The sequence below is a fragment of the Conger conger genome, chromosome 1, assembly GCF_963514075.1.
Source record: "Conger conger chromosome 1, fConCon1.1, whole genome shotgun sequence".
Lineage (NCBI taxonomy): Eukaryota > Metazoa > Chordata > Actinopteri > Anguilliformes > Congridae > Conger > Conger conger.
In genome coordinates this window covers 26,986,582-27,047,529 of record NC_083760.1, presented here as the reverse complement: position 1 = coordinate 27,047,529, position 60,948 = coordinate 26,986,582, and the positions used below count along the sequence as shown (strand labels likewise).

The 60,948-nt window shown below is 41.6% G+C and overlaps 2 protein-coding genes across 7 annotated transcripts; both read left to right on the top strand.

Moving 5' to 3' along the window:
- Positions 1-3,964: 3,964 nt before the first annotated feature.
- LOC133140995 (2-Hydroxyacid oxidase 1-like) lies at positions 3,965-20,451 on the top strand. The gene is made up of 8 exons (XM_061261338.1): positions 3,965-4,125; positions 5,965-6,116; positions 8,342-8,597; positions 9,408-9,583; positions 15,555-15,646; positions 16,070-16,228; positions 17,748-17,817; positions 20,259-20,451. The coding sequence occupies exons 1-8, from the start codon at positions 3,989-3,991 to the stop codon at positions 20,324-20,326; spliced, it is 1,110 nt and encodes a 369-aa protein (XP_061117322.1). The 5' UTR covers positions 3,965-3,988; the 3' UTR covers positions 20,327-20,451.
- A 4,811-nt stretch (positions 20,452-25,262) lies between these two features.
- Positions 25,263-37,792, top strand: hao1 (hydroxyacid oxidase (glycolate oxidase) 1). 6 transcript variants are annotated; one of them, XM_061257421.1, is made up of 9 exons: positions 25,263-25,393; positions 26,511-26,651; positions 28,420-28,571; positions 30,998-31,253; positions 31,773-31,948; positions 33,518-33,609; positions 33,954-34,112; positions 36,213-36,282; positions 37,379-37,792. In XM_061257421.1, exons 2-9 carry the CDS (start codon positions 26,515-26,517, stop codon positions 37,444-37,446), a joined length of 1,110 nt encoding a protein of 369 aa, XP_061113405.1. In that variant the 5' UTR covers positions 25,263-25,393; positions 26,511-26,514; the 3' UTR covers positions 37,447-37,792. The 6 variants fall into 6 exon arrangements, with proteins under 6 accessions (XP_061113405.1, XP_061113417.1, XP_061113386.1 ...); XM_061257402.1 differs by having other exon boundaries at positions 25,376-25,393; positions 26,492-26,651; XM_061257425.1 differs by lacking the exon at positions 25,263-25,393 and adding an exon at positions 25,729-25,890.
- The last annotated feature ends 23,156 nt before the right edge of the window (positions 37,793-60,948 follow it).

The window sequence follows — 60,948 nt, the reverse complement described above, 5'->3', positions numbered from 1 at the left end:
TAGGTCTATCACCCCTGAGGTCCCAAAGTCCTCCACTGTGGGAATTCCTGAGCAATGTAGCAAAAGGAAACACTCTGGTGTGATCCTCTACTAGATGATATCTTTGCATGCATATTTAGAATTAAGCTTGCAGGACCACCATGGGCTGGTGAGGACAGAGAGCACAGTGGCTGCTACATATATCAACAAGCTCTGGCACATCAGTTGCCTCCAGGCCTGCTATATGTCTTCCCTCCATTCAACCTTCTCCTATCCTTTTATATAGGCTGCATGTAGAGGATGGTGGCACAGATGGTGCAGTGGGTAGTACTGCTGCCTCACAGCAAGGAGGTCCTGGGTTCGAATCCCCGTTGGCTGGGGCCTCTCTGTGTGGAGTTTGCATGTTCTCCCCGTGTCTGTGTGGGTTTCCTCCGGGTACTCCGGTTTCTTCCCACAGTCCAAAGACATGCAGGTTAGGCTGATTGGAGAGTCTAATTTGCCTGTAGGTATGAGTGAATGGTGTGTGTGCCCTGCGATGGACTGGCAACCTGTCCAGGGTGTATTCCTGCCTTTCACCCAATATATGCTGGGATAGGCTCCAGCCCCCCTGCGACCCGGGTTCAGATAATGGATGGATGAATGGATGGATGGATGTAGAGGATATGAGAGTGATCCTGGGAGTGGCCTCAAATGGTATGGTTTTCTCCCCTCCTAGACAGGATCATGTGTAGAATTCCAGTCTGGAGAGACCTGGGGGGCATTTTACAAAAGCTCCCTGAGAAAATACACTGCTGTGCAGTCTACAGCAGCCGTAACGTTTGGGAACCCTGATATAAAAAACATATTGCTTCACGTTATATGAAAAACAGCCAATATAAATTTTTGCTATAAAACAAAAAAATCCGCAGCAGTTAGAGATGATCGTCTGGAAAACTCCACTCACTCTGGATACCCTCAATTAAACACAAAACCACTGTACCAGTAGCAGACAAGACAAGGGAGTTGTGAGCATATTTGGTGACAGTCAGATATTTGCTCCATGATGTGGGATAGGTAGAGGTCAGGCAGCTTGGTTTGGTCTCCAAGTCCTGATTGAGGTGCTCCACATGGATGAAACCTTGACCAGGGACCTGACAGATGTACCAATGAGTGAGTAGAATTCCTTTCAGAACCAGGAAGTAAACTGTGCACCCTGGTTTGACACAATATCAACAGGTAGGCCATGAATATGAAAGACATGATTCATAATTATCTTTTCCATCTCAGGAGCTTGATGACTTGATGTTTTGGATGCAGTCAGGACAAGCAGACACGGAAGACATTACATATTTTTCCAGGGTGTCCCACCAGAATCAGCGTTAAATAAATTCCACTGTTTGGCTGATTCTTGTGTGTTGAATTACCTGAATCCAGTCTGAGGCGTTGTGCCTTCTTGACTTTTGTCTCAATCTCCCATTGAATAGGGGCTAGGATCATGATCTCTGGGAGGATGGGCTCAGGCATCACATCCATGGCTGAGCAGAGTACTGCACCTACACCGGTGTCTGACCAGCGTCAACCTCTGCAATGAAGAGCTGTTTGGGATTAGGATGAGTGAGGTTCGGCAACAAAGTAAATCTCTCCTTCAATGAATGCGGTCTTGATCTCAGGGGTCAAAGTAAACTTGTGAACATTGGCCTTGGTCAGGTTCGTCACCGGGGCAACAATGGCGCTAAAGTTGTGGATAAATCACAGATAAAAATTTCGCGAAACCCAGAAAGCGCTTTTTGTGTATCCATCAATAGATTGCCCTTGTCTATGATGAACCCTAAGAAGGAGGTTCAGGACATGACACATGGAACATTTCTTGGCTTTAATAAATAGTCCATGGTCCATTCACACATGCCTAACATGCTTGGGGAGGTTCTGGGAGAATATTAGAATGTTGTACATGTAAATGAGGAACAAATGGTTGAGCCAGTCTCTCAATATGTCAGTGATAAATTCCTGGAAGTACAGAGGGAAAATTAGTCAAACCAAAAGGTAATTACCAGATACTCATAGTATCCTGTGGGCATGTTGAACGCTGGCATCTTACACTCATCTCCCTCCCTGATTCAGACCAAGTGATAGGTATTATGAAGATACAGCTTAGTGAAAATGGCTCCCTGCAATAACTTGAAAGCAGAGTTCATGAGCGGTAGATGATAAGTGGTGAGGCGGGACCTGCCGAGTTGCATGGGTTCGGGGAATGCTAGTCGCTCGGACGGCATGGTCAAAGGTGTAGACGAAGAGACAGAGGGCTTCAGGCTTAATGAGGGAGGTGAGACTTAATGTCTTCTCTCACAATGCCTCTCCCATATATGACTATTAACGTAAATCTCCAACTCGATCAGAGCATCCAGAGAATTGGGAACATTGCGAGTAGCCAGTCCTTATGGGAAGCCTTGCCTGAAGACAACCCCCAAGGTGTTGTAATCCCACATATATTTGGATATCAGAGTTCGGAACACGTTGGTGTAATTCTCCACAGATCGGAGTTTGGAAATCAGTCTCTGTCCAGCATCCCTGCTCCCACTGGGGTGATGAAAAATGTGACTCATCTCAGTAACAAAGAGATGATGATTGGAGCACTCTAGCGAGTCACTCTCTCATAGAGCGGTGGCCCAGCAAGGAGGTGATGTAGGCTATCCGGGATCTCTCCCAGGGGGGTGCAGATCAGAGGATGGCTACAGCTCGAAAACCAGGGAGCACTGGGTTAGAAATCCACAACATTTATCTGGATGTCCGTCATCATGCTCGGGGGCAGCCAGGTGAGGTTCACGAATCTGGGATCCCTCGGCTCCCGAAGGAGGACTGGGCGCAGGTCCAGGATGTGTGACATTCGCTTACTTCGGGGTTGTAAGTGCAAATTTACAGAGCATACATCCTCCGCGATGGCAGACAGCAGCTGTTTGTGTAATTGAAGCGTAGCACCCTGACATGCTATAGCATTGCAGAGTGCATCCTCCTCTGCTGGATCCATGGTTTGACTCAGTCCAACTGACACGAGGCCAGAGGTGGAGCAGACCCAAGTGGAGAGTATCACACGAAGCAGGAATTAATTGAGAGAAGTGGAGATTTATTACAAATTTAATATAGACAATAAATAAAGCAATAAATCAGGTTTGGGGAAGGAAGCACACAATCGGCAGGGTTAACCCTGAGAAATAATTGCAGGGATTAAACACATGGCTATAATAAGCAATGCTTTTGTGTGATCCAATGCAATCACACAAACAAACAAAGGTAGAAGACAGAGAAGGGAAACAGAGGCTGAAACACAGGGGTGAACTCAACAACAAAACTACTGAAGGGTGTAGAGAGACAGTGTAATGTGGAACATGTAATCACAGAGGAACACAACATAGACTCACCATTCCCTAATGAAATAAAAAACACTCAAGCAGATCCAAGCATACAAACAAATCAGAGACCTGAGCCAAGAGACAAAGAGACTGAGAATAGTAAAATAACACAGAAAAATCACCAGGAAGTTGTTAACACCACAAGGGAGCATGAGGACTGAGCACAGAACACACAAGACAATGAGACAGGGAAACACTTTTGGGAGAATCACAGGGATGAGCGCCATCTAGAGGCACAAACTGAGAAAACGCTACACACACATTGCAGGAAAAGACTCCATGCTGTTACCCTTGACAGAGGTGGAAGTAATAAACCAGGACCACCAATAATTACAGAACCTTTTCATTATTTTTCCATTGAAAAAGTAATTAAGTATAGTTCATTTTACATGTTCAGCATTTTGAGTTTTTTTTCAGTAATCATATAGTTTATTTGTTATTTTTGGAACATTGCCAGTAAGGTGTGCCAATTGTGGAGCTCACTGTAGATCATTATCCATGTTGTGTCACATACTCACCATGTCACAAGTGACTGAGTTGTCTAGACCTGTCAGCAATAGGTTCCGTGTCATCTCAGTGCAAAGTTGTTTACGGCTATAGTTCACCTGTTACTGCACAGAAACATGTCAGAAAAGCCTGTGTGTGTCAGCGACTATGAGCAAGAGGCAAAAAAAATACTCCCCAAAGCAGTGCTTGACTTTTACTTTTCTGGAGCCGATGAACAAGAGACATTAGCAGACAATGTAGCTGCGTTTTCCAGGTAAGAACTTTTGAGTGTGTTAGCCTACAGCCTTTTTTTAAATGTTCAGGACTAAATGAAACCAAAATAATTTCATAGTATACTTTTGTGAATGCATCCTCAATGGAATTTAAAAGAGATCCTCTCCACTAAAAACAAATATGTAGATTAAATAGATTGTTGTTCCACATAGTACTGTATGTGCTTATGTATTAAACACAATTGAACAACTGAGAAATTGGCACTGTGATGGAATTTGTCCCCCTTTGCATTCATTTCTCAGGAAAGCACATCATGTTGTAAATGTGCATTCTGAATAACATATTTTGTTTTTACATGAATATATTTGTCACCAATGATGTATCTGAAATGCTGTAATATACCCTGCATTTGTGGTATAATAAACAGGCAGAGTTTATTTAAGTCTACTAGGGGCCACCTATACAGTACCCTGAGTTAAAATACTCTATCAGAGTGTATTGTACAGTCAGTGAGCACTTTATTAGGTATTTATTAGACTTTTTTTTGGATGTATTAAGTCTTCTGCTGCTGTAGCCTATCCACTTAAAGGTTTGACACGTTGTGTGTTCAGAGATACTCTTCTGCATACCACTGTTGCAATGTTTGGTTATTTACATTACTGTCACCCACTTGTCAGCTTTGACCATTTCCTTCTGCTCCATTTTTTTTGTACAGGTATACCTAATAAAGTGATCACTGAGTCTATATTGAACATTTGATGTGTAAATAATATACATCACAATTTAATAATACAAATTCTACAAATAAAAATCAAGGTAGTCATATGGGTTTAATTCGATTGCCTTTGCTATTAAACATTTTTCAAAAATTGTTGGCCTGTGCCTTTTGGCATGCATCATATTTTATGTTAGGGACCCACATGTTCTAAGAAGAGAATATTCTAATATTTATAACCTGACCTAAATACCAATGTTGACTGAGGCTGGCAAAGCACAAATGGCTATAGTACCACCCAGGAATGGAAAGGTTTCAGTTAGCCGCAATTAATGCATCATATCGCTCACTAATAACCAGTTCTGGCCAAATTGTGCACTCAAGAAGTATCTTCTTCTGACTCATTTCTGTGTGAGCCTGACTTGCAATTTTAGTGTGCTAAGAAGCAATGGTGATTCACATGTTTCTGAGCAGAACACATGCCTGTCAGCACTCTTGTAATTATATAGCAGAAGTTGCAGCATTGAGCACCGATACTTATAGTGTACACTCACCGAGCACATTATTAGGAACATTTTTACTTTATTACACCTGCTTAGTCATGCGATTATCTAATCAGCCAATTGTGTGGCAGCAGTGCAATGCATACAATCATGTAGATATGGTTCCGGAGCTTCAGTTAATGTTCATCAGAATGGGGAAAACAATGTGATCTAAGTGACTTTGACCGTGGAATGATTGTTGGTTGCAGACAGGGTGGTTTGAGTATCTCCTGGGATTTCCACCCACACTAGTCTCTATAGTTTGCAAAGAATGGTGCAATTTTTTTTAGGTGAGCAGCAGTTCTGCAAACAGAAATGCCTTGTTAATAAGAGACGTCAGAGGAGAATGGCCAGACTGGTCAAAGCTGACAGGAGGGTAACGCAAGTAACCACACATTACAACAGTGGTATGCAGAAGAGCATCTCTGAACACACAGCACATCATAAATCTAAGTCGATAAGCTACAGCAGTAGAAGTCCAATAAATACCTAATAAAGTACTCACTGAGTACATATATATACATATACAGTATATGATTCAGGATGGATAATTCAAAATTGGGGAGAAAATTTAAATAAGCTTTTTTTTAAACACAGCTCTTCTTTGCCCTCCAAACTGAAGGTGGAGGCTGTACCCCCGTGTGTTGCGGGATGTTTCCCAGGTGGACATGTCCATCTCTGTTCTGGGACAGCAGCTCAGCATGCCTGTTTGTGTGGCAGCCACCGGGATGCAGAAGATGGCCCATCCTGATGGAGAGATAGCCACGATGAGAGGTACTGTACTGATTTAAACCCACTTTACCTCGGGGTCAGTGTTACACTACATTACATTATTGGCATTTGGCAGACGCTCTTATCCAGTGCGACGTACAACAAAGTGCATACCCATAACCAGGGCTAAGTGCGCTGAAAGACCCTAGAGGGAAGTACAATTTCAATTGCTACCCATACAACAAAGATAAGGACTTAAAGATTAAATCAACAAATTTACAAACAGAGCAAAAGTGACTAAACTTAACTATCCAAATACTGCTGTTCAGTTAGTAAAAAATTAAAAGGCCACTGTCAATACTGATAACAGGTATAGACTTTTCCCTCAGATATTAGACTTGTGTGAATGTGTACATTATACCAAACACAGGCACACATTGAAAATTATGCAGTATATAAAAATAGAACAATTATTTACTACTGTCCGTACATTTGGGTCTCATGGTTCCTGCACAATTCTATCTCTGTACTAACACATTCCAACAGACATGTAAGCATTATGTACAGCAGAAACTCAGAGATATATGACACCTTTGACCAATATGGGTGGTCAAACTCTTTGAAAGTGAAAATACATCCATTTTAATTTGAAGTAGAAGAATTGTTCATTTAAAAAATTGCCTCTGAAATGATTCAATTGGAATGCCTGTACTCTGGAGTAAATATCACATCAACATCTGCAGTACTTTAATATAGTTGCTATGTGTATTACAGTATGCCATAAATGTCAGCATTTCCCAAAAGGTCAACGGTTATGGTGTGTGGCATTATTCTAGAAACAGTAAACAGTAAATATTATGCAGGGCAAATAAGATTAAAAATAAGATTCAAGTTGCAGTTACAACATATAATGTATTTTTAATGGAAAGTTTTTTGGACTCATATGGAATAATTGAGCATTAATACCTAAATTGTTATTTTGTAACAATAATTAAGTTAATTAATGATATGGTCATTGCTATACGAATCGAGCAGCTTCTTATTATCATTTGCTCATATGCTAAAGGTGAGTTTATAAATTGAGAATATTTAATTGTTTTTTGCATTCATAGACTAGCACTTCGGGTAAAGGCACTATATAAATGCCAACCATTTACCATCACATTCCTGTATAGATCCCCATCTCTCACATACTGTAGATGCAGTCTAGCCTGCTACCACATGGTAGCGCTGTGGGACCAAAGGATAAAGTTTGTGCAGCTTCTCTTTGGCATGTCAGTTTTTTGGAACTGATAGCAATAACTGGGTCCAAGGCTAAATCACACCTCTGACCAGTGAAAGCGGTTAAAATGTGTGATTTAATCCTAAATGAAAATGGGCGATTTATCACCTCAGAACCCTGCCTGTTTTTCCAGGTCTGGCCCTGCTGTCAAAACAATGCAAAACAACAGTCGGTTGCAGCTTTCCTCCGGCGCTCTTTACATCTTTAACACAGCAGGTTTCAGCGACTAACTGGAGCTTCCAGTCCTCTATTATAATTGCTGAATATTCATGAGTAGATCTGAGGGCCGATGCTCCACTGTCTTCATGCCCTTTCTAAATATTGACAAAATTCATGATAACTGATTTCAGCAGGGCAGCACAGATGGTGCAGTGGGTAGCACTGCCGCCTCACAGCAAGGAGGTCCTGGGTTCGAATCCCCGTCGGCCGGGGCCTCTCTGTGCAGAGTTTGCATGTTCTCCCCGTGTCTGCGTGGGTTTCCTCCGGGTACTCCGGTTTCCTCCCACAGTCCAAAGACATGCAGGTTAGGCTGATTGAAGAGTCTAAATTGAGTGTGTGAGTGTGTGAGTGTGTGACTGAGTGTGTGACTGATTGAATGGTGTGTGTGCCCTGCAATGGACTGGCGACCTGTCCAGGGTGTATTCCTGCCTTTCGCCCAATGTATGCTGGGATAGGCACCAGCCCCCCTGCAAACCTGTTCAGGATAAGCGTGTTAGGATAATGAATGAATGATTTCAGCAGGCACAATTAATTTGTTCACCAGAGACTGTTAACTTCCAATATAGACTTGAATATCAGGATCACCAATATTGGTCCTGGAAAAGAATAGATTTTTATATTTTTCTCACCCTAAAATCAGTAGCCAATTAAGACTCATGAAAGTAGGTGAGGCACCTATATTATCAGCTGCCTACAGTGATCGATTAAATGCTGCTGTTCTTCAGTTCCAGGGATTGCCATCCTGGTCTATAATCTGTGGCTTCTCTCACAACCTCCTGTGTCCCAGCTTGCAGTTCTGCAGGGACGGGGATGATGCTGAGTTCCTTCTCCACATCCTCCATAGAGGAAGTGGCAGAGGCAGGCCCGTCCGGAGTGCGCTGGATGCAGCTCTATATTTGCAAGGACCGGAACCTGACCCTATCTCTGGTCCGACGGGCCGAGCGCGCTGGCTACACGGGTATTTTTGTCACTGTGGATACACCCTACCTGGGCCGGCGCCGAAACGATATGCGCAACCAATTCAGGCTCCCCAGCCACGTGAGGTAGGAACCCAGTGGCAAAACAACAATTACTTAACTTAAGTTAACTTAAATCTTAATTTAAGATTGAATGCATTTTGGTCTAATCAGGTCAGTTATTTCTAAATAATCTAAAAAGTACTCATTATATTTGTATTGACATGAGCAAGAAATAATCTTTCTATTAAGTTCTTAAGATTTCTTAAGATTGAGTTATTCCGTCCATGTTTAACATTTTTCAAACTTTATCATAACTTGAAGTGTGAATGGCAACATATTCAAGTGTTCTCACAGAATGAGAAATAGCAGTCATGCTATTTATCATAACTGCAAAGGTGCTGATAGTGAATTTTCTGTTCAGTTGAGTGTATAAACATATTGTATGTGTGCCAATTGTACTGAATTTTGGACCAATGTTGCCCCATGCTTTTTATTTTTGTAAGCAATTTGTTGCTATCATAAGTCAATCACCCATGAGTTTGTTTTGTCATCATATTGGCATCTCCCTGCAGTAAGTACCTTACTTTCTCATATCAACATCTTCATTATAAATAAGAGATTTAACTAGGAGTATGTTGAATATCTGTGCCATCCGTCCCCACCACCACACCCCATTGCAACTGATTCTGTCATGATGGTGTTTGATAGCAGTGTCATTAGAGATAAATTACTTGGACTGAATGGTGTCTCTGTGGTCTTTGTGGAAGATGAGATAGGACACCAAGGTGTTGCCTCAGCAGGGCCAAGTAGGATTTAGTATAATAATCTTTGATAACTAGTCATGTCTGAGGCTTGGGATATTTGGCTAATTTGAGTGTGCTGGTTCTGTTTCAGGCTGCCTAATTTGCATTCCCCAGACCTTGTATTCTCCGGTAAGGAGGGGTTCAGTGAGGACAATAGCCTGGCTGAATACGTGGATCAGACCATAGACCCCTCACTCCAGTCGGAGGATATTGTTTGGCTGAAAAAGATGACATCACTTCCTGTGGTGCTGAAAGGAGTGCTGACAGGTGAATGTCTGTGTATATGAAGATGACCTCACTTCCTGTGGTGCTGTTTTTGTCTAGCACTATTATTTATTGCAGGGATCATCAAATCCGAAAAAAAAAAATTCTTCCATCCAAATCCTGCCCTGGTTTTCTTTCCTCCATGGTAAATAACTGAACAATTAGTCTTGACAACTGACTCCCAGGTAATGATACGGAGGAAAACCAGCAGTTCTTGGCCCTCGAGGACCGTGATTTGATGATCCCTGATTTCTTAAGTATACCCGTCAACATTTTGTGTAATTCAAACCTTTGTTTTATTTTGTCTCAGCCGGAACTAATGTAGTGTGGTTCGTTCAGCTTGTTTGCTAGTAAGCATGGTGCAGTAAAAGCAAAGGCTTGTAGCAGGTTACCGTGACAACATCTCTCTGATGATGTAACCCTGAAATTCAAAAGAACATTGTTGCCCTTGGCTAGGGGCGAGTTTGTCTTTAGCTGACTGGTAATACGTTTGTTCAAAAAAATATTTGGACGAGTGAGAGGCCGGGGTTCAAATCCCACCTCGGACTCAGGCAATTTCTTCAACCGTTACACTAACTGTTGTAAAATATCTAGATTATGTGCCCTGCTCTCTGTAGGGTATTTGTGTTTAAAAACACTACAAACTGATACGGTTGATGTGAAGTGAATTCTAGAAGCCATACATTAACTTAAACACTCATTTTAACATGATAAATATAATAATGACTCCATAAATCACCAACAGACATTCTATTGGAAAGTAGTGTCCTACCAGAGGTTTGGTAGATGTAAATCAGCCGGGCTATCTTTGTGATACATTCTTTAAAAAATCAACCACACCCCCAAAAAAACACGAGGACAGAGGAAGGTTTTTGACTTTTGATTACAGGTGCTGAATACTTGAAAAAAGAAGAAAAAGAAAAAAAGTTCCCTTATGTTAGTGGAAATATTGTAAAGCGCTTTGAGGAAAAAAAGCGCTATTAAAAAGGCAGTCAAATTACCATTTAATAGCAAGACATGTCATGGAAATGGATTCAGCAGACCACTTGACCAGCGTCATGCCACTTTGGCCCACCTGGAGCTGGAGTCAGAAGACACAGTCTGGAATCAACAGACATCCTGATGCTTAGCCAGTTTGCAGAAGCCCTGGTTCAAACCCTTTGGTACCCTTTGGTACAGCGATCATTCACAGATAGCCTAGATCTTTACCCTGTTCACCGGTAAGCCCATCACCATCTCTGCAATGTGTGCTTCAGCTATCAGCTCTTCACTGATGAGATGCATAAGGTCAACCATCCAGTCAGCAGTGAAGCAGCCAACTTCGCCAGGACAGCCTCAGCATCGATAACTACGCCATCACCTTCCGAATCCTCACAGCAGAGAGCCAGTACAACCCATAGCACTTATTGCAGCCTTTCAGCATGGTCTTTCAGATGCTATCAAGGACTAGATAGGATTCAGATATGTGAGCTGTAAGGCAGAAAAGATTAAATCTGGTCACGGCACTGACCTCCTCTGATACAGTGACAATTTGTGGCTGTAAAGTAAATTAACTCTCCCCCAGGAGCATACATTTTTAGCCCCCACTTTCTCAGGAGCCTGTGGGGGAAAAACTCATGGATTGTTCCAAAAAAACAGATATCTTCCTGAACCCCCCCCCCCATGACATTCCTTTCAGGGTTGCAGGGTTATAGCGCTGAAATGGTGTATATGGCATAAAGATGTTTCATGACAATCCCAGATTAGAACATAGTAATGTTTGGTATTAGTCTGATTGTTTCAGTGCGACGGGTACAATGGTGTAATTTCTACAACAGTATACCTAGGACATCATAACCATCCAGGAACCTAGGGAAAACTGTGTGGAAATCTTTCCCTGTGAAAGCCATTCACCTCACCCCCTGACCAAAATCTCACTACCTGGGGAGGCCTGGTTCTAAATTCCAAATGGGCAAGGCCTGATTTTGGATTTAAGGAGACTAAACCAAGCAATCTGGGAAGATCGTAACCGACTTCCCACACTGTGCACATTCTGTGTCTGTGTGTAGCTGAAGCAGGCTGGGTAAGATTTACTCTGTATTTCTTTTCTTAATTTCTTAATTTCTGTATTCTGTATTCTGAATTCTAAGCTAATGACCTACCTGCCTGTTAATAAATTCTTCTTATTTTTTACTTGCGTGATCTTCATGACTGATATCCATATTATACCTTTTTCAGCCTAAATTACGACTGAATAGTCAGGGGGTTCACCAAAAACCAACTGATCAGTGGGTTGGTACTTTAGTGGAGTCCCCAAATTGGGAAAGGCAGCCAAGTTCTGCCAGTAAAATGGGATTGGTGGTGCATGGTTCTGGTGATTTGATGTGAAGAGAACCCATGGACGTTCTACGTCGGTTCTTGTCAAATTAACCTTAAGGAGCCCTCTGAATGCACGCTGACCTGGGTTCACAACTATCTATGTAAAATATAATGCATGTATTGTGTTGGCTAGACCCCCAACCTCTGTGTTCTCCTACGAACTGAGATTCAGCAATAGTGCTAATCCCCGGAGCATATATTGAGTCAGATAATGAGTAAAACAATACTTACAGCTAAGCTTACTTTTTGTGATCATAGATATATTTGATGTGTTGTTCAGCTCCTTCGTGAATGTTCTAATGCTACCATTAGAATATTGACATTTGGACGACAGATCGGATATATCCGTGATGACAACATGGCCCCGTTTGCGAACGGAGAATATTAAGTATCTTACTGATCCGTTTCAGGCCTGTCTTAAGCGGGATATGGAGCAGGGCAATTCATATCTGACTCATGGCGACGGACCCAGAATATTCTTAAATGTAATTGTGCTCTGTTCATGAACGGGGGATAAAATAACTAACATCTCTTGTTTGCATCAGCAACACCAGGAGGAAAAACACATTGCTCCTTCCCCTCCAGCTATTCCCTCATTGGTCTAGCTGTGTGGGTTCTACAGCGTGATCTAGAGACATCATAGACCAGTCCTTTTGGCTCAATAACTGGCTCAGTGAGAGACGAAGAGAGCAACGCTTGATGATCAGCAGTTGCCCTGAGACTAGACCAGCATTAACTCTACCACTATTGTTGGAGACAATACTCGCAAATTCTTCCCTAGCCTCAGATACATCTGGGAGGGCCGTGACATGCAATGCCACTACCAATCATCCTGTCCTGTGCTGTCTGGAAAATGCCCAAGCTTGTCCAGAGAAGGGAGAACTATGACCTTCACTCCCTCAAGTCCCACTCCCTACATACATCACCTGGGGAGAAGAACAAAACACCCTGCAAGTCTTGATGGATTCTGGAGCTATGGGGAACTTCATGAATATCTCTTTGGCCAAGCAACTCCATATCTCTTTCACCAACTGTGAGACCCCTGTCTCTATAACCATCATAGATAGATGATCCCTGGATACTGGCATAATTCTTCACCTCACTAGCCCTCTGCTTCTCTGTCTCTATGACCAACATCAAGAGACCCTACAGTTCCATATGATCCAATCTCTGTATTTCCCAATCGTCCTGGGGTACCCATGGAGGGAGCAGCATAACCCTAACATCTCGATCTATGATTGAGTGGAGACCGATTTGTCATACCAACTACCTTTTCGCTATGCCTTGTCCATCTCTCAAGTCTCCTGTTCCTTCCAAGTTGTCCCAAGTCCCTTCTGTGTACCATAAAGTAAGTATTCAGCAAGTGGAGACCTATGTAAATCAAGGACGCTCTGGTTGCCGGTCACATTTGTCCTTCCAACTCTTCTACTGGTCTTTGCCAGCCCATCACTCCGCTGCTAAAAAAGCCTACCCTGGATCCCTCCATCATCCAGAACTACCGCCCGGTATCTCTTCTTCCTTTCCTTTCTAAAACTATAGAACGAGCCGCTTCTACTCAACTTTCTTCCTTCTTTTCTAACAACAACCTGCTAGACCCCCATCAGTCTGGCTTCAGATCGGGCCACTCGACAGAGACTGCGCTCCTCTCCGTCAGTGAGTCACTCCATGCCGCACGAGCAGCCTCCCTCTCCTCTGTCCTCATTCTTCTAGATCTTTCTGCTGCCTTCGACACTGTGGATCACTCCATCCTCCTGTCTGCCCTGTCAGCAACGGGCATCTGTGGCACAGCCCTGGACTGGATTGAGTCCTACCTCTCTGGTCACTCCTTCCAGGTTGCCTGGGCTGGTTCGGTATCGACACCTCGGCCCCTCGCCACAGGAGTTCCCCAGGGCTCAGTCCTTGGCCCGCTTCTTTTTTCTCTTTACACTCGCTCCCTTGGCCCTGTGATCACTGCACATGGGCTATCCTACCACTGCTACGCGGACGATACCCAACTCTTCGTCTCGTTCCCGCCGTCTGATACGCAGGTTTCAGCCCGTATCTCTGCTTGCCTGAGGGACATCCAGAGCTGGATGGACAACCACCATCTAAAGCTCAACCCAGGTAAAACTGAAATGATATTCATCCCTGCTAATACCTCTCCCCATCTGGATCTCTCCATTTCCCTCGGGGATACCACACTCACGCCGTCACCCAGTGCAAGGAACCTCGGCGTGGTGATGGACAGCAGACTGTCCCTTTCCGAGAACATTGCGGCGGTGACCCGGTCTTGCAGGTTCTTCCTATACAACATACGGAGAATCCGCCCCTTTCTCACCCCCTACTCGACCCAGCTCCTGGTCCAAGCGATGGTTCTGTCCCGCCTGGACTACTGCAATTCCCTCTTGGCTGGCCTCCCAGCGTCCGCCATCAGACCTCTCCAACTCATCCAGAATGCAGCAGCTCGTCTGGTCTTCAACCTTCCCAAATACTCACACGTCACGCTCCTGCTTACTTCCCTCCACTGGCTGCCTGTCATGGCTCGCATCAAATTCAAAACATTAAAGGGTCTTCCCCAGCTGCAAAAAATCATCAGACCCTACACCCCTGCCAGACCGCTTCGTTCAGCCTCCACAGGCTGCTTGGCACCTCCCCCTCTCAGAACCTCCACCTCACGACTACTGTCTGTTCTGGCTCCACGGTGGTGGAACGAACTCCCCGTTGAGGTCAGAACTATAGAATCTCTCCCCACCTTCAAGCGCAAGCTGAAGACACACCTCTTCAAGCAGCACCTCTCCCCATCCCTCCCTACCTCCCTGTGAACCTTAATTGTTGTCTCTGTGACTTGCTTTGTGTATCGGTATTTTTAGTTGGCTAGGTAAGCAGTGTTTGGATAGTTAACTTTGGTCACTTTTGCTCTGTTTGTTTGTTTGTTCAAAAAATTAAAAAAATAAAAATAAAATAAATATGGCCCTTGTCCTTATCTTTGTTGTACAGGTAGCAGTTGAAATTGTACTTCCCTCTAGAGTCTTTCAGCGAACTTATCCCTGGTTATGGGTATGCACTTTGTTGTACGTCGCTCTGGATAAGAGCGTCTGCCAAATGCCAATAATGTAATAGAGAATAACTTGCTATCAAACTGACCTTAGAGGAGAAGAGACACTGGCTGAAGGGGGCTCAACACTCACTCATTGTCTTGACTGATGATAAAAATGTCCAACAGGACAAACTTCTAAACCCCTGTCAAGCCTGATAGGCCGTGATGGACCTTTTTCTCTCTTACCATCCGGGTTACAAAAATCAGAAGTATGATGCTCACAGCCTGTCCTCCGAAGCTCTAGTTGTGTCAGACTATAGGCCCCAGTTCACCTCACTTTTGGTTTTCATCCACAGTCAAATGGCCAGACAGAAATGGTGACTAGTGTCGGACAAACTCATTATGTACCAGTTGTACCAGCTCATTATGTTTCTTACATTCTCTATGTCTCTAGGATTCAGATTTGTTGTGCTTTTTTGGGCTAATCCTCCTGCCTCTGTATTCCTGTACTTGGGTCCACCTTCCTAAGTCTCCCTCATAGTGCACTTGTGCTGAATATTTCTGTTGTTCTGTGAAAAGCTTTCTCACTTTGTTCCGTAGCTGAAGATGCAAAGCTGGCCCTTCAATGTGGTGTCGATGGGATTCTGGTGTCTAATCATGGAGGACGGCAGCTAGACTCTGTCCCAGCTACTGTGAGTGTTCAAAAGCCAAAGTATTCAAATGTATATTGAACCCTGGTCTGTGTTCTAACCTGTTTTGTATTCTGATCCTTGGTTTCTGTTCTTACCCCTGCCTACTAATATATTTGTTTTAATGTCTGCTATCTGGGTTTTGGTCCATTGTGTGTGTGCTGTTGCCGTCTGTTGTCTGCCCTGTTCTCAGTTCTGATCCATCGTCTGTATTAAAATCTGTATTAAATAACATTTTAACAGACACTTTTTATTTACAGTTGATTAGAATAAGCAGGGGCAAATCCCCCCAACAGCTACACAGACCATATTGCGGCTAAACTAGGGCTTAAACCACCAACTTTCCAGGTCCCAGTCAAGCACCTTAGCCACTGGGCTATAGACTAGCCTATTCTCTGTTATAACCACCTGTGTATATGTGTACAGATCGACGCACTGCCAGAGATAGTGGAGGCAGTAGAAGGCAGAGTGGAGGTGTTCCTGGATGGTGGTGTACGCAGGGGAACTGACGTGCTGAAAGCCCTGGCCCTCGGTGCAAGGGCTGTGTTTGTGGGACGACCGATCCTGTGGGGGCTTGCCTGTGGGGTAAGATTGCACCTTGAAGAGTGCAAGGGTACAAGCCACAAGGGTTCAAAATACGAAAATCAAACTTGACAGTGATGTCTAATACTTTCCTGGACTGTAGCAGAAAGACCCAACCATGAGCTTTTGTTACATTTGGGCTTCTGGCAACTAGATTTGGTCTTCTGGAGGTGTTGTGACTTTGTAATGTATCCATAATTATCTCCAGGGTAGGGTTGCACCAGCTTTTTGTTAAGTTCTCCCTTAAGTGGGAATATAAAGCTCACATTACAGGCTTTACAGCTACTAGTTAGTCTATAATTAGGCAGCTACAAAATTCAGTTGCACCATGTCTGACATGACATGAATGGCATTTGGCAGACGTTCTTATCCAGAGCGACGTACAGTTGATTAGACTAAGCAGGAGACAATCCTCTCCTGGAGCAATGCAGGGTTAAGGGCCTTGCTCAAGGGCCCAACGGCTGTGCGGATCTTATTGTGGCTACACCGGGGGTCCCAGTCATTTACCTTAACCACTATGCTACATGTCTCCTTAATACAAAGTTTAGGAGGGCATAGGCTCTTCGTAAAATGATGGCATTGTTGATTGATCCAATCAGTGAACTCCAAGATATGGAACAAACATAACCTGTAACTGCAGCAACCAATATTGTGTCCTGTGCATCACACTTCCCAATTTCCCCATAGGCTATAAATGGAGAAATACGTTAGAAAACTTAGGTTTAGAGTAAAATTTCAAGCCCAGTTATAACATTCAAGAAATTCTACAATATTCAGATCAGTCTGCCGACTTTAGCCATTATTCCTGGGGGGTGTACTACAAAGCGACGTTATTTAAGCTCTAACCCTGGGTTTCCCATACTACAAAGCTGAGCTACTTTCAATTGGGGTATATCTGCAACATATCCTGCACCGCTAACCTTGTCAGGGGCAGATTATGCTTAGGATATCAGTTTGAAACATAAAAACACCGCCCTTTGACCAATCAACTCCTTGGAAATGGACATCTCTCCAGGACACTCCCCATGGGTGTTTTCGCTGGGCACAGACCAAATTAATTGCCTGGCTTTCTCCGTGGTTCCACTATAAAAAAATGTATGTTACATTCTCAATGGAGAGAATACAGTAGCTGACATAACATAAGCTTCTTGAACCCTGTGCCTGAATAGCCTATCTACTTCTCTTAATTATAAGATTCTTCAGCTTAAGAATAAACTTTGGCGTGAGTTTAAGAATAAACCATTTTAGCTTCAGGCATAATAATTTTAAATATCTTGTATTAAGTTATGTTTTAGGAGTTGTAGAATGTGTAGAGAGTGGTACATTAAGAGTGTTATGATAGCCTAAATAAGTTTACACCTACAAATTTACACTATACGCCATGTTTGTTATACATAACAATGCCTCATGATACATGCTCCATTATCACATATGCAATGTGGTTATTAATGAGTAATTAAGCTAAAAACATTTATAGAAATGAATGGTGGTCACATGACGGTTTGTTTTTCTTTGTTGTTAGGGTGACACAGGTGTCAGTAAAATCCTCCAGATGCTGAGAGAGGAGCTTCGCTTGGCACTGGCTCTTGCAGGTAAGACTGAGACTATGGCTTATCACATGAAAGGCTGATGTCTTATTTACTATTTATGTCTGACCACCTGGTGATTTCCAAAAAAGTGTTTTCCAGGTCAAGATTGATTGAAGTTCCTAGAGGGAACCTGATGTAATTTCTTATTATTTGGCACTCATAGAATATTAATTGCAGCTTTGAATTGTAATTCCACAAATCAATTATTTACAGTGCGGCACGGATGGTGCAGTGGGTAGCACTGCCGCCTCACAGCAAGGAGGTCCTGGGTTCGAATCCCCGTCGGCCGGGGCCTCTCTATGCGGAGTTTGCATGTTCTCCCCGTGTCTGCGTGGGTTTCCTCCGGGTACTCCGGTTTCCTCCCACAGTCCAAAGTCATTCAGGTTAGGCTGATTGGAGAGTCTAAATTGCCCATAGGTATGAGTGTGTGAGTGAACGGTGTGTGTGCCCTGTGATGGACTGGCGACCTGTCCAGGGTGTATTCCTGCCTTTCGCCCAATGTATGCTGGGATAGGCTCCAGCCCCCTGCGACCCTGTTCAGGATAAGCGGGTTCAGATAATGGATGGATGGATGGAATTATTTACAGTGCAGCCCATAAGTATTTGAACAGTGGTATAATTTCATAAAGTTTGGATTTGAAATGAAATGATGAATATGAGGTTAAGGTGCAGACTTTAACCTTTAATTTGAGGTAATATTTACATATTGGATCATTTGTGTAGAAATGACATCTCTTTTTATTCCTAGTCCCACCATCTTAAGTGACCAAAAATGGGAAGGGGGGGGGGGGGGGTAATTGTCTCCTACTTAGTCTAATGAACTGTAAGTCGCCTTGGATAAACGCATCAGCCAAATGACAATGTAATATTGTTTTGGTCCCTAATAAAACCTTCTCAACTTTCTCAACCAAAGCCAAACCCCCTTGAAATTTGGATGGAGCCAGTTCATATTGGGCTTGGGACAGAAAAGGTTAGAATAAGCAGAAAACAGTCAGAGACATAGGCCAAAGAAAAGGCTTACCAAAACAAACTGTTTGGAACATCATTGAGAAGAAAGAGAGCACTGATGTTTGATGGGGATCTGTTATAACGGGTCACTGGTGTGGACTCAAAAGCCAGACACAGACCACATTTAGTTTAGGCACTCCTCTCCAGAGGCTTTATTAGGAGAATACACAAAAGGTGGAGCAGATGATCAAAACCCACAGACAGGCAGAGCAGTGCAGGTGCGAAAGTGGAAGGTCCAGCAGCACAGAATCCACAGTGTGAACTGGAAATGGCCAAAAAAGAGGGACCACCAAGTTTTAGAGAACTGGTCGATTATATGACCGTATTACTATGAGATGGTGGGAGACCAGTAACAAAGTCAACCCCGATGTGGCTCCAAGGCCGTCCCGGGACTGGAAGGGGGTGAAGCAGGCCGGAAACAGGCTTGTGTGAAGCTTTGCTCTGAGCACACGTTGTGCAGGCTGACACAAATGCTCGGGCATCCTCAGCCATAGTAGGCCACCAGAAGTGCTGACTCAGGAAGGCCAGGGTGCATTGGACCCCAGGGTGACAGGTCAGGAGAGAGGAATGAGCCCACTGCAACACCTGCTGGACGGACAGAATTGCCAACAAATAGACCGTTTTTAGGGTTAGGTCGAGGGTCAGGCTGAGTCTCTAGCATGGATTAAATCAAACCCTCCAACTCCCAGGTGATGGCGACCACCCGACAGGGAGGAGGGAGAATGGCGTTGGTCACCAGGGAACAAGGCTCAGAGGAGAACTGGCGGCACAGTGCGTCTGGCTTGGTGTTATGGTCGGTAGGCAAGTATGAACCGGAACCAGCCAAGAAAGAGGGACCACCGAGCTTGATGGACATTAAGAAGCTTGGCAGACCAGAGATATACAAGATTGAGTACAAAAGAACAGAAATTGTACCACTGTCCATATACTTGCGGACTGCACTGTATGTACAGTTGACACAGTTTAGGTGGATATGCCAAGACACACCAAGCCTCAAGGGTTTTTCAAGGCCATTCCATCACCCTCACGGGATCAAAACAAAAAACTAAAATAATAAAGGCAGACAAAACCAAACTTTAGCTTTCACTTTGTTGCTTTCGCTCTGTCGCTTGTCAGCTGTCTCTTTCAGTCCTGTCTCTCTCGAACCACAGTCATCTCATACGTGGTTCCCCGGTCTCAGACGCCTACTGTGGGAAAGAGCACACATTTAACATCCTAATTTGTTACATAGTCCAGGTGTGTGCCTGCTTAACCTGTAAGCGTGGTCCTCGGATTGCTCTGGCTCCTTTCAGCAAACTGAGCCCCACCTGCCACATATACTTTTCCTGGATTTACTTTGCAGAGAGCCCTATTGCATCTTCCCAGTATGCCTATGTACAGGAATTTAGATATGTTAGGGCTGCACTAAACACTGTTTTTCTTTCATTCTTTGAAAGGTTGTTGCTCACTAAAGGAAGTGAATAAGTCAATTGTGAGGAAATCTGAGCTTTATTCACGGATCTGAGGTCTGAGGTGAAACAGGCTGAAGAAGGTCACCCTTGGATGAGGAATGGTACCTCTCATTCAAAGAAAGTGTTCTACATTAACCAGAAAACACTGCCTTCATCTATAATGTCCCATTAAGTATTAACATGTGCCCCAACGCCTTATTTGATGCTAATAAATAAATCTCAGCAAATATGAAAATGCTATCTGATTCAATTTGTTGTTGTGTTGTTGGTGACAGCTGAATGCTCTGAAAGTAATAAGGAAAAACTGCACAAGAAGTAAAGCAAAGCTTTCACACATTTTCTGTTAACTGAAATGCATTATTAATATTATTCTGAGCTCATTATATACAATAGCTGCCCTGTCAAGTAATGTGCTGTACCATTTTGAAAATGAGCATGGGCACAATCTGCCAATCTGGTACAGCTATTTGTTCTGGAGCACACTCACATATACGGTGCCTGCCAAAAGCATGAAGCCCATGATAAAATAAACAATGAGCTATATTGTGTTCTCAAAAAAAGGGGGAAATTATATTATTGCAAGCTCATTTCAATCTGCATTGTGCCCTCCATTGGCTTCGTGTTTCATTCGGGTATAGACATGAGAACACACATTATTTCATTTATTACAGGGAAAGGCAAAAAGCAAACAAACAAAAAAGGACTTCCTAATATCTGTACGGAATTTCTCCTTTGCCAATTTCCATTTATGCCCTCTTGTTCTGCTAAATGAACTCAGCCTGAGCTTATAATTCACTTTGTTGCTCCCTTTAATGAATTTAAAAGTCTCAATAAAAAAAACCCCAAGTCTCTTTTTTACTTTAAGTTTAAAGAGATTAAGCATCCTAAGTCTATCCTGGTAACTCTTATCTTTTATGAAATCAATCTGGTTGCCCTTCTCTGAACCTTTTCCAATGCCTCTATATCTGTACTCTTCTTCACAGGATATCTTGCCACTCCTGTGCATCTGGCGACAGATTTTCATCTACACTCAGCACTTTATTAGGTATTCATTAGATTGATTTTCTTAGACTTTTTGGTCTTCTGTTACTGTAGCCTATCCACCTAACAGGTCTGACGCATTGTGTGTTCAGAGATTCTCTTCTGCATACCACTGTTGTAATGCGTGGTTATTTGTGTTACTGTCACCTTCCTGTCAGCTTTGACCAGTCTGGCCCTTCTCCACTGACTTCTCTCATTAACAGCAAGTTTTTCCCGCAGAACAGTTTTTAGTTTTTCACACCATTCTATGCAAACCCTTGAGACTGTTGTGCATGAAAACCCCAGGAGATCAGCAGTTTCTGAGATACTCAAACCACCCTGTCTGGCACCAACAATCATACCATCGTCAAAGTCCCGAAGTCCCCCAGTCATTTATTCACCTTTCTGACATTTGGTTTGAAAAACAGCTGAACATCTTGACCAAGTATGCATGCTTTTATGCATTTAGTTGCTGCCGCATGATTGGGTGATATTTACATTAACGTGGAAAAAAATCTTGCCGTGATGGTTGGATGGACCATGTTTCAGAGTAAGCCTATTTAACTGAAAACAACATAATCTATTCTCATCAGCAAGACTTATGCGACTGATCATTGGGTCAGTTGTAGGTAATTGCACTTAATCATTTGCATTAATGTGCTTCACATTTGTAATTTGTAGAAAGCAGTAAGAAATGGTGTTCTGCTGTGAACAAGTGATGTTATGAATTTTTCACATATTGTTTTGAGAAGGTGAATTGTCATTCGACAATTGGGCCAAAGCAATTGAGAGAAACTGCAATACACATTAGGCTCCAGCAGTAGGCTGCAGATAATAGAAATGTATCTTAATGTAACTATTTCTGTCCTGAATAAAAAGCGCAATGCAATGCCACAACACGGCCACATTAATTTCAATATGCTGCGTAGGCTCAATCTAGTATTGTCAAGGTTTGGGACAGAGGAACCAATCACAGACTCTGGGATAACGTGAATAAGGCAGGCTTTAATGGCAAAGGGAAGATCCAAAACGTACTCCAAAAACAGGCAATGGTCGGAACCCTAACAGACAGGTGCATGCAGGGCAGGCAGAGCATAATCTGGGAAACAGGCAGAGGTCAGAAACCAAGAAGAAAGACAAGCAAAGGTACAAATCCAAAAATCCAAAACAGAGTGCAAAACCAGGCAGAGATCAAAACCAGAAAAATCCTAAACAGAGCAAACCAGGGCACAGGCACGGGGAAGAGGAAGTTAGAACCGGGGAAGGGAACAGAAAGACGAACTAGCAACAAGAAACTGAAAATAACAGGTATAAATACACTACTAACAAGCTCTAAATAGGTGGAATTAATGACAGTAGACAGGAAGGAAGCACATATAAGGAGTGGGGAGTCGGAGACATGAAATTGGACACAACTGAAACAAATGCATGAAGGTGAATGGAGCAGGAAACAGACTACCATGGTCACAGAGGGCAACAAGGAACAAAAATGCTTAGAACTTAGACAAAACAGATACAGAAAAACACAGAACCTGACAAGTATCCTGTAAATGACATCGCCATATTTAGTTAACCTGGCAACAGAAAGAAGCAAAAGCCATACAGTTACTTTAAGTACATCCGTATCGCTACATATAATTTATTTAAATATTACTTCATATTTGCCCACTGCCTGACAGAAATTTTAGCTTAATCCTGAGCATATCAAGGACCATAACATGAAGCCAAGCTTTTTTCTACAGCTACCTGTAAGGGAATAAGACATAATTTGCTACTATACAGGTGCATCTCAAAAAATTTGAATATCATGGAAAAGTTTTCCATTATTTTATTCAAAAACTGAAACTTTCATATATTCTAGATTCATTACACATAAAGTTCAATATTTCAAGCTTTTTTTTGTTTTAATCTTGATGATTACGGCAAAAATCCAGTATCTCAATATTAGAATATTACATAAGACCAATCAAAAAAAGGATTTATAATACAGAAATGTCGACCTTCTGAAAAGTATGTTAATTTATGCACGCAATACTTGGTCGGGCAATCATGGGGAAGACTGCTGACTTGACAGTCAATGACACCCTCCACAAGGAGGTCATTGCTGAAAGAGCTGGCTGTTCGCAGTGTGCTGTATCAAAGCATATTCATGGAAAGTTGACTGGAAGGGAAAAGTGTGGTTGGAAAAGGTGAACAAGCAACAGGGATGACAGCAGCCTTGAGAGGATTGTCAAGCAAAGCCGATTCAAGAACTTGGGGGAGCTTCACAAGGACTGGACTGAGGCTGGAGTCAGTGCATCAAGAGCTACCAAGCACAAACATGTCCAGGAAGTGTTGCATTCCTAGTGTCAAGCCACTCCTGAACCAGAGACAATGTCAGAACCTGGGCTAAGGAGAAAACTGGACCGTTGCTCAGTGGTCCAAAGTCCTCTTTTCAGATGAAAGTAAATATTACATTTCATTTGTAAATCAAGGTTCCAGAGTCTGGAGGAAGAATGGAGAGGCACAGAATCCAGGTTGCTTGAAGTCCAGTGTGAAGTTTCCAGAGTCAGTAATGATTTGGGGTGTCATGTCACCTGCTGGTGTTGGTCCACTGTGTTTTATCAAGTCCAGAGTCAATGCAGCCATCTACCAGGAGATTTTAGCTCACTTCATGCTTCCGTCTGCTGACAAGCTTTATGGAGATGCTGATTTCCTTTTCCAGCAGGACTTGGCACATGCCCACAGTGCCAAAACTACTAGTAACTAGTTGGCTGACCATGGTATTACTGTGCTTGATTGGCCAGCCAACTTGCTTGACCTGAACCCCATAGAAAATCTAAGGGGTATTGTCAAGAGGATGATAAGACACCAGACAACAATACAATACAATACAGCAACCTGGGCTTCCATATCACTGCAGCAGTGCCACAGGCTGGTTGCCTCCATGCCACAACGCATTGATGCAGTAATTTGTGCAAAAGGAGCCCTGCCCAAGAATTGAGTGCATAAATGAACATACTTTTCAGAAGGTTGACATTTATGTATTATAATCCTTTTTTTTTATTGGTCTTATGTAATATTGTAATGTCTTGAGATACCTTTTTTTAAAGGTGCGATATTCAAATTTTTGGAGATGTACCTGAAGACTAAAAATGCACATTGAGTTTGGTTTTCAGTCATTTATCCTATATGCACAGCTGAAGAAGCTTGCAGCCACACAGGATTACCTTACTGCCACCAATAGCAGTGACCTCAATTTTCACTGTCCAACGGTGTGTAGTTTTCTTGACCTTCTTGTGACATTATATGTTCTCTATCTCTTCAAAATAAATAAATTGAGCAAACTACCCAGTTCAATGAATGTTAAATCTAACTTGCTATCTAGTTGGTGAAATCAGTTCTGTCAAACATAGCAAGCTGAATATTATAAGTTCTCAAATTGTCTAACCACGTACAAGCTAGTTTGCTTGTTCCATCCGCTGTCAACACTAGCTAGTCATCAGCAAGTCAGTCTATTTTAAAATTCAAAGCTACAGTGGAATTTTTCAGTGAAACCAACCAAAATCATACATTCATTCAATAAAAACATAAATGTCACCAGGGGACCCCCTGTGTACGCTGGTTTTTTGTTCCAACCTCAATTGTTGCAATCCCAACAAGCTGTTAAAAGGTTCTGTTCATGTTTAGAGGAATTATTAATTATTAACCTCTTAAGCCATTATGTCAGAAATAGCCGACGTAAGACTTGAAGAATACAATCCAATATTCAAATTGTCGTACTTAATGTGCTATATTAATCATAAGAATGGTACAATTTTAAACTGATAAAATGTAAGGATTAATTAATAGGCTAATTAGGTTGTTCAATATGCTTCAGTTTGTTCACAATGCAGGTTTGGCTTGTTATCATTTCCTTTGAATTCTTCATGATCTACCAAATTGTTAGTTTTAGTGGCCGTGTGTCCACACTTTCACCAATTAGGAGGCCATTGATTCACCTCCGTCTTTATTGTGATCTGTTAAATAAGGCAGGGGGTCTCCAGGATGGAGGTGGGAAACCACTGCCCTAAATGACGCATGAAATTATTTGTCTCCTTAAAGCTTTAGCAGCTTCGCAGGTAATGCTGGCATCTATCATAGGACCGAGCATTGTAATTTAATTGTAATTTCTAATCTAGAATCACAACTTAGATTTTTATAATTCTTTATTCTCGAAATGTGACGTAGCTATGACATTTCCACCACTTAAAATATTACATTTTCCTTACCAGAGTAAATCGTTAAGTGAAGCGAGATCTGAAAAAGTTACAGGGCTGCTATTACAATGTGTTTTTGCAATGGGGATACATTGCCATAAAAAAATTCACAACGTAGAGAGTGTTTCTACCGACGTGTATATCCGTGTGAGAAGCTGAACCAGCTCGGCAGCTTCTTTAGAATAAATTCAAATAGTCCCAGTAAGCCCAGTACAATAAAGTATTGTTATTTGTTACCTTCTTCAGCTCTTTTTAGATCGCCAAACTTTCATTCCATTTTTCTGCGTGGTGTAGATTTCGTGAAATTGAACAGTAAAGTGACTTCCAGTGCTGAAATCCACGCCGCTGTCGGACCTGAGGTGGTTAGTTGCAGAGCTTCCTTTACTACAGTTGTGACTGTTGCTCGGCCTGCGTTTGGTCCTCATCAATTTATTAACTGGGATATACAAAATATAGCAGATAGTATCTTTCACATGCGTGTTACATGGTTAAAAACATTTGTGTGTATGTTTCAGGAACAGAAATGAAATTTTATTCATTTTGAACATCAGACGCCCTTTTCAGTTACTAGAAAGAAAATAAAAGTTCGACATTCATATTCACCAAAGGATGTAGTGATAATCATTAAATGTTATTATTTTTTACAGATTAGGCTAGACTATATATTTATGGAATTTTGTATTTTGTGCAGTCACGACGATGTTTTAACGTTGAATAGTATGTTTGATGAATCAACTTCAATGAAGCGGAAATCAGACCATTTAGGCTATTTCGTGCCGTCAGTGGGTAATCCAGCAGGCAACAGGGAAATGTCCTCAGGCTATGTTCACGATTGAGGAATGCTGTTGTTTTTTTTTAGGTAAAAAGAAATAGGCCAAAAGGTTCCCAAAGCCACCTTAAAAAATGTTAATAATTTATAGGTACCTTGTCTTCTCTGTGCAAAGTTGTTTAAGTCTGTAGTTTACCTGTTACCGTGCAGAAACATGTCAGAGAAATTCGTGAGTGTCAGCGACTATGAGCGAGAAGCGAAGCAAATACTCCCAAAAGCAGTGTTTGACTATTATTTCTCTGGAGCCGACGAACAAGAGACACTAGCAGATAACGTAGCCGCGTTTTCCAGGTAAGTTTACATGGAGAATGATCACATAACTTTTCAAAGTTTTAGTCTATAGACATTTTTTTCTAATATTCAGCACTAACTGAAACCAAAATAAGTTAATTGGTTGGCTATTGTTCCGTGATTGAAATGTAATCCTCGACCAAAGGATTTCACTAGAATAAAGCAACAAAATACAAATGAACAAAAAAGCATTATATGTGACATGGAAAGACATGGGAGATTGTCGTTTAAACACACCAATCTGGGACTGTGTTGTGGAATTTGTCCCCCTTTGCACTCATTCCTTCGGTAAACACAGCACGTGGTAAATGTGCGTTATAAATAATATATTCTTATTTTAACACGCAATATCTATTCGTCACCAATGAAATATTAGGAATGCTGCAATATCCGCTGTAATATACAATGGATTCCGCTATATGTACAGAACAATAATGTATAACAGAGTTTATATGAGCCTAGTAGGGGCCACATGTACATAAGTTCTATCACAGTCGATTGTATGTTGAACATTTGATGTGTAAATATGTTGCCCAATCAGAGAAATAGAAGTGTTCTAGTAATGCAAATTCACATTCATAATGCTAGTACAAATGGAAATCAGTTAAGGCACTCATATCATGGGCTTTGCCTGAGAACATTTTTAAAAGCTACTGCTGACCTGTGCATTTTTTAGTAAAAAAAACCAAAACACAAAACCTAGTGCATTATGTTTTACCATTAAGGCTAAAATCATAATTTGTGCTAAAGCTGACATTCTCTATTACAGAAGAAATGCATAGATTTGGATCATGTTCTGAACATCACAGCCTGAACTCCCCTAGTGTAAATTAAAATGGATTCCAAGATTATGATTATCATTACTGAATAATAATTGAAGTATTGATTTATTTATCTTTGTTTTCAAATTTTGTAAAGGAGCCATCACAAAACATGTAAGCGAAAGCCTTTCTCAAGAAAATAACTAAAAGAAAATGATTTTATTAGCTGATGTTGCTGTTGTTGTTTGAATTGCATGCCCTAGTTTTTAAATCCATTGGACATTCACAAGATTTTTTACCCATCGAAACCATAGGTTTTTCGTTTATGAATCCACCATTGGGAGTTTTTGATTATGATTTTATAGATATTATTGAGACACTAGGGTGGCTCATCCTGTTAAGGCAATGTTCTACAGCAGTGGTCCTCACTCCCGGACCTGGAGAGCCACAGGACGTGCTGGTTTTTGTTTTCCCCTTAATATCAGCAACCAATTCAGTCCCAAGAAACCAGGTGAGGTGAGTTAACTGTATAATTTACTGCTTTCATTGATCAATTAAGTGCAGAGTAACAACAAAAGCCAGCACACCCTGCAGCTTTGTAAGATCTGGAGAGAGGACCACTGTGTGTGGGTCTCATGGTCCTTGAATCCAGATTATTTTAGCATTGACTGTGGCTGGCAATGCTCAACCGGCTCTAGCATCACCCAGGAACGGTATAATTTCAGTTGGCTGCATGTACTGTGTGTTATTGTTCACTAATAACCATACATTTGGCAGTTGGAAGTCCTTCTGCTGAGCTCTCTTCTTCGAATTAATTTCTGTGTGAACCCAACCTGAAAATTGTAGTGTGCTGCGAAGTTATGGAGATCTACATGCATCTGAGCTGAAGACATGCCTGCCTGTACTCTCCATAATTCAAAATTTGGGAGAAAAAGGGAAGAAAGCATGAAAAATATATAAAGCTTCAGCTTTGATGGCCACATGCAAATGTTCTCTCTGCCCTAAAGATGGAGGCTTTACCCCCGTGTGTTGCGGGACGTTTCCCAGGTGGACATGTCCGTCTCTGTTCTGGGACGGCGGCTCAGCATGCCTGTGTGTGTGGCAGCCACCGCGATGCAGAAGATGGCCCATCCTGATGGAGAGATAGCCACGATGAGAGGTATTGTTTGCACTGATTTAAACCCACTTCACCTCTTCTAAACGGGGTCGGTGTTCAGCTCGTGATCTCTGCCACTGTAAAGTTGCTTAATGGGGGTTGCATCACCATATGTGGCCAGAGCAGCCTGTATGTGCTTTTGCATAGTCTACTGTCTGCATGTGTTCAATGTAGAAGATAGGATATTGCCAAAAAGATAAACCTGCTGCTTCAAAATTTAGCTTGAAATATATGATGTTACTGGTTCAGCCAGCTTGAACTTTGACCACTGATAACAGGTATAGACTTTGCCCTCCGACACAATACTTGCTCAAGAGGAGGTTATTTCGGGCTAACACTTAGAGAATATACATTCAGTGAGCACTTTATTAGGTATTTATTAGACTTATTTTTTAGACTTCTACTGCTGTAGCTTATCCACTTAGATTTATGATGCGTTCAGAGATGCTCGTCTGCATACCACTGTTGTAATGTGTGGTTATTTGCCTTACTGTCACCTTCCTGTCAGTTTTGACCAGTCTGGCCATTCTCCCCTGATGTCTCTCATTAACAAGGCATGTCTGTCTGTAAAACTGCTGCTCACTGGATTTATTTGTTGGTTTTTTTGCACCATTCTTTGCAAACTCTAGAGACTAGTGTACGTCTCCCACCAACAATCATTCCACGGTCAAAATCACTTAAATCCAAAAATTTCCCCATTCTGATGGTAGATGTGAACATTAACTGAAGCTCCTGACCTGTATCTACATGATTGTATGCATTCCACTGCTGCCACACAATTGGCTGATTAGATAATTGCATGAATAAGTAGATGTAATAATGTTCCTAATAAAGTGCTCGGTGAGTATACAGTACTTTCAGAATATGTATGTTCATCCAAGCATAGGCACATATTGAAAAACATACAATATATAAAAACAGCCATTATTTATTAAATGCATTTGGTTCTCATAGTTTTTTGCACATTTTAGCTTGGTAAAATAAATACATACTGTATATGTATTGAAGCTTTCTGGAATGGGGGTCAGTAAGAACTCTCAAATGTTCATGACTTTGAAAGTGAAGTGAAATGCGGCCATTTTTATTTGAAGCAATGGAGTAATTGGCGAATGTCTTCTAAAACGATTCAATTACAATGGCTTTACTCTGGATTATATTATAAAAATCAGCACATTAGCACTTTAATATAGTTAAACTGCAATCTGTAGGGCTCCTAAATAAGGACATCTCCTAAAATATCTAAGTCACTGGTTATGGTGCAGACTAGCAACAGTATAAACATTAAGCACTATTATGCAGGACAAGGTTCAAATAAGATTAAACACTAGATTTGGAATTATAACATTTAATGTTTGATGCAACATTTTTTTAATTATGTGGCTATAGTAATGAATTAGCTGATTGACATTGGCTCATGAGGAGAAAGTGAGTTTAGAATCTGAGGATAATGAAAGCTTTTGCATTCATAGAGAAGCACATTCCTGTATACCCATTTCTCACATAGCTGCAGTCTAGCCTGCTACCACATGGTAGCGCTGTGGGACTGAAGGATGAAGCTTGTGCATCTTCTCTTTGGCATGTCAGTGTGTTGGAACTGATGGCTATAACTGGGTCCAAGGCTAAATCACACCTCTGACCAGTGACAGCTGTTCAAATATGTGATTTAATCCTAAATAAAAATGGGTGATTTATCACTTCAGAACCATGCCTGTTTTTCCAAGTCTGGCCCTGCAGTCAAAACACAGAAACTGTACAGATAGTCGGTTCCAGTTTTCCTCCTTAACACAGCAGGTTCCAGTGGGTAACAGGAGCCTCCAGTTCTGTATTATAATTTGTGAATATTCATGAGTAGATGTGTCTGAGGACAGATTCTCCTCTGTCTATGGGCCCTTTCTGACTATTTGCAAGATTAATGAAATTTATACATTTCAGTTGGTACATTTCATCATCAGCAGAGTCCAATAGCTTTTAAAAATTTGCTGAATATCTGGTTAGTCTTACTCCTTGGGATGACATTACATTACAGTACATTACATTGCATTTAGCAGATGCTCTTATCCAGAGCGACGTACAACAAAGTGCAAATCAAACACAATGACCAATGTCGGTCCTGGAAAATAATAGGTTTTTGTGATGCAGTGGCAGCTGTTGAGCTGAAATTTGATGAGACAGAAAACATTGCTTAAACTTGCATTGCTTAACCTGTTTTCAATCTTTTCTTGATTGATTCGCCACTGTTTCATTTTTACACTAACTGTATTGTTTTCATGCTAAAATCGGCAACCATTTTAGATCCATGAAAGCAGGTGAGGATGGTATCAGCTGCCATCAGTGATCCATTAAATGCTGCTGCCCACCATTACCAGGGATTGCCATTTTGGTCCGTAATCTGCGGTTTGTCTCGCAACCTGTGACCTCCTGTATCACAGCATGCAGTTCTGCAGGGACGGGGATGATGCTCAGCTCCTGGGCTACATCCACCATAGAGGAGGTGGCAGAGGCAGGCCCGACCGGAGTGCGCTGGATGCAGCTCTATATCTACAAGGACCGGAACCTGACCCTATCTCTGGTCCGACGGGCTGAGCGCGCTGGCTACACGGGTATTTTTGTCACTGTGGATACACCCTACCTGGGCCGGCGCCGAAATGACGTGCGCAACCGATTCATGCTCCCCAGGCACCTCAGGTATGAACCCAAGGACCAACAACACAACAATTACATCTTAAACAGTTAAGAGTAATGCATATTTTCAGTTTTTCAAACTTTATCGCAACTTGGGGTGTAATTGGCAACATATTCAAATGTTTCTAGTAACAAAATATTCAAAGAATGAGAAATCAGTAATGCTCACAGTAACTGCTGATCGTGAATTTTATGTTGAATCGAGTGTACCATCAGTTTTGGACAGATGTTGCTCCATGCTTCTTATTTTTGTGAGCTGTTTGTTACTCTCAGAAGTCTGTCTGTGAGTCTATGAGTGTCATCATATATTCATCTCCCTGTAGTTTATAATCTATTACCATGGATTCTGTCATGTTCTTGATAGCAGTGTCATTACAGAGGAAAGATATGGACTAAACAGTGTCTCTGCTCTTTGGTCAGGGCCAAGTAGGACTTAAGAGGAGTCCTTTGATGAGCTTTGATTACCCAAGCCTCAGACACATACAGCATTTGACTAATTTGAGTGTGCTGGTTCTGTTTCAGGATGGCTAATTTTGATTCCCCAGACCTCGCATTCTCCGTTGAGGAGGGGTACGGTGCGGACAGTGGCCTGGCTGTATACGTGGCTGAGGCCATAGACCCCACACTTCAATGGAAGGACATTGCCTGGCTGAAAAAGATTACTTCACTTCCTGTGGTGCTGAAAGGAATACTGACAGGTGAATTTCTATGTGTATATGAGAATGACCTCACATCCTATGGTGCTCAGAACAGTAAGGCAGGCTATTAGTCTTCACACCCAGGTAAAGGGAGGGTAGAAAACCTGCAGTTCTCGGCCATCGAGGACCATCATTTTTGTGAAATTCAAACCTGTATATTACTTTGCACAACAATATACCATTGTTCCATTCAAGGCTTACAGCCAATCATGTGGCAGCTGCTAAATGCATAAAAGCATGCAGATGTGGTCAAGAGGTTCAGTTGTTTTTCAGACCAAATGTCAGAATGGGGAAGAAATGTGATCTAAGTGACTTTGACTGTGGAATAATTGTTGGTGCCAGACATTGGTGTGTGAGTGTGTGTGAATGGGTGAATGAGAAGCATCAATTGTACAGCACTTTGGATAAAGGCACTATATAAATGCCAACCATTTACCACTTACCATTTACCTAATAAAGTGCTGAGTGAGTGTAAATGTGCAAATTCGGCAAGAAGAATATCCGCTTTGCATTATCTGCACTTTTCTCGATAGGATATTTGGGTTCAGAAACAGTACTAACCGATATGATGGATGTGGAGTGAATTCTAACATTGTTATTTTACTTAAAACACTACATGATTCGTCATATAACTATGATTTTATTAATCAGCACCGATGCTATAGGAGACATCAGCATCAAAATTTGCCTTGCCCTGTTAGCGGTCAGGTGGGTTTAAAATGGCACCCAACCAAACTTCCCCAACTGAAATACAAGGACAGACTAAGGTTCAGAATTTTTATTCGCAAGACAAAAACGCTCCCTGTATAGCTGCTCATTCACTCACAGATACATTGATGGTTTCATTCATAACTTTGTATAATGTCTGCCAGTCATTTTACCAGATATAGCAACATTTGAGACCGGATGTTAGTGTAAATATGGCATGTTTTTGAATAGCCCCAAGGAGCCTGGGGCAACTACTGGTGTTACAAATGAAATTTGTAAATTCACATTCAGCAACAGAGACCCATTTAGCTGCCCAAGGCCTTATTTTATCTCCTGGAGTTAGTTTTATAGCATAAGTTTTAGAGCTGAAAGAGAAACAGAAGGGTGGAGTCATCCACCTAGAGAGAGACTTTTAGAAATAACTTCACTCAGTGTAAATAAACATGTATGTGTGTCCAAAAAACCTTATTACATGTGATTTATTCCACCGGGAAAGTCTGCCAAGAAAGGCGTCTATTCCAACTGTGGAGTTCCTCTCTCTTTCAGTCCCTGACTGAGCTCCTTTGATGACGAATGTGCAGCCGAGTTCAGGCACAGCCAGAGTCCGTCGTAAAAGCGCCATTTCCACGGATCAGTGGAACGAAGAGGAAGCTTCAGCTCGATTTAACACCGATTTCTCTTCTGATCACACTACAGTGGAAAAAGCACAGACTTCTTTTTGGCTTCACAACCACAGTAAAAACTGCTCATAACAGTGTAATGCTTTTTAACTTGCCATACCTGATGAAGTTAGCCACAGTTAGTTATTTTAGTGCTGAATATTGCTGTTATTCTTCAAAAAGCTTGCTCTTTCTTCCTCAGCTGAAGATGCAAGGCTGGCCCTTCAATATGGTGTCGATGGGATTCTGGTGTCTAATCACGGAGCGCGACAGCTGGATTCTGTTCCGGCCACCGTAAGTGTTTGAATCCCAAAGTGTTCAAATGCGTATCGAACCCTGTTCTGTACTCTAATCCCTGGTTTGTCTAATGGCCTTCTCATATCTGTGTGATAAATTCCTGCTTTGAGTTGTGCTCCATAGGCTGTGTTCTAATCCCTGTGATCCATGGTCTGTGTTCTAATCCCTGTGTTTTAACTTCTTCTCTAGCTTCTGATCCATGGTCTGTGTTCTAATCCCTGGGTTCTGATCCATGGTCTGTGTTCTAATCCCTGTGTTCTAATTCCTGCTCTAGGTTCTGATCTTTTGTCCGTGTTCTCATCCCTCTTCTCTGTAATAACGATCTGTGTGCATGTGTACAGATCGACGTGCTCCCACAGATAGTGGAGGCGGTAGAAGGCAAGGTGGAGGTGTTCCTGGATGGAGGTGTGCGCAGAGGGACCGACATCCTGAAAGCCCTGGCCCTGGGAGCGAGGGCTGTGTTTGTTGGACGACCCATCCTGTGGGGCCTCACCTGTGGGGTGAGCTTTGGAGGGTACAAGGGTACAAGCCCCAAGGGTTGAAAATGCAAAAATCTAAGCAGTGATATCTGTTGTGGCCCTATAATGTATCCATAGTTATCACCCAGTTATTATAATTTGGACTTTGGGATATACCAATGGCCCATGGGAAACAAATTCCATTATAAGACACATACACTGCAGTCCTTAAGTATTTGGAAAGTTCCACAACTCATGAGCTGAGAATGATAAGGTTCTAACTGACATTTTTGACCAAAATGAGTTTGCGTCATAAATATGTTGTTTATAGGTATACATGTGTACTTCACAATACATGTGTGATGTTTGATACAATAATACTGTTCAAAAGTGTGAAAAAATACAAAATATCCATTAACTTCTGGGAATCTGTGAAGCTCAATATCTCAAAACGACTCAGAACACAAATATAACCGTCTAATTCTCAGCTCACAAATGTATGTTCTTTCGGCTCTGTACTCCAGCAAATTGAATTTGAAATTGAACCTGGAATATAAGGTTAAAATGCAGACTGTCACCTTTAATTCAAGGGTATTTACATCAATATCAGGCTATCCGTGTTAGAATTGCATCCCTTTTATACATAGTCCCCCCATTTTAAGGGACCAAATGTAATTGGACAGTTTAGTTTAGTCAGTGTGTATTCAGTTGCTTCCTTTGTGAAGGTATAAGAAAGTATCAGTATCTAGTCTTAATTCTATTCTAAGCTTTCTATTGCCTTTGGAGTATGTTATTGGTGTTTGGAGTTGTGCAAATAATAGGCTTACCAAAGTCGACTTTTTGAAGCATCATTAAGAAGAGAGAGCACTGGTGAGCTCAGTAAATGCAAAAGGACTGGTAAGGCAAGGAAAACCTCTTCAGTTGTTGACCAAATAATTCTCACCACCATGAAGAAAAACCCCTAAACACCTGTCTGACAGATTTGCCTCGCAAGGAATTCCTGGTTTTGATTCCCGGCCAGCCAGATCCTCTCTGCGTGGATGCTCTCCCCATGTTTGTGTGGGTTTACTCCAGTCTACCCACACTCAGACATGCATGTCAGGTTAGGTACACTCCTGCCATTGCCCTTGACCAAGGCACAGGACTCTTAACTGTGGCTGCCCACTGCTCCGTCGTAACTAGGATGGTTCAAATACAGAGGACAAATTATCCCATGGGGTTCAATAAAGTACATGTTATCTTTGCTTACTCTTGACAGGGGATTTCACAAACAGATCTACAGAGGCTGCACTGCAAGATGCAAACCACTAGTTGCTTGCAAATCTGGATGATCAGCTTACAGTTTGCTAAGTAGTACCTAAAAGAGCCTGCAGAGTTCTGGTCTTATGGATAGATGAGACCAATATGGTATTAGAGTGATGGCAAGAAAGGAATGTGGAACTGTTTAAGAACCAAACCCCCCCCCCCCCCTATCTATGAAACATGGTGGTTGTGGTGTTATAGTTTGGACATGTATGGCTCAAGTTCAGTCAAATTCCTCCAAACTCATTGGACTGTGCTTCATCCCACTGCAAGTCAGTGATCCCAAACATATATAAGTGCTGTCTTCCTTCTTAATAATATTCCAAACTGTTCCGTTTTTTTCGTTAAGCCTAACGTTTGACCTATATTTCTGACTGTTTTTTTTATTATTATTATTTCTCAGCCTCATAATGTCTTCCTTGACTTTCAATGACACAACACTGTCCTCCTATTGACAAACACCAATAACACTCCAAAGGCAATCAAAAACCTAAAATCTAGACTAGATTCTTATCTGCTCCAAGTGATTGAATACACCTGAGAAATGGCTGTGAAGCCGACTGTCCGATTACATTTGGTCCCCTAAAATGGAGGGACTATGTATAAAAAGGGATGTAATTCCTACATGGATTATATGGATGTTAATACCTTCAAATTAAAGGTGACAGTCTGCCATTTAACCTCTTATTAATTGATTAATCTTAAAAACCAGGGCACAGACCCAAAACAATGTAAATTGTGTCACTGTTCAAATACTTACGGACTGTGCTGTATGTAATGTGGTTATTTTAGAAAATTAAAGCAGAGGTTGCATGACTGTATGATTTCCTTTGTTGCCAGGGTGACAAGGGTGTCACTGACGTCCTCGAGATGCTGAGAGATGAGCTCCATCTGGCACTGGCTCTTGCAGGTAAGACTGAGTCCACCATCACTGCTGTCTCATTTACTACTTATGACGGACCACCTGGTGATTTCAAGGACTGTTTTCACAGGCAAGGATTGAAGGATTGATTGGTTATCCAGCAGTGAACTGGGATATTTCCCTGTGAAACATTATTATTTGTTCCTTGAGGATTTTTTTCAAAATTTTATTTTCCACCCATATATAACATTTTGGTAATTTAGCAGATGCTTTTTATCCAAAGCGATTTATATTAATTAATATTAATCTATTAATAGCAAAACATGCATGGGGGGGGGGGGGGGGGGGGCGGGGTACAGTCCGATAAGGTGTGTTTTCAGTCTGTGTCAAAATATGGGGAGGGATTCTGCTGTCCTGACAAGTCATTCCACCACTGAGGAACCAGAACAGAGAACAGGCGTGAACGTGCAGCTTGTCCACCTGGTGCTCTTAATGAGGGGACCACAAGACGATTAGAGCTGGCAGACCGGAGTGGTCTTGCTGGGGTGTAGGGAGCAATTAAAGTTTGGATGTATAGTGGGACAATTCCCTTAGCAGCCTGGAATGCACACACTAGTGCCTTGAAGCGAATGTGTGCAGCAATAGGCAGCCAGTGGAGGGCAATGAGGAGTGGGGTGACATGAGCCGACCTGGGTTGACTGGTGGTCAGGCGGGCTGCAGCATTCTGGACCAGCTGGAGGGGCTTGATGGCACAAGCTGGGAGACTAGCCAGGAGGGAGTTGCAGTAATCCAGACGGGAGTTGACAAGCGCCTGGACTAGGAGCTGGGTGGCATTCTCTGTCAGGAGATGAGGGATTCGGCGTATGTTATGGACGAAGAACCATAGCTGCTTATTCCACAAATTAATTATTTATGTTCTGATTAAGTTAAAGGAAACACAATGAAATAGTTTAGTTAGATATACACACAAAGCCTCAAGGGTTTCACAAGGCTGATACAATATCCTTTTTTTTTTTTTTGTATACTTTTCCTGAATTTATTTTGCAGATAATCCTATTGTATCTCTTCAATAAATGCCTATGTACAGGGATTTATGTAGGCTAGAGCTGCACTAAACACTGTTTTTTCTTTAATTCTTTAAAAGGGTGTCGCTCACTGAAGGAAGTGGATAAGGCAATTGTGAGGAAATCTGGATTTTATTCACGGATGTGAGGTCTGAGGTGAAACGGGCTGAAGACGGTCATCTTTGGATGAGGACTGGTTACTCATTAGGGTTTTGCATCCAGAACAGTCCGATACACAAAGAATACACAAAACATACAATAAATGATTTAAAGCATATAAATAACGTGATGTTTTTATCATGGCGCTATATAAAACTTCAATTAAATGCAAGCAAGTATGTAATGCATTGACTTTCATTTTATGGAACTACAGTCTGGACTGATTTAGAGCTCGCACAGAAATCCACAGATGATTGATATATTTTGATGCAGAATACAGTGTTTTTGTTACATTAAAAATTCATTATTTTCCTCCATTAAAGAAATACTGACTGTGTGCGTGTCATCTGTATAATGAAAAGGTATAATTGTAAAAGAAGGGCAATATCTCCCTTTTCTTGTGGGAAGACAGCGAGTTGGAGAATAACAAAGTGTGCTTTTCTCAAAGTGAATAATGGTAGGCAGTTCAGGAGTATTACTCACACTGAAGAGCTAAAGAGTTAGTGACTGGGGTGACTAAAAGAGTTTACAATGCTATGTTGGGTTTATCCTGTCACATCTATAAAACTGACAGCGAGGAAAGGATGTTTTGTGGAAAGGGCTCTCTCTCCTTGCCTGACCACTCAAAGAGCAATGATTAAGCACTTTAGGTCTGACGTCATCTTGAATCTGTCGCTCTTCAGATCACTGAAACTGAGCATGTCACTTTGAGGCACTCTACCACACTGTGAAATGGCATTACACTTGCAGGGTCATGAAAGAGCCTCTCAATAAACATATGAAAGGAGACAACGGAAGTGACACACAAATTGCTGTGCAAACGCAAACCTGTTATGTTCTGAATAGTATTTCTCCCACAAATTTCTGAAGGATTCATGTTGGGGGCAGTCACTTTTATTTATTTTGTTAAACAGAAATATGGTTCATTTAGATGGTCAGGAAGGTATTTCAGACCAAAGCACGCCATCTGACATAGATACAACAATTTTTTATATTCCATCCATCCATCCATTATCTGAACCCGCTTATCCTGAAAAGGGTCGCAGGGGGGCTGGAGCCTATCCCAGCATACATTGGGCGAAAGGCAGGAATACACCCTGGACAGGTCGCCAGTCCATCACAGGGCACACACACCATTCACTCACACACACACTCATACCTACGGGCAATTTAGACTCTCCAATCAGCCTAACCTGCATGTCTTTGGACTGTGGGAGGAAACCGGAGTACCCGGAGGAAACCCACGCAGACACGGGGAGAACATGCAAACTCCGCACAGAGAGGCCCCGGCCGATGGGGATTCGAACCCAGGACCTCCTTGCTGTGAGGCAATTTTTTATATTCAAAATTTGGAAAAAAATCATCTCTTTAATTTCATTTTCCAGACCATTTCCAAGGGAGAGTGTTACGCCCGCCTGGATTTTCTGCTACTGCTAGAAGTAGCCGATGAATATTTAAACTGTCCCTGTAGGACCCGAAAAGGCACATGTTTAAAATAAAAAAGCGGGGAAAGTTCAGAAAGGTCAGGCAAACTCCTGGGGATTTCTCTCCCAACACTTTCCATGGCCGAGGCTTGGCGGCTCAATGAACCCATTATATCCCCCGGACTCGGGAAAACAAACTTTGTCAGGTCCCCGTTCATTAGCACCTCGTACTCTGTTTGAACCTGGCCTGGTCTCCGGAGCCTCGAGGGGAAGCCCTTTTTCCGAAATCAGACACACTGTACACACACAGCCCTCTTATGGGGCTTTCCACTAGTAAACACACAGGACCGAAGTCAAACCTCAACGGCACAGTAAAGAAGCGAGAGGAAAGAGCCGGGAGACTCCGCACCGTTTGAAGGTAAAGAAAATAGAGTCAGTGTCTGTTAATCGAGCAGCGCTGGAGTCAAAGGTCGAAGCTTGCACTAGCAACGTCTCGCTTATAGTCCACTCATAACTCAAAATATAGTTTTATATTCCATTACTCAGGTTTGGGTATTTAGCATGGCGTTCAGACTTACTGTTCTTTGTCAAAATCTTTCCTACGGGGTGCCGACTGCGACATAAAAATCTTATTTTAAAATGTTTTTCCTCATGTTTCAGATAAATATTCCTTTCATGCCACATTTAACAAAAAATATGTATGTAGTTCATTTTGCCACATTTATGAAGATTTCAAAGGCTTGCAATATAAAAATACATTAAGTATATAAAATGCATAATTTAGGTCAAATATCAATATTTAAACAATTTTTTTCTCATTCTAGACCTCCAGAAGTGTTGACTGCCTATATTTGGGGCCACCTTTGCAGTGTCTCTTCAGAATAGTTGGGGATGTCTGTTTACAATTGGTTTCATCCTGGTGATCTGCAAAGACATTAGACCTTGATCGTATTCACAATAGTGTTTGTGAAGACTCAATGTCTTATCTGTTGAACATAGCACTGGTTAGTTATTCTTTTCAACATGCACTCCTCAGTGGAATATGTGTGCTCTGAATTGTTATGGATTCAAATACTTTTATACAGTTTACTGCATACTGTGTATTTACTGTGTATTGGAACCTATGAAATGCTCACCAAAAGTTCAAACCCCGCCTTTTGGTCGCACCAGGCAAGATCAATTGCACACAGAAAAGTATTTGAATCATAAACAATGTATTTGACCAAGGTCTCTATATATACTCTGTATATACTTGCCCTCCCCACAATTCATTGTGTCCTTAGTTCCTTGATGTGAGTCTTCCAGGAAGTTGTAGGGACATGGATTGTACATTTTTGTTAATGTATTACCTGACTCCTAACTGGGAGGTTAATTTGAAGTGGACCTCATGGATGTGGAATGAGTTGTCCTCATTCCCTGAACCAAAGATACAACCATTCATTGTTTACTGAATGCTATTTGTCAAGTTTTACATTTCATTTTGAACATTTGTGATTTGTTTTCCTAATTCTTTCCATCCAATGAATAATATCTTGTCATGAACTTTAGGATGAATTTGTTAATGTCACTACAGTATATTGATGTGTGAGGCTCCTTTAAATATATCCAACAGTCTGGTGAGCTGTAAAATGTTTTTAGCAGGACTCTGGCCCAGCTTTGGTGTGGTACGTGGCCAAACGGGGCCTGCCCCGAGGATCGAAATGAAAAGTGGAGCGCCGACACCGGGAGACCGCGGAATTATGGGGAGCTCTGCTGCGTTGCGTTCACCACGTCCAAAAACACACGACCACAACAAATGTCTGAAAAGCGCTTCAGCAGATCCGTGTCCTGGCTACAGGGCTACGTGTTTCCTGGTAAAGCGTCCAAACGCCACTCATTATTTATTTGTTTGGCAGATGCTGGCAGATTATTAAACGTGAAGATGGATTGAAACAATTCGAATGAAGCTCCTGAATTGATTCAGGGTAATCGTCATAATCATCGTAGGTTTGTCCAGCTTTTTGATTATAAGCCCAGATCCTGAGTCACTTCAGTCACTCCCATTATGCAAGAATATTCTACTGAAGAGGGAACCCAGCGGTTTGAAGGTTGTTATTATATGTTTTGGAAAGGCATAGGCCTACTATTAGTACTAGTACTACTACTATTTATTAGTATACAGCTGGATTAAACATGAACAATACACTAGACCTTTTAAAATACAGTTTGTTGAATAATTTATTTTTGCTGAAATAATTGAGCCCTAAATTGATCCTTTTTTGGGTTGGGTAGAACTTTCAGGTATATAAGACCAAAACATAGCCTCTAATGTGCTTTGCCCTTTAATTTCATTGTCAAATACAAGCAAGGGCTAAATATTTAAATATTTTTGTTTAAATAAATATGCGTTCAATAAAACTATGTCGAAATGAAAAATTAGGCTTATTTTTTATTTATGCGCAAAATCTCCAAAGGTGAATCAGCAACGTGATGTATGGGTACGTTTGAACATTGAGGCATTGGTACTCTAAGACCCATAAACGTGCTGTAAACATCAGAAACATACGCTCTAAAGAAACGCATCGCCAGGCCTTCTCCCGGCAGACAGTCACAGCATCGCACAGCTGCTGTTCTAATTTGTATCACCATGTGCAAATAGGGCCGTGACCGCACAAGCCCGGAGACCAAGCCAAGACCGCGCTTAAAAAGGCCCTTCTCCCTGACCAGAGAGGAAGGAACACATTCCAAGAAAGGAAGACATCAGTGGAGGAGCAAAGCCACAGGTCTGGAAACGTATCCTCGCCATTGGGAGACAGAAATAAAGAGCTGCGGTCCTCTCCTGCTGTCAAAAACCTTTCCCAGAGTGCAGTTACGACACAAACAAACGGACATTAATGGCATTAATGGTGAAAATAATTGTACCGTGTACTTTATGTATGCCTGTGCTTTGGCCTTTTTAGTGTGCAGTCTGCTATCCCATAATGAATGACTGAATCACTTTTTCATTATTTTATAGTAATGCTTATAGTTTTGGGACAGAGTGCACAATAGAATATAGGGCTGCATATTGCAAGCTATAAACTGGTCTATGCTGAAATATCTTGGTGTATAATATTCTGTGATGCATAATATAGTGAGGCCTTATGGGATAGAATAGAGCATTATGGGATATAGTGGTGGACAATAGGATACGGCGGTGTGCAATATAATTGATAAAATTGGGCATATTATAGTCGCTCACGTCCAGCTGCAAAATGTCCTCTAGGTGGCGCCACTGTCAATTGAACTATAGCACATATGGAATGCTCTGGGCCACTGTAACTCTCTCAGTCGAAAGTAGGTTTCTTAGACAGCAAATGGACCTAAGGGTGCTTATAAGGAAATATGGTAGTAATGCATGCAGCATTCATGTTTTCACTACAGCAATGTGTATGCATCCATGAAGTACAGTCTCTGATGCACGGAAACATCCATCCATCCATTATCTGAACCCGCTTATCCTGAACAGGGTCGCAGGGGGGCTGGAGCCTATCCCAGCATACATTGGGCGAAAGGCAGGAATACACCCTGGACAGGTCGCCAGTCCATCGCAGGGCACACACACCATTCACTCACACACTCATACCTACGGGCAATTTAGACTCTCCAATCAGCCTAACCTGCATGTCTTTGGACTGTGGGAGGAAACCGGAGTACCCGGAGGAAACCCACGCAGACACGGGGAGAACATGCAAACTCCGCACAGAGAGGCCCCGGCCGACGGGGATTCGAACCCAGGACCTCCTTGCTGTGAGGCGGCAGTGCTACCCACTGCGCCATCCGTGCCGCCTGCACGGAAACAGCCAAAACATATTTAAGAATTTATAAATAATCATATTGCCCAACATTCTGCGTTAGAGCGGTTTGTAAGACTTTGATAGGTTGGAGAGGTCTTAAGCTCATGAAGTCTCCTAACACACTGATTATTTTGGTGAATAGATTCTGGTAGGATTTGGTTTTGCCCGCATGTTTCTTTTGAGGGCTTAATTAAATGTCATTTAAATTCCTCCTTCAAACATACTCTAGAGTCAGTAGAGATTACAAAATGATATTAATTCAATATTGCGCACATAGTATGTAAACAGTACTCTACAGGAGTTCGGAAAGGTGTGGACCAGCTGTATAATTGTACTTCAGTTCACTCGGTCATCCCACGATGATTCTTTGCTTCAATTGATACCAGAGCCGTCATGTGCAACCCATACCTTTGAACTAAAAGCCTGTTATTAGAGGGGTGGGGAAATGGGAAGGGGTTGTAAAAAAAAGAAGAAAAGAAAAACTCCTCTGTGTAAAGAGGATAAAAAAGGCCAAAATCTGAATGTTGGATGAAGCCATTCCTGTGTAATCCATCTTCAGACAACCTTCTTTTCTTGTGTTCACGTAATACAATAACCAATAGGCTTCTTCTTACCCTGTAGTTTGTACTAATGTCATTACTAAAGTAATTACTTCAAATAACTACTGCACTTAACAGTGCTTAGATTTGCTTGGATTGCACAAAACAACACAACACTTTAAAAATTAAAGAGCAGAATGTGCTAGTGGCCTAATGGTAATAGTAAGTGGGGATAGCGCCATGTGTCCAATATGTTCCTTTGATTCTATAAAAACAGTATATTTGTAATATTATTGTTGCTGTCATTCATTTTGGTAAATATTCTGTACAATACCTGGGTGTCATGAAACAGTTTTTCTATGTTGAAAATGTTCTACTTTGGGCACTGGCCCCTCAATATGTCTCCCCCCTGCTTGATTAATTAAATAATTAGATTTCAAATAAAGATCTTGGGTTTTCATATGATGTTTCCTTCTATTCATGTTCACACCACAGAGATATACATTTTATACAGGCAGATATAATTATACTGTTAAATAAAATATTAAATTATGTAACCATTTTCTTTCTTTCTTTTTTACATTATGGTTGCACCAGTAACAATGAACTATTCCTGTAGGCAAACTTTCTGAAAACTGGCATGTGAAATGAGTTCTGAGAACTGTCATGTTTATATTCCTGTAAATGGGATTATTGGCATGATTAATCATATGCAGTCCCAGTAGTAATTAGGCCTTATCATGAGTACAAAACACTGGGAGCATAAAATGGCTGAAGGGCAGTCCCCTGCTGCTGAACTTGAATACTATGTGTTTTTCTTGAAAGTTCCATCATGGGTGTGCACCTGCATTTGAAACATACAGAAATGCATGTACAAGAGCAGTATCCATCTCTAGGCAGATAGCTAAAGAGCAGTGCTTGTTTCCTGAAGGACATGGCTGATCTGAGATCAGTCAGACAACAGAGGCGAGTAGCTACAGTACAAGGGTATTTGTTTGCTGAAGGACATGGCTGATCTCAGGTCAGCCAGATAGCAGAGGTGTATAGCTACAGTGCATGGCGATTTGTTTGCTGAGGGACATGGTAGTAGCAGTTGTCTGGCAATTGGAATTTTGCTGGTTCGATCCTCCACCCTGCGCATGTTGAAGTGTCCCTGAGAAAGACATCTAACTCCCAGTTGCATAGCAGCTTTTCACCATTGCCTTGTGAGTATGTGTGTAAATGGCTGAATGAGAGGCATTAATAGCCATATCCATTAATTTTTGATAAAAGTGCTATATAAATGCAGGCCATTTTCCAATATGCTAACTTCTGACAAGCTACATGTAAAAGGACTGCACTCAACATAAAAAGACTAGCGGTGAGGAAATAGTGAGTTTCATGTAAACAGAAAGAAAAAAATATGTGAAAAGAGAGAACACACCTTGGCTGCATTTGGACTGCATCTCCCAATCACCATCACAAAGAAAAATCTTCCAGATACTGTGTGGTGTATCTTCAGGGGAGACAGCAGGTGTACTTCACAGAGGGCACATGTATTCATTGCTTGGCTGCAACACATCCTTTTTCAATTACACTGTGTTTGTTTTAAGTGTTTGTGACCATGGAACCATGTCTTCCGTCCTGAATGAAGAGGAAAGGGGAGGAGCCAAGCAGGTGTCAGAGCTGAGAATCGTCAGGAAATGTGAAACAGAAATATAAACAAAAACATACAATGTCCACACCTCACCAGTTCTATGCAAACATAAATGGAATAAATAAAGTTTCCTATCCAAATATCCTGATGTATATGTGCCTATTTTGAGGCAAGTCTAATTTTGTTTCCAGTATTTGAGGGTGTAAATTCAGTGTAGCCTGGAGCATAGACACAAATCCCCACTGTTTGGTTGGGGTTGATTCCATGTCGTTTCTGTTCTGTGATCCCTTTTCTGTCAGAAACCCTGTCGCCTGTACTCCTATCTCAGTTAAGTTTAAAGGATACAACAGGAGTGTAGACTGCCCACTTCACTTAAAAAAAGGAAGCATTGTACATATTTCCAATGCCCTGTTCTGTCAATGTCTCTCGCACTTGTACACACATGTTCTCTCATAAACACAGTTCCACACATACGTGTGCTCGCTCTCTCTCACAAACACATATGGATTGGTAGGTGCAAACATAAACGCACTGATGCCCAGATGCACATCTATTCATTCACATACACCTATACAAATACTTCCATGCACACAAACACACAAATCACTCACACACATGCTATTTCTGTCTGTGCCCCCCCAATACAGTTGCACGTGTGCATATATACACACACACCCACACATACACTTACTATACAGACACACACACAGTAGTTTTGATTATACAATGGAACATCTGCTAGTAAATGGGAACAAACAGGAATGCCAAACATTGGCCAGCCGCGGTCCACATGCACTCTCAGGAAGGAACACTTATAGATCCATTTTTGCCTTTATACTGTATCAAAAAGGTCCGTGTCCTCACAGAGTCCAGGCACAAAACGATGACTCCTCTTTCATCTTCCCGTGATTCATTTTCGGGTTTGCTCTAAATATCCCCATAAAATCGACAAACAGGACAACCAACAAAAATGTGCGGCTGAATATTTTGCCCAGTGCCAGGCCCAGATGTTCAGACTGGGACATGTGGAAGTGAAAACACTGCCATGAAAAATAATCTTCAGGTTCCACGATTTATGTAAACAGATGTGGTTCCTTCCCATCAACTTTTCAGAATAAATTTACGCCCCCTCCTCCTTTTTTATCCTCCCCTGACATTACTGAAGGAGGAGTGGAGATTAACTGGCAAGGGCAGTGAAAAGCTGCCCTGTCACCGTCCTCTCACACAAATAAATGGCCGGTTGTGTGTACGTGAGATCATTCACAGTCCCTCGTTGACCAGGAGGAACCCAGCCCGATTTTGGTTCAGTTTTATGCAGTTGTTTACTGAGCAGGTGGTTAAAAGCTAATTCTAAAATAAACAATTGGATATTTCCCTTAAGTAATCCAAATGACGTTTTGTACAGCCTCATTGGCTGATTCAGTAGCCTTGTCATTTCAGTGTTCATTGTGAATGGGCACACATTGTCCATTGGCAAGTTAAGGGGAAAGCTAACCATTGCACATTCTGCTAGAATTAATTGAAAACACACAGCCATGCAATAGAATATTGGTACATTTTTGCTAAAATAGAGAATCGAGGCTTGTACCAAATTTGAGACAGAACAAATTTATGTCAGAGCATGTGCATAATATTACACAAAAGATACATAAAAATACAATAAAATGACAAAAAACTATAAAAAGTTTTTATAGTTTAACACTGAATATCTCAATTTTGGACCAACCCAGAACTACTTTATATTTCTGCAATAACTTGCTGGAAACTTGTGTACAAAATATGGTGAAGATATCAACATGCATTCATATTCCAAAATGGCACACAGATGTCCTCAAGTGTCCCAAAATCTCTCCAAATACAAAACATCTGCATATCTTTTTGTCCAAGCACATGAATGATCAGAAAGCTTATTTTTCTGTTAAACCCGATTTTTTAAATACAGAATGTAAAGAAAATGTACCTTCACATGCGTTTTTTATTCACATACTATATGAGAGTATGTTTTTATAAAGTGTCAAAAAAGCTCTCCATAAAGAATTACTCAACCTAATGCTTTCTAACCAATCTGAATTGGTTAGAAAGCTTTGAAACTTTATTTCAAAATGAGGTTAACAAGGTCACCACCACAACAAACTATCACCAAAATGCACCACCAGCACAGAGCATAAACAGCCACTATTTTGCTGCATAGTTTATACCATACATCAGCAGAGCAAGAGAGGGAAATGATTAGGGGTGCTTCCCAATACTCACTCATCTCCCCCCATACTTCCAGAAAAGAGATATGGTAGTAGTGGAGGTAAGGAGGATACACTTTTCAAGTATCAAACATCCATGTCACCCCTATGAAAAAGTAATTGCCTCCTAAAATTTAATAACTGGTTTCACCACTTTTGCAGCAATTATTGCAAACACTTCCTTTGATTTGATATTACTCTTTCGCATTGTGGAGGAATTTTAAGCCACTTTAATAAAGACACATCGGTTGGCTTTTCAGCATGACCTTTTCGTGTTCTGCCACAGCATGTCTATTCGAGTCAAGTCAGGACTTTGACTTAGACCACTCCAAAGTTTAGATTTAGATTATTTTCAGTCAATCAGATGTCGACTAGCTTTTGTGTTTTGGATGATCGTCTACATTATTGTTACATAACCCAATTACGCTTCAGCTTAAGCTTCTGGACAGATGACCAGACATTCTCCTTAACAATTTTCTGGTATGGAGCAGAATTAATGGTTCCTTCTAAAATTACAAGTCTTCCAGGTCTGGAGGCAGCAAAGCATCCATACACCATCACACTAACATCACCATGTTTGACTTTTCGTATAATATTCTTACTGTGAATGCTGTATTTGCTTTATACCAAACATTATGGGACCCATATTGTTCAAAAAGCTCCACATTTGGCTCATCTGTCCATAGAACATTTTCCCAAAAGGCTTGGGGATCATCCAGCTGCTTTTCTGAAGATTTTTGATGAGCATTGATGTTTCTCTTGTTTAGCAGTTGTTTAAGCATGAATATGAACATTAATATAGCTGGCTAGAGGGGCCTGAAGGTCTTTGGCGACCTGTAGCCTAGTGGCTATGGGGGGGGGGGGGGGGGATTGTCCCCTGCTTAGTCTCATCAACTGTAAGTCACTTTGGATAAAAGTGTCAGCTAAATGTCTTTAATGTAATGTAATTCTGACATAGGAAGCTATCTATTCCAATTGTTCTCAGAGCCTTGGAAATGGCTTTGTAACTCTTTCCAAACTGATATATTTCTAGAATTTTATTCTCATCTCTTCTGGAGTTTCCTTTGATCATGGCTTACCAACCAAACCTATGAATCTGCCTGAATTAAACTAGTTCTGCAAAGAAATATTGGCTAAAATGCCTCCACAGTATGAAATTATAGGAAGTGTTCTATTGCAGTTACTGCTAAAGATGGGGCAACCAGATTTTCACAGTTTTTTTTTTGTTTTTTTTGTTGATAATTTTTTTTCCTAAACTAAATTAATTTAAATTGTTTACCTAGGTTCCATTTTCCTAATGTTACATTTTGTCTAAAGATCTGAAGCCATTCTGAGTGAAAAATACAAAATAACAGAGGAAATCAGAGAATGGGGCATATACTTTTACACAGGACTGTATGTGATTGTGGTATGTTGATATCATGGAAATTATAATAGTAATACAATTAATGTCACCGTGAAAGGAAAGATAGAAAAGAGTACTATTTACTCATATATCATGCAATATGTGTGTGGCTAATACCTGTACAAGCAATGCAATACTTCCACCTTCCCCCACCCCCGCAGAATCAGCCTAGCAGTAAAAGAGGAGGTCCTTCACCCTGTGTTATTAACATGTCTTACTGCATTTTTCTTACACAACCATAACCACCTCAGAAAAACAAGGGGTGTAATAAATTAATTTAAGTGCAACATGACAAAGTGCACCATGGCTACATAAAGGGAGCTGCCACAAGCATAGTAGCCGATTCCGCTTTGCAGATGGAAAACTATGAGAATTTTTATCAAGAGCAACAACAATTGAAGGACGAAGGGCCAATATTTAAAATGGCAGGATTGTTAAATACCCGTTGGATTTGAGGAGAAAAAAACAGCTACTACTGATTTTCATTTATATTAGTGGAATCCTCAGTAATGAATCCCAGCTGTCCTAACAAAGTGCTTTAAAAATTGGCATTTGTGTGCTGGCAGCTGGCCGTAATGAAATGCTTTGCGTGGTTTATTAGCAGTTCAGGCTCCTTAAACCTTAGTAACATTCCACTTTCTGTATTATGGGGCTTGTTCTATTTTATTGTGCTGTTTTATTTTGTGGCAGACTCTAGTGTTGTGTAAAGTGTTGCAACCAAAGCAAACTGCTGTCACTTGGGGGGTGATTCAAAAAAGAGAGACCAAAATAAACATCTGTGTTTCATAACTTCTTCTCTTATTCCAGCTGGCCCGAGATTGCCATTGCTGATATTTTCAGATAAATTGCATGGTCCAGTGACCCCTCCAGTCAAATGGAATGGCGATGTATATATTTAAAGCCATTTGTTGGAGCAAATCCAGTGCTCACCGGTTAGTTACAATAAATCTCGGAAGGCATGCAGAAATAACCGTGCCGGCGGAAAGGAAGAAATCTCTGTTTGTGTATTAAAAGAAAATATTATAAATACACAAGAGTGAGATGATGACTGATGTTATGTGCTTGGCTGGAAAAGGACAAGGCTTGCTAGACTGGCTGGGCAGCGGAGATCTGGTCACTACTGGGTGGAGTTCTTGGGAGGTGGTGAGGGACAGGAAGATCTTTTGGATGTAGGACAGAAGTGGAAACATGCCGGTGTGTTCTGTGAGATTGTCAGAATGCTCTCTGTAGGATATTATTCTTCTTCTGAGGTTCTTTTGAGGTTGCTAGTTTTTTTCTTTGGTCGGTCAAAGGTTTGGGTTTTAAGAAAGATGCTTCTGGATAGAGACAAGCACACAAACACTGCAAGTAAAATCAATGTTGGTTGCATTTTTATTTGTAATTATCTGAAGGGGAAAAGGGAAAAATTCAATTCAATTTATTTGTATAGCACTTTTTAATCCAGAAATTGTCACAATGCAGCTTTAAATACGTAAATTCCCGTATCCCAGGACAACAGTGGCAAGGAAAAACTCCCGGACTAACAGGAAGAAACATTGAGCAGAACCCGGTTCTGAGGGTGAGCCCATCTACTAGATGCACTAGGCAGCACTAGGCAGACAAAGAGTCAAACAAGGTACAGAATACAAGTTATATGCAGCATATGAGGAATACTCACTTCTACTGCCACTGGCAATGGTGTTGTAATGGATGCATGGGGGGGTTATGATGTTTCCAAGGTCCCTGACTGACAGAGGCCCTCAAACAAATTGTGCTGTACAAACAATTGTGCCGTACGTGTGCAGGGATGGGGTAACCTGGGGTGGTGGCGTCCAATGTGCGATGTGTTAATGGCCAAAATCCCTGGTGGCACGCCTTGACTGCAGGTGTTGACAGTAGCACCCGCCTAGGCAATGCACAGCAGCCATTTTGAGATGGAACACTCACCATGCATGAACTGAGGCGGAGAGGGAGTAATTAATTAATTAAAGTGGCGGATGACTAAGTATCTGGGGTGAGACAGCCAGTTTGGGAACTTGGCCAGGATGCTGGGAAAACCCCTATTCTTTGGAATAAATGTCATGGGGTTTACAAATGCAGCAGTGAGTCACAATCTTAGCGCTTCTACTGTGTCCTCATCACTGCAATTTATTTGGTCCACAGGGAAGACTGCCCCCACTGGCCCACCAACGTCACTTCTACATTACATTACATTACATTACATACTCCTAGAAGCAACTTAAATAGTTCCCAGTGTAAACCAACTCCAACCTTGCTTAGCATCAGCTATCAGAGAGGAGAATGATAAGGGTTAGCGTGGCAGTGGACAATGTAAGTCTGCACGGGCTGAAAAATGAAGATACACGAACACACCACTTACGGTTTCTGGAGCTCTCTCTCTCTCTCTCTCTCTCTCTCTCTCTCTCTCTCTCTCTCGCTCTCTCTCTCCTGCCGCGGTGGAAACAAGAGGATCGCCAGTGTGGTCCCGTGACTTCCAGCATCACCATTTCACCTCCAGAAATGTCTTCCCTGTTTCCCAGCGGGCTCTGCTTTGCCCACAGCTGAGGCTCAGATGAAAAGGGAGATTATCAGAGAAGGACCAGCTTTGGCATTTTCACACAAAGACGGTCCTGTTACCTAACACTGGCCGTCCTGTTTCAGGGGGTTTATACTGTTCCAAAGGCACATTTCATGGAACAGTTAGCAAGGTCACTGCACCTCGTCAGGGAGTGCAACAGAGGTTTGTTCCTTCCCCTTAACAAACCTTTTAAACCCAAAACAACCTTGCAGTGTTTTACAAGTGACCATCTACAAAACAAACACGCAGGCACAGACATGCACACACTCTCACACACACACACACACACACACACACACACATACACATGCACACTTAAAATGAGGTGATTTGTATGAGCTCCTAAATTTACCTTTTTCCCACATAACCTCCTAAGACCCAGTAATTCATTTTTGTCCCCTGTTGAGGGTCATGAGTCACTGGTGTTAATCTCAAGAACCATATACTATGATTTCAGTTAAACCTACACTGCAAGGGTTATTCAATAAAAAGAAAATATATTTTTTTTATTGAACATTTCTACAGCTGCACTGCAAACATAGCTTTTGTTATCCAAGACACTTTTATCATGTCAAAATGAAAATACTTCTACTTTTTTATGTCGGGTCTCAGGAGGTTATTCTTGGGTAAAACAATTGCTTCCGTTGGGAACACAGAACGGAAGGAACTCTCCAGTCATCCATTGAATATTTCCTCCCTGTCAAGCTTGTGTTCATGCCACAACTAAATCATAACTTTTTGTCCCATTTCACAATAAGGTACATGAATTGGCATTAGCTAATGCAGCTGTTGACATTCATTAATTGAGGCACAAATGCAATAATTAAGCATGAAATCATTCATTACTTGATCTACCAAATAATGTATTAGCTACATGAATATATGCACATTCATAAACCATAGGACAAACGTTAACCATTAACAAATGCAATAACTGTTTTTTTTTTCCATTCCATTGGCATTAACTAATGTAGTTGTTAACATGAATTATGAATGAATGCATTTGGACATGAATTAATGCAGTACATATTGACTTATCAGTAGTTAGTTAACATCGACATAAGTCAATGCCAATTCACGTAACCTTAAACTAGGTTACGTGAAGGTTGCCTAACTTTTTCAGCAATGTAATTATCAAGTAACAGGTACACTATGATCTCACAAAGTATGGCGCCTGTGGTTAGTATAAAGACAAGGTTGGAAACCACAACCACGGCCATAACAATAGAATAACTAATAAATCAAACAATAGCTTGTCACGACAGATGACATACAGAGTTGTAGACAACATTTTTCTTAAATGTGTCATTAAGCAGTACATGGTTGCTCAACATTATGCTAAATGTCAGAATATTTGGCATTGATTTTGAAATGTTTGCACAATTAAAAAAAAGTATTTCAGAGGACACAGAAATATTGCATCACATTTACATTTACATCTTTGTCATTTGGCAGACGCTTTTAATCCAAAGACATTGTAAGTGCCATTATTATTTTTTTAATTAACAGTCAGGAGGGAGTACTAAGGTATTTCAGTTGGGGTTCAAATGGTACATTTCAAAAATAATTTATAGATACACATTTATTGGTATGACCTACTATACGGGGACACAGCACTTCTCATGAGTATACAAACACATTAATTTGTGTGTGTTATGGATGAGTTCTGTATACAAATGTATTTGCTTAAAGTGGAATGTGCTTATAGTACATTTGAATGTCTGAATATAAGTGTTCATAAATGCTATATAAATCCCACCAAAACCAAATTTCACGAGAAGACGTTGTGCAATGTCTGGCACTTTGATTGATAACAGTAGTCAGAATGGTCACCTTGTAGCAGGTGCTCCACTTGACCTCTCCACGCTCAATGAACTAATAAACAAAGACTCCATTATTGTAGGCACAGTTGCTTTCTGGGTTCTTGCGCTGTGCTAAGGGGGCACTGTGGACATACCCCAAACACCACAATAGAAGGCACATATCAGGCCCCAGAGAGGCAGAGACAGGAAAGTCTGAGTGTGAAGGGGTCTGCACCTGGGCAGGGAGAATGAAAAGCCCTCATTCATCCCCAGCCCCTCCTCTAGGGGAAGTGGCCTGAATTAAACAGGGCCGATTCAACAGGCCGGCCTTACTGTACATTCATGTCCTCTATGCCACCCAAGCAAATAATACTCATGTGTATCTGCTGGGCTCTTTATCTCCCTTTTCCTCTAGCTCTCATCTCCTTTCCCTGGCTATAGTGTAGCTCCTTCTTCTCTTGCTAGTTCTGAAAGCATAACCTGTGTGGAATCTAACATCATAAATATTGCCAAGCTATTGCACGTTGGAAATGAAAATGTAAAAATGTAAAGAGGCATTAGAACACACAGAGAACTATCAAAAGAAAACAAATACATTCACCATGACTGTGCATCCATTTGAATGGTCCAATGTAGACATTTCTTTTCCTCTTTGGCCAGCCCTAAAACGTGTTCAAAAATCACAAGTGAACACCATATCCTATGGGAAAACACAACCTATTCTACTTCAAGTGTTTCTTGTTTTTTTAAATTGTAGCTCAAATTTTAAAAAAGGAGTACAAAATGACAATTGATGTGGCCCATTTTCGTTTCGCATGTGGAAATTTTCATTCATATGTGAAAAAAGCCAATCACATGTGGAAATGCCCAGTTCACGTCACATTTTCTTATCGTATATGAATATTGTAATTCACTTCATTTCATGCACCAGGTGCTGCTCTCTAAATCAAGAAAGATGTTTTCCAAATTTGTGAAATGTGTGTCTGACAGTTATTTGTAAAAAATATCTTCCCTACTATGGCTGGAAACCAAATGCTGAATGGCCGGATGGCCGTCATGTTAGCTATGGATGGGGGATTCCTGCTTCATAATGATGTGTGAGGGTGATTTGTCGGATTAAGGTAATATGTGGAATGGGGTTGCTGGGTGTTGGTGGTATGTCGAGTGAAAGTGCTGGGTGAGAGTGACAGGTCGTGTCAGTCAATCAAGACTGGCGTAACAAATACGTACCGTCAATCCTGATTGGCCACATACCAGTGGGTTCTCAAGTCCAAATGAGCTTGGTTTGGCACCTGCACCACAGAGGGTCTAGCAATTACGGCCAGAACCAGGGACACAAAAATGCCAGACCTTAGCCTTTGACCTTTTCCAGCAAACATAAACTAATTATCTTCTCTGGGAGTCCCTTTCAGTGGCTGTGAGTGGCTGGACCAGGGCCGGTGACACTTCAATCGGCGCGCGCGATCTGGAGCGTGTAATTCCGGAACACTCTCTCTCATTATCTCATACTTTAAAAGGGAGGGCGGCGGCACAGATACCGCCCGAATCTCGCAGTCATCTGGAGGGAGAGGATGTCAGCTGTGACCCCCCCCCTGCCCAACACTCCCACTCGCCTACAAGGGGGCCATTGTCCACCGTCACTTTTGCTCCCGTCAAAACAGTTTTTGTTTTAATGACAACGTGTTAATGGGTCCGCTGCTGGGTGTGAGGGGGGAAGCCAATCGGGCGCATCGCACGGGGTTGGAGGTTAATGGAGGCTTTTCTGATCCGCCGGATGAGAGAATCACAACCTTTCACTCCGCCAGCGAGAGGCGGAGAATGTAACAGAATTAGTTGGACAGGTACCAGGCCAGAAGCGCCCCAATGAGCTGGTGGGAGCAGGCCCGTGTGAATCGGACCAGATGGGCCACCTGCACTGAGGAAGGTGCCAGAACCAGTACCAAAATTACATGACCTCAGCAGAGGGGGACAGTGGGGGTGATGCCACCTGTAAACCTCTTGAAAAGAGTGGGATAATCAAAAGAATTGGATTGCTTTATTTTGTTCAGTCACTCATTAGCCACGCCTGATCGAGGTGTTATACTGTATAAACCAGGCCTTTCATTTACAGTACATCACACTGAATTTCAGCGCACCGCAGGTGGTCGAACTAGTTTTTAAGTTTAAGGAGGCAATTACTATTTCACATGTGTGATATGCTTGCTCACTTTTTTCATTAAATAAATGAAATAATAATGTGATAATAAATAATACAATTACATTAAAAATGTGTTTTCTGTTTACTTAGGGTTCCTTTGTCTAATATTACATTTTGTCTTAAGATCTGAAACCATTCAGTGTGACAAATATGTGATAATAGAGGAAGTCAGGAAGGGGAAAATACTTTTTCACAGTACTGTCTCCAAGTTCTGAACCAACCATTATTCAAGAAAACATTATTGTGCTAGCATTCAGTAGCCTAATACGTGTGGACAGTAGCGTGTGCATGTGAGCTCAAAAATACATGTCTCGCAGTGGAGATAAACCTCACAAGAAGCACTGTACTTTATTGATCACTGTATATAGACATTTACATTACATTACATTAATGGCATTTGGCAGACGCTCTTATCCAGAGCAATGTACAGTTGATTAGACTAAGCAGGAGACAATCCCCCCCTGGAGCAACGAAGGGTTAAGGGCCTTGCTCAAGGGCCCAACGGCTGTGCGGATCTTATTGCGGCTACACCGGGGATCGAACCAGCGACCTTGCGGGTCCCAGTCATGTACCTTAACCACTACGCTACAGGCCGCCCTCTATCTCTTCTTGTTGTCAATCAGATAGGGGTATGGCACCCATTTGGACAAGGCTAGAAAAACTAACATTGTTATGTTTTCTGAATTTTGGCATCAACTTGGTCCCAAACATAAGGTAATGGTAATTCAAGAAATTGGCAGAGAGCAACAGTACGGCTGGAACTCATTTTGAGGCTGAACTACATAGAACACAAAACAAAGGCCTTATATACACCAGTTAACCAGGCACATAGAAATTAAATAAGCAGACAGGCGAGTATTATCAGTTGTGATAGCCTTGAATGTGGCCTGTAGCGTAGTGGTTAAGGTGAATGACTGGGACACCCAAGGTCGGTGGTTCTAATCCTGGTGTAGCCACAATAAGATCCGCACAGCCGCTGGGCCCTTGAGAAAGGCCCTTAACCCTGCATTGCTCCAGGGGAGGATTGTCTCCTGCTTAGTCTAATCAACTGTAAGTCGCTCTGGATAAGAGCGTCTGCCAAATGCCAATAATGTAATGTAATGAATGTTCTCAAGGCCTCAGGTGGGAATGTTTCCTTCTGGTGGCCAGCAGGGGAAACAACTGGAGACCTCATAGGACCCCCCCCCCCCCCCCCCACTCTAGGGACATCTCCTGATGTTCCACCCAGGATGAACAAGCCAGCGGCAGTGAAGTTTCCAGAAGAGGTCAGGGTTCAGGAGGTCTCGTGCCAGGACCAAGGAACATCCCCCTGGACTATAACCCCCACAGTTTTTGTGTAGTGTAGGTGCCCATGGACCTGGTGAAAATTCAGCAGGTTTCACAGCTAGTAAAAGAATGAGAGAGATTACACATGGGTGAAACTTGTAATCTCAGGACTCCTGAGAGAGCACCATGCCTACTCCTACATCTGAAGCATCTACCTTGACTACGAAAGTGAGAGTGCTGCTGAAGTTCAAGGAAGGATTCCTACCCAGGTAAAATTGGTAGGGAATCTGCTATGGTGCAGAAATTGCAGATGAAATGTCTATAAGTTAACAAAACCAAGGATGTGTTGAACATGTTTAACAGAGGTGGGTTGTGGCCAGTCTCTGTTAGCTTCACCAGTTTAGCAAGCCACAGCAGATATGATTGAGGGCTCTGATGACCACTGGGGCATTGGTTAGATCAAATGTACATTCAGGTACTCATAATGATCGGTGGGGGTCTTGAATACTTTCTTCCACTCATTATCCTTGTGGATGCAGATCATTTGTAGGCATCGCAGAGAGACAGTTTGTTGAAGGTGGTCACCCCCAGCAGACTTTCAAATGGAATAGAAATTAGACTGGGGTGACTGATGGTGACTTGATTAAGAATACTGTTATCTAAGACCTCCGTTCTTCTTATCCATAAATAAAAATCCTGTATGCACAGGGGTGTTGGACAGATGTCACCAGTTGCGAGGGCTTCTTTGATATAGTTTTCCATGGCAGCTAGGCAGAAAGGGAGTAGATTCTTCCCCAGGGAGGATAGGTACCAGGGAATAGGTTGATGGCACAGTCATATAGGCAATGAGAGAGAATTGTCCACTAAGGCATCCAGAGCAAGTGGTTGGTTCTCCCAGGAGATAGTGGTAATCACCTTCAGTTAAGCCAGAGAGATGGAGTACTGGAGGATGAACTCTCAGGACATCCAATGCTCTGTACTCTCAGATGATGGTGGGGCGTTTGATAATGGTGCAGTTCCCTTTGTCTATCACAAAGCAGGTTTCTCATCTCGCCGAACTGCCAGGGAAATGAGAGTCTCCGGATTGCGCACCACCTCTCTGGCAGCTCATCCTTGATGGGGTCCAAAAGCCTGTGCTGGAGTTCCAACTACTCTCCATAGGGAGGGTATGGAAGGTAATAGCATAGAGGTTGGCTGCCTCCTGCCTGCTGACTGATCAAAGACCCTCTGCTTTTCTGTGAAGAGTTTGTAGTTGGAACTAATAGGGTCATATGGATGAGCGATTAACCCTGAGCCTCAAAGAGTAGACAACTGGGAATGGCTGGAGCTGATTAATCTCTTTACTTGAAAATCTTGGTAGCAACACATTTATACAAAATGTCTCAGTAAGCAGTAGCAAAGGAAAAGTCCAAAACGTTAGGCAAAGGCAACTGGCAGATAGCAAGATTACAGCTTGAACTAATCTGAAGACAGTGCAACATAGAACCCAAAACACAGCCCTCATATAGACCAGTTAACAAGGCACATGAGCAACTAAATGAACATAGACAGGTGAGTGTTATCAGTCGTGATAGCCTGGAAAGTTGTCAAGATCTCTGTTGGGAATGTCTCCCTCTGGTGACTAGATACCTCACAAAATCTAAATATGAAATACAAGTACAGTAAAACACAGAAAAGGAGAAGATGGTGTGAGAAAGGATGGGACAAAATAAGAGGTCCATGGTCATTTAAACCCATAGGGAAGACAGATACAGCAGGTTACAGTAAGGCAAGTGCACAAGAGGTTGTATGTATTACTATTAATCAGTTCTAGCCATCCTATGGTTCAAATCATCTCATGCTTCTTTCATAGATTTCTGGAGGAAAATGTCCTATGCCATCCCCAAATATGTAACTGGTATTAAATAAACACTCACAAAAATGCAGAGAAATAAACAGAGACACTTCAGACGGGTAATTACATTTGAATTGTGAGGAATGAACACATTTTAGATCTCAAATAATTTACTGAAACCATGCAGTACTGTAAATATTCATTTGGGTTATGATATTTCCAGAGTAGTAATCAACATTCTCCATCATACTGCTATACCTCCCATCGACACATGAATTACAGTACACCCATGCAACACAGATGTGATTACAGATTAGTCAAGGCCTGTTTTTGCTTGCCCTTATTTATGGAGTTCAAGGTTTAATTTATAGCCACATGTACTGAAATGATATGTTCTAGTATACAGTGCACTCCAAAAGTATGTTAACGGTAGATTGGCATTTGTTAATTTTGCTATGTACTTAAAGCATTTGGATTTGAGATTAAAATATGAAAATGGCATGAATATACAGACATGTTTTAGTAATTGTTGAGTCCCCCATTTTGAGCTGGGCAAAAAATAGGTAGCGGATGACTGAGAGGTGTTAATTGTTAAGGTTTTTTGCTTGGATAGTTCACAAATAAACTAGCAGTAGTGTCTAGTTTTTGTGGTAGCCTGTTTTCATCAGCACAGATTGCAACACATCAGACAACAGTTGTCAGGTTTTCTACCACAATATCTGGTTTTTAATTATTTGTACAGGTTCAGACCAGACAATGTAATGTCTGGTTTAAGTAATTGATGAATGACACTTACCAGATACTTTGCAATGAATTAGCGTGTCAATGACTCCCCAGTCTAAAAAGCTGGTCTGACGTCAGTTCTGAAGGGGACCAGCCCCCCGCATCCCCCAGTCGACAGCTTTTGACCTTGTTCCTCATTATGCTTCCAGCATATTGTCTGGATTTGATTCTAAATCTGACAATTCAATTCTCAGTCCCTCACATCGCTGTGATGTGAGATGGTCGAAGCAGAACAGAAATGTATGTTCTATTATGATGTTAGGTAGGCAGGTAGAGGAAAGGCTAACATGTAACCTAGCTAGCTAACATGGCTAACTAGCTAACTACAAAAAATTTAGAGAATTAATGGTTGACATAATATTTATTTGATAATTGGTATTATTTTACCAAGCTATTATTTACCAGCTATTATTTTAATGACTGACAGCAAAATGATAGCTAATGTTGTCTGCACTTACCAGGGAATGTGAGGCACTCATGGTCCCCAGTTCTAATTCAGGCTACATCCAACAGGCTTATTTCATCCACTTTCTTTGCCTCTGAAAATCCAGCTCCATTGAAGTTCCTGTGTCCCTTTTTTTAGTTTTCCTCCAGTTGTTCCATTGAAATCTCAAGGCAACCAGACTCTGCATGCACAAGAATATCCTTCTTCTCAAAGTGCAAAGCACACACAAAAGGAGCTAGGGGTTACTGTGCATGCTTGGACAATCGCAACCATAGATCCATAGTCAGCTGCCCATTCAATTTCCGGCTTCTGTCCAAATACACAAATGGAATGTGTGTCAAAATGGAGTTGATTCCACCTTTGTTACAGATGTAGAAACCCACAATACTGCTAATGAGTGATGTTACTGATCATACTATAAACATTCGAAAACAAATGTTTGGCTGTAGATGAAGAATGTGATATAAGAATTATGATATAATCCAGAACAGGGCCAACTTTTATTGTCCTGCCTTTGATTTTAAAATGATTTTAAAATATCAACAACACCACATTTCTCTGGTGCAGACTTATGTAGCTTAATACATGAACACACTCATAATTGGCATGACACAAAGCCTTTGCTCACTGTGTGAGAACAGAATTTGCCATGTACTGAGAATAACATTTCTCTTTTTCACAGTTAAAACTAAGATTAGAAAGATTAATTTGGGCAAATGGATATTATAAAGAACCGAAGTATGTTATCTCACATAAATAATGCCTAGCTAAAAGCTGGAAGCAGGAAACTGTCAGATTAACACAATTGGCCGCACTGAACTATTTATGACTTTCCTGCACTGCACATTTCCTGTCTTTGAATAATCAACTATTATCTGATTTTCAAGAAAATAAAATTTGAATGAGATTAAATCATGAATTGCATGCATGAAGTGCCACACATTCACCTCTGCACACAGACTTTTGCTAAGATGTGCTTTACTGCAAGCAACAAAAATAAAACAACAATTTTACCAAATATGTTTCTGAATTGATTACTCTTTCTTTGGGCCTCTTTTCCTTCTGACTAAAATGCATTTTGTCCTTGATTTGGAAGGAATGCATAAGTCTTAAGGGCACATGCTTAGTCACTAATGAAGAAGATTCTACAGTATATGAGCAAAACATACTAAAAGTTAGGCCTATAATTTAAACAGTAAATTGCTTTCAGAGTTTTCTGTTTTGGAAAAAGAGTGTGTATCTCAAAAGACCTGCCTCTTTTTGGCAAAGAGCTCTAATATGTCAGGTTAAAATATTGAGGTAAATGAACTGAGAGTACAGACTGAACCAGATTAATCAGCCTAGTTAGGACTTGTGTAAACAGGACTAAAGACAGATCCTGGATGTGTCTAAAGGAGCAGAGATGTTCTGTGCACACTCTGGCTGCTGGCCAGTTCCAGTCCAGTCCAGCTGTACAGAGCCTTAATGAGGTACAAAAGGCATGATTGGGAGAGTTGGCAAAGATGTGACTGCGCTGCTGATTTGCTGACATGAGAGGAGGCCAGGGATTGG

Bases quoted from the DNA above. Each gene is read 5' to 3' on its own strand.
- LOC133140995 (XM_061261338.1), top strand. From the start codon at position 3,989: ATGTCAGAAAAGCCTGTGTGTGTCAGCGACTATGAGCAAGAGGCAAAA. The intron at 6,117-8,341 runs GTACTGTACTGA...CCTGTGTCCCAG, and splicing joins AGAGATAGCCACGATGAGAG to CTTGCAGTTCTGCAGGGACG. The intron at 9,584-15,554 runs GTGAATGTCTGT...TTTGTTCCGTAG, and splicing joins GCTGAAAGGAGTGCTGACAG to CTGAAGATGCAAAGCTGGCC.
- hao1 (XM_061257421.1), top strand. From the start codon at position 26,515: ATGTCAGAGAAATTCGTGAGTGTCAGCGACTATGAGCGAGAAGCGAAG. The intron at 28,572-30,997 runs GTATTGTTTGCA...CCTGTATCACAG, and splicing joins AGAGATAGCCACGATGAGAG to CATGCAGTTCTGCAGGGACG. The intron at 31,949-33,517 runs GTGAATTTCTAT...TTTCTTCCTCAG, and splicing joins GCTGAAAGGAATACTGACAG to CTGAAGATGCAAGGCTGGCC.